At 39.1% G+C, this 72,089-nt stretch overlaps 2 protein-coding genes and 1 long non-coding RNA gene across 6 annotated transcripts; 1 reads left to right on the top strand and 2 right to left on the bottom strand.

The window, feature by feature from the left end:
- Positions 1-10,232: 10,232 nt before the first annotated feature.
- LOC109166993 (sulfhydryl oxidase 2-like) lies at positions 10,233-13,858 on the top strand. 4 transcript variants are annotated; one of them, XR_002051766.1, is made up of 5 exons: positions 10,233-10,784; positions 11,574-11,643; positions 11,787-12,302; positions 12,732-12,772; positions 13,661-13,858. XR_002051766.1 is itself a non-coding variant. In XM_019315893.1 (4 exons), exons 1-4 carry the CDS (start codon positions 11,524-11,526, stop codon positions 13,698-13,700), a joined length of 270 nt encoding a protein of 89 aa, XP_019171438.1. In that variant the 5' UTR covers positions 11,502-11,523; the 3' UTR covers positions 13,701-13,858. The 4 variants fall into 4 exon arrangements, 1 of the variants encoding a protein (XP_019171438.1); XR_002051767.1 differs by having other exon boundaries at positions 11,795-12,772; XR_002051765.1 differs by having other exon boundaries at positions 11,787-12,772.
- A 1,760-nt stretch (positions 13,859-15,618) lies between these two features.
- LOC109166962 lies at positions 15,619-32,650 on the bottom strand. The gene is made up of 3 exons (XR_002051760.1): positions 32,456-32,650; positions 26,655-26,659; positions 15,619-15,628 (listed from the first exon to the last, which is right to left on the bottom strand). It is a non-coding gene; the product is annotated as an uncharacterized LOC109166962 (long non-coding RNA).
- A 293-nt stretch (positions 32,651-32,943) lies between these two features.
- Positions 32,944-43,246, bottom strand: LOC109166961 (vinorine synthase-like). Its single transcript, XM_019315864.1, has 2 exons — positions 42,151-43,246; positions 32,944-33,272 (listed from the first exon to the last, which is right to left on the bottom strand). Exons 1-2 carry the CDS (start codon positions 43,176-43,178, stop codon positions 32,945-32,947), a joined length of 1,356 nt encoding a protein of 451 aa, XP_019171409.1. The 5' UTR covers positions 43,179-43,246; the 3' UTR covers position 32,944.
- Between the last annotated feature and the right edge of the window lie 28,843 nt (positions 43,247-72,089).

The raw sequence follows: 72,089 nt of genomic DNA, 5'->3' as shown, positions 1-72,089 counted from the left end.
GATCTAAACGTGTGACTAGTAGGTCTATTGCATTGATGTGTCTATGTTATAGTATTCACCTTGTAATGCGCTTTTTCCACCTTCTCTCTCTATTTTAGTAGCGTTGTATCCGGATTTATGTTTTCCCCATTCTCAACAACTCAAATATGTCTGGATTGTACAATTATTTTACAATGTTTATAATCAACTCACTGGTGCACATTATTCTGCGCTATGATGCACATATTCTAATAGCAACTTCCACAGTCACGTCTACACTTATCTCTTCTCCTGGGGTTGTTTTTCCCCATTATTGTTACACCAAATACCATCGCTACCACCACTTCTTGCATTCCTAATATTTGTCTCCTCAATTTGGTATTTAATTACCCCATATCATTCGGAAGTCTAATAGTCAAGAATCCATAGTGCATGCCGCAAATAGGATTCGCCATCCCCACCCTAGCAATCTGTCTAAACAAAATTAAAAAATTGCATACAAACATTCCCGACCCACACAACAATCGAGTTTTGGCTATCACTTCCTACCCCCAACCCTGGGCTATCGATGTTATTCTTTTGTTGGCTTACGTATTTGGATATTGTGAATTTTTCTGTGGATCATGGTCCAAAACGATGTTGTTTTGTCGTTTATTTTACACAAATGTTACTTTCTGCTCAGTCCGTTATCGTCTTTCAGCCCTCTCCATTCTTATCATTCTTCTATTATTCTTTGGCATTGTTCTTCAATTCTGCTATGTACGTTTCTCCCATTCAATTCGCTACTTTTTTATCATTCAATTCCAAACATTTGATCGTCCAATTTAGTTGATCATGGATCCATTATTGAACAATTGAATGTTTTCCATTGAAGAGCACGGTGGTATTCAAGGTTTTTATATAGTTTAGATGCGATTTTGATTCCGGATTTTAAATTGTTATGAGTTATAATGCGTATTTTCTATATTGTAGGTGATGTAAATCTTTTGATTGATGTTGAGTCGATTTCTCTGATAAGTGCCAAAGATACATAATTTATAGGGGCCAAAGATACATTATGTTGAATCGATTTCTCTGATAGTGTTCGTTTTACCGATTTCGGGTTGCCGGTCGACGGGCTAACACTATGGTAAAATACTATAAACGTAGAGCTTATGATGGAAAAAGAGAGGATAATGCGGTATTATTTCTCTAGGGCTTCAGCCGCTTGAGTGCCAAAGAAGCCGAAAAAGCGATCCCTCTACATGATGATCCCAGGGGGATACTTATACGAAATCCTTGCGGTCGTTTGACAAGTATCTCCTCTTTTGAGCTATAGGTCTCAGACTGGGTCGACCGCCAACCGATGCGTTATCACCGCCTGGTCGACGCCCCGCATGTCTTCAGGTCCCTAGGAAAATATCTCCTTATAGCTTCTTAGTACCTCAATGACTGCCTTCTTTACCGATGCGGGCAGGCCTACCCCAATCCGTATTGTCCTTTCTGGTTGGTCGGGCTCCAAAATGATTTCTTCTAGCTCGACCGCCGGGGTCGGGCACTCAACCGGCCGCTCGGTCGTCTGGTGGGCGATGGTGTTCACCCGATCAAACCCTTGTCCCATCTTCCGGCAAGCTTGCAAATAACAACTGCGTGCCATCTTTTGGTCGCATCGCACCATCCCTACGCCGGTCGGCATACGGAATTTCATACATAGGTGCTCAATAGAGATTAGGGCGCCCAAGTCCTCCAGCCCGGGTTGGCCAAGTATAGCATTGTGCGCGCACTCCAGAGTGACCACCACGAATTCTATCTCTAGGGTTCTAACCTGGGGCCAGGTTCCCAGGTCTACCGTAAGGGTGGTCCACCCCTCGGCCTCGATATCATCGTCTGTGATGCCTGCCAGAGGGGTCCTTACCTGTGACACCCCGTAAATCCGAATTCCATTTAAGGATTAATTAAGTAATTAATCCTAGCTTAATTGATAGTTTAATTCCTAAAATCCTGAAAATTCAATAGTCGGAGGACTAGTTATTGACTAGTCAATCTAAGTCAATGGGTTGTACCCTATGCTTCATGAATAATTCCCTTGTCTCCTTACACTTTTCCACCTTAGTAAGGGTAAAGAAGACTTTTCACCTTATGATTGTATTCCAAACTAACATAGAGTCATCTTTCATTCTTTCCCTAACACTCTCAAAACAAAAGCTCATCCTTCTCTCTATAATTTAGCTAGCTTCTTCTTCAAGCCAAGTTTGGGCATTCCAAGATCTTCTAAGTTGGTCTCCAAGATTCAACCTTTCTCACTCTTGAGCATATAGGAGGGTAAGATCTTTGGTCCTTTAGTGTTTTTAGTGCCATTTAAGGTGTCTTTTTCTAAAGATGAAACCTTTGTTGTCTTTTGGTGTGTTCTTGAAGTTGGTGTTGAAGGAGAGCCTTATTAGAAACTTGTAAAGGTGTAATAAGTGAAGGTTTAGGCTACAAGAGGTAACCCATGCTTTACAAAATCTATTTTCTTACTTATATGATGATTTCTTGGATTATACTTGTGATTTTTGCTATGAAATGTGAGTGTTGATGCATTGTCTTGTGAAAATGCATATCTAGAGCTTGTTATTAGGGTTTTTGTATGCCATTGCTTGGCTATTCCTTTGATTCAAGTCATATTGTTGTATTTTGTGAGATTTTGGGTGTTTTGGACTTGAATTTGGACTTCGAGTTGAAAATCCCCGAAGGGATTATTTTGATACAGGGTAGTGTACCCGCGGGCGGAACGACGGGCAGTGGCCTACCCGCCGCCCCACCCGTGGGGTACAAGTGGTGTGGCCTTTGGTTCCCGCGGGCGGAACCACGGGTGGGGGTCCACCCGTGGCCCCACCCGCGGGGTACAATGATGGTGTTGTTTGGGGATTTGTTCCCGTGATTCTTTTGACTCGGTAATTGATGTTTTGACTCCCCGATGTTCTTTTGTTGGGCTATTTGAGTGTCTTCTTGATGTTTCGTATGTCTAGAACTATATGGTAGGAATCCATTTAGGATTTGGTGTCTTGAATCGTGCTAAGTGTTTAACCTTGTGATTCGTTGAACCATGATGAGTCTTGTATGTTCTTCGGAACTATGCTTGGTTTACCCGTTTGATAAGCATGCTAGTTCGGTGTTGAATTGCTAGCGTATGTGGTTTGTTCTTTCCTATTGTGGGTGATGACTTCTGTCGATCATCGTTGTTGTCGGGTTGTGATCCTTTCTTGTTGAGTATGGTTTCATATCTTTGTTGTGATCCATTGATTGATTCCTATGATGATGATGTGTGTATTGGTTGTACCTGGATTGCACGATTAATGGAATGGGACATTAGTCACCAAGGTACGGCAGTGGTCCTCGTGGTAGCCATGACGTGATTATGGAGTTGTGACCTGTGTGTAAGGTTCACATGTTTTGGGTGGCTTCGGCCGTGTATTGAACGGTACCCTTGTGTACTATGAATCGGTGGATATGTTGGAGATTGTCGGAGTGGGGACGATGGTCCTCGGAGGCATAAGGTTGGACTTGGATATACAGGGGTCCTGGAGGTAATGGTTGGAACTAGTTATAAGGTTGGGGGTAGCCATAAGGTTGGAACCGGGCATAAGGATGGAATATTGTATTCGTGATGGGTGATGTCACGAGGTCATGTGTTGCCGATGTGTGTTTCTCTATCATTATCTGTTGAGTATGTCGAGTGGTATTCTACTAGGTGATGGTAGAATACACCTTGAGTTGTACTTGTGCTGTTGTAGTCATGTCTTGATGTGTCTTGGGATGTGATTCCCTTTGTCCTTATTGTGAGTGAAATAGAGTCTTTGCAGTTGACTTCTAACTTTGGTTTTGAACTGATATATACAGTATTCCGTTTCGAAAATGATTTTGTATAATACTATCTATGTATGATACTTAACGCGTATTGATGGGTTACCAGCATTATTCGCTGACCGGGCGTCGTCTCATTTCTTTATGTGCTTTACAGGTCCTGAGTAGACGGCGAGAGTGTTAGACATGGATAGACTAGATCCCTTGGACAGTTATAGTTGTGTTTTGGGCCTGTGTGCCTCTTCTGTTGAACATATTAGATTGTTGATGTCGGTTTTTTGCCTGTGCGTTCACGTTGGTGTGAACGTGGCATAACACTCCCTGTTTTTTCCCGGTTTTTAATATTAGACTTCCGCTGTGCTATGTTTTATGTTTTGTGGTTAGTTTATCTTGCATAATTAAGTTTAAAATGGCATGAAAATCCGCGGTGTTACATTACCGGTCGCAATTGTTCCCTGGGCAATCCCATATCCTGGAAAGCTGCTAGGTATAGCACGTTGACGCTGCTACCCGTGTCCACTAGTACACGACGGATGACCGACCTCTGGACATCCATAGCTATCACCAAGGCATCCCGATGAGGGGCGGGACCCCGCGGTAAATCGTCATCCGTGAAGATAATCGGTTCTCTGCATGCTTTCTTCCAGTCTGACTCTTGGAAGGCTATCACTCCTGTAACATCCCACAAATCTAAACAAAATACTAAGCATTAATGTAACACCCCCGATTTTCACGTCATTTTAAAAACTTAATTACGTAAGGCAAGGTAACTAATATGTAAAATAAAACATAAGTAACAACGGAAGTCTTAGATTAAAACGGGGAAAACCAGGAAGTGCTATGCCACATCCACCTCAACGTGGATGCACAGGCAAGTCTAAAATCAACAATCTATCTTGTTCAACAACCATGGCACACAGGCCCAAAACACTATCTACAAACTTCAAGGGAGCTACACTACAACCAACAGCTAGCGCACTCACCATATCTACGCAGGACCTGTAAAGAAACATAAAGAAAGGGGACGACGCCCGGTCAGCGAATATTGCTGGTAACCCATCAATACGCGTTAAGTAGCATATATAGATAGTATAAAACAAAACCATTTTTGAAACAGAATACAGTATATATTAGTTCAAAAGTCATAAAGAGAAGTCAACTGTAAGGACTCTATTGCACTCTTAAAAAGAACAAGGGAAATCAACATCCCAAGACAACATCAAGACAGGAACAACAACAGTACAACTCAACATAGCTCAAGATGTAATCGACTGATCACAAAGTAGAAAAATCAAGGCAAGGACAACAACAATAACCAAATACAACTCGAGGCGTACTCTACTGATCACAAAGTAGAATACCACTCGACATGCTCATCAGAAGAGGATAGACATTCACACATGGGCAACTACATGCCACCGTGACACTACATGTCACATGTTCCAACCTTATGGCTACCCTCGGCCTTATTACAGTTCCAACCATTACCTCCAGGACCCCTATACTCCAAAGTCCAACCTTATGCCACCGAGGACTGTCGTCCCCACTTCGACAATCTCCAACATTTCCACCAACACATAGTACACGAGGGTACCGTTCATTTCATTCACAATCTCCAACAAGTGAGCCTGAAGCTCAGATTACAACTCCAATTTCATTTCACGGCCACCACGAGGACCACATCTGTACCTTGGTGATTAATGTCTCATACCATTAACCGTGCAATCAAGGTCCAGCCAATACACACGTTTTCATCACAGGAATCAATCAATGGATCACAACAAAGATATGAAACAATACTCAACAAGGAAGGATTACAATCCGACTCCAACGATGGTCAACACAAGTTGCCAACTTCAATAGGAAATAACAAACCGTACACACTAGCAATTCAACATCAAACTATCATGCTTATCAAACGGGTAAACAAAAGTAGTTCCATAGAACATACAAGACTCATCATCAATCCAACGAATCACAAAGTTGGACCACAAGCACGATTCAAGACACCAAACCTACAGGGATTCCTAACATACCGTTCTAGACATATGAAACATCAAGAAGACTCACAAATAGCCTAATAAACAACATCGGAAGGTCAAAACATCAATTATCGAGTCAAAAGAATCACGGGGAACAAATCCTCGAACAACCTCAAACATGTACCACGCGGGTGGGGCCACGGGTGGACCTCCACCCGTGGTTCCACCCGCGGGAACCAAAGCCCACAACCTGTGTACCCCGCGGGTGGGGCGGCGGGTATGCCACTGCCCGCCGTTCCGCCCGTGGGTACCAACCTGTGTCCAAAATAATCCCTTCGGGGATTTTCACCAACAAGTCCAAATTCAAGTCCAAAACACCCAAAATCTCACAAAATACAATAATATGGCTTGAATCCAAGAAATAGCCAAGCAATGGCATACAAGAATCCTAATAACATGCTCTAGGTATGCATTCTCACAAGATAATGCATCAAAACTCACATTTCATAGCAAAAATCACAAGTAGAAGTCAAGAAATCATCATATAGGTAAGAAAATAGATTTTGTAAAGCATGGGTTACCTCTTGAAGCCTAAACCTTCAATTTTCACACCCTTAAAGCTTCTCTTAAAGCTCTCCTTCAACTTCAACTTCATAAACACACCAAAAGACACAAAGATTCCATCTTTAGAAAAAGCCACCTAAAAAGATACTAAAAACACCAAGAGATCAAGGATCTTACCCTCCCCTATGCTCAAGGTTATGCCACACTTAGGTTTACTAGTCTAAGTACACAGGCTAAAACCATAAAATATCCAAAACATAGTACTAATATCAAAGGGTTTACTACATTCCATCAAACATCAAAACATAGCTAACTACACTAGGAGGCTACTCATCCAGCTAAGCACGCTCGGGAAGGATTTCTACTCTATACCTGAAAACATTTTAAATAAATTAGCGATTATGCTAAGTAACCCCGCTCCAATGTGTAAAGATACATAGATATACATTTGATACTTCAAAATAGTTTTGAGACTTTGGAATATATAAGTATATCTCTAATCAACTCTAATTCAGTAAATCACGAGGAATGGAATCAAGACCATGCCATACAAGAGATATACTCATCAATACATAATAAACCACAAGGACGTCAACTGAGAGACTAAATCAATGAGATAATGACAATGGATCAATAATAGTGAACAAGGTAAGACAATCAATCAAGCAACATGGATAGTTCTCATCAAGGTTATGCAATCAACATCAACATCAAAGTTCCAAGTCCACAATGGACACAATCAACAATCATACACCGCGGCGTCAATCTCAATGACTCGATTCCAGGGTGAATTAGTGTGGAGGGCTTAAAATCGGCAAGTAACATATCACGAGGTCAAAGACCCGATTCATAGGTTCCGCGGGGTCACGAAGACCCGATAGGGATGTCGCGGGGTCACAAAGACCCGATTATAGTTTCGCGGGGTCACAAAGACCTGTGGAGACAACCCTAAATCCTTATGTGTATACACCCCTATTGGGACCTCCAATCCCCAATAAGTAGAAATAGGTCCGACAACCCGGATAAGTTTCGACACGAAGTCCGTAAATACCATCATCCCGAATCTGTAAGAAATCTCCACACTGTCCACCATACCAGCTCAATCATCACAACAAGAGTTCAATACACAAGGAATCTTAAGAGATAAAGCAACGGAATTGATTCCACAAGAAGTGTATTCAACAACGAACAAGCTCAATCAATAGCACTATTCAGGGAATTCTTAATGATAGGATACAACAAGAGGTACAAGCTCACAACGATAGTTCAAACGGATATCCAGATAGAAATACAAGAATGGTATTCCAAAGGCAATGATTCAACATCAAAGGATTCCAACAAAGTGTCACAACAAATAGATAGGCTCATGCTAACAACTTAATCATGAATCAAGCATAGGCTATCACAAGGGGTCATACTAGCATCAAGAAACAACATGTTAATACACAAACCAATGAGTAATCATAAGGGTCCATACGAACATCAAAGATTTCATAAAAAATCCAACGTATAGCAATATTGGATTTTAACCACGATTCAAGACTCACAACCTAACCATAGGGGTCATAATACACCGTTCAAGACTTACGAAACATCAATAAATACACGCAATTACACGGGGGACAATAAAACAAGAAGCCAATAAACATCGTACCCGGGGGAGGCTCTGGCAGGTGGAAAAGGTCCCGTCGAACTCCCTTAGTGTACCAGTGGGGGGTTCTGGCGAGACCCAAACTACTCGTCGGAACTCCCTTCTGAATCAGCGTACTCGGTGGGTGCTTCCGGCGAGTGCTTTCGGCGGGTGTGCCACTACTCGCCCGAAGTACCCGCTGGTACATAAACCTGTAGAAAAATGTAGACTCGGGAAAAAATTACCAAGAATGTGCAATCCAAGTCCAAACTCAACAATACTCTCATCAACAACAAATATGACTTAAATATAAGGAATGGCACATCAAATAACATCGTACAACCTAGATACAAGCTCTAACATAAGCATAAACACAAGAATATGCTCAAAGAACACATGATCATCATGAATACACATTGTATAGTTTAAAGTAGGTTTTCATGGACATAGGGTTACCTTTCAAGCTTAGCAATCCAAAAGCAAAGCCAACTTAGTCCCAACTCAAAGGCAAATCTATGAAAAGGGGAACCTACGAACCAAATTGGACCTTTACTCATTTAATCAATGATCACTTAAAAATTACATTAAGTCATAAGGGATTCAAACCTTAACCTCTATTAAGATTAAACAACTCCTTGCCACTAGGCTAATAACTCTTTAGTTAACCATTAACCAATAATCATTCTTTAGCCATCCTATTATAATAAGAATGCATTATTAATGCTAATCATCGCCTAATCACTATCATTAGTCGATAAATGCCCAATAATCAACTCTTAATCCTTCACATTAACACCAAAATCCTTTATATTCCAGTATGAAAGCTAGAAGCTCACCTGACTCCAAACATGCTAGAGTTACCACCGGAAGGAACCCACTACCGGTGCTGTTGTCTCGCCGGAGGGGAGACATCCACGTTGTTGCCTCCAAGCTGCCACTATTAGAAGAAGCTTAGTCGCTGGAAGCTCGCCGATCACGGTCCCGTCGTCGCTGAAAATGAAGGTTGAAGATCGGAGCTGTCGAGCTTGCTTCGCCAAGAGGAAGCACAAACCACTGTTGCCCACTCCCCCTCACCGGAAAAACAGGGAAAGGAAAATGGGGAGTCTCGCCTGCTCTGTTTTGTCGGAAGCGCCGAAACTGCATCACCGGAAGTCAGCCACTGCCACCAATCTCCCAAGCTTCGTCTCCAATTGTCGCGCACTGCCGGAACCAGACACTGCAGAGGAAGGAGCTGCTCTCGCTGCACAGCCGGAGAAACCAACCGTCGTCGTAGTCTACCACCTACGCCACCGCCGCCCATCTTTCATCGCTGCTTGTCCGCTTCTCCCGGCTCTGCCGGCCAACACTGCTCGCTGACCAACTACTGCCAACAAAGGGAGGAAAGGAAAAGGAAGATGGAGGACATTCTTGGTTCCTAGCTTAGGGGAAGGGTTGGGCTGCTTGCCGCCGTTGAAGCTTCATCGATCGAGAGAGAGAGAGAGAGAGAGTGACGGGAGAGATGAAGATGCTAAATGTAGGGCTTCTAGGTTTTGGTTTGAAGATGAACATGTTAAATATATATATATATATATATATATATATATATATATATATATATATATATTTATTTATTTATTTATTTATGTATATATATATATTTATGTATATATATATATATATATATATATATATATATATATATATATGTATATATACATATATATATACATAAATAAATAAATATATATATATATGTATATATATATGTATATATATATGTATATATGTATATATATATATATATATATATATATATATATAAAAGGTTGGGCCAAGCATTTTGGGTTTAGGTTAAATTTGTTCAAGACTAGTTAGAAAATATATACATTTGGCCTTAAGAAAATGGGTAGACTTTTAGGAACAAAATCATTTTGGGTTTAAGGCATTTGGGTAGTAAAATAATCATATAATAAGTTGACCCAAACCCATTTGAAAATAATTAGGTTTATATATATTTTTAGTAAAATATTTAATAATAGATAAATAGTTACATTTGGAAAATATTTATATTTAATATAAAGTTTAGGAAAATATGGGGTGTCACACTCTTCCCCTCTTAAAAGAGCTTCGTCCTCGAAGCTAAAAATTATTTTCGGGATAAAGAGTCGAAACTAGTACGGTAGTAGATAGAGAGAAAATATTTTACGGGCGGTAAATACTCAGTTTCGAAAAGATTCGGTTCAGTAGGGAGAGGAAAATGAAGGTTTTAGGTTTTAAACTCGAGGGCAACATTGGTTAGGAATAGGATCAAGATTATCAAGGCTACAACTTAAGAAATAAGGTTGCCACCTTGCACAAAATCATTTGTAAGGAGGAATCAAGAATGGGGTTTGAAAAGATAGAAAGGATATCTTAGCAATTCCCACTCCGCCGACCTCTAATTGTCTGAACACATTCTCCTTAGACACTGAACACATTCAATGTTTCATCTCCTCTGTCGCTCTCTGCCTCTCTCATTCTCTCTGCGTACCTTTCTCGTCTCTCCGCCTCTCTCGTAGGTCGTAGCTCTCTCGACTCTCAGCGCAAACGCCTGACCTCGCCTCGCCTCAATAGTACCGAAGTCGAGAAGACACCGCCAGCGTCGCTGCCGACAGTGCCGTTGCCGCCTCGAACCTCCGCCGCCGTCGCCTCGAACCTCTCGGCAAAACAGTTCAGCACAAACGCCTCGCCTCAACAGTGCCAAAATCGAGATGACACCGCCAGCGTCGCCGCTGACAGTGCCGTCGCCGACTCGAACCTCCGCCGCCGCCTCCTCCTCATCCCTCCAGGTTAGTCCTCAATTTTTTAACCCTAATCCATAATTTCTTTATTGTATATTTGAATTTTCCATATGTGAAAGCTATGAATATTCTTGGCTATGATTTTGTCTACCCTATATTTTAGTATTTTACTAGGCTTTAGTTTGAAGTTTTTACTTATCTGATACATAATTATTTCCTTTCAAATATTTGTTCACTCCGTGCTGATGTTGAAATACTAGCCTTCTCAGTTTTTTGGGTATGTTGAGTGTTCTTTGTGTTTATGTCGAGTGTTCTTTGTGTGTGTATATGGATCTATTTTTGCTGAATAAAAATGACTGCCTACTTGTTTTCACTAGATAGATATAGGAAAAACGAAGAAACTAAAACCTGAATATAATATAGGGAAGACTAGGACTCATGAATATAATATATGTCAACTTCATATATGGTTTACACAGAGATATGCATGCTATGGAATAATGGAATGTAGATGGAAAGACATTCAAGAAGCTACGTCGTCCAACTTGTTTGTCTTGATGGTTATATGGTTCAGTTCTTGTTATGTTGAAATTCTATACTAACATGGAAAATGGCCTTCCCCTGTTCATATAATTCATACTGCATACTAGCAACTGATATCAATTTTTATTATTGGTAACTGTTACTTCTAATGTTATTCCTTTTTCTTTAATATAAAATTATTTTGCTTATCAATTGTGTAATTCTAGCTATATTTAACTCTTATTTTCATTCACTTCTAAATCTCATGTTTAATATTTCTAAATTTTTATCTTTGTTTGTGTATTTTAATCTCAGCTCATATGGTTTGGATGATGAGAAGTACAAGAATGAGCATATTCAAACAAGTACTGCAAATCTTGAGCAGGTTGTAAATAAAGTGTGAGAGTGAATTAGTTACCAGAATTCTTGTAAATCTAGCTATCTTTTACATAACAATAATATTAATGTTTTAGTTTCTTTGGCAAGCAATCCTTAATTTTCTAATGTGCGTGCCATATTATGTGAAAGATTGCCAGAGCTATATATGATGTTGAGGAGGCAACTTCTACTGCCTTTGATATCATCTTAGGGAACAAGGTAAATCAATGGAATTTCCATCTCTTATACCCCCTTTCTCACAGGATGTGTGTGTGTGTTATTTTATTTTATTTTCCTTTATTCATTATTGGTTGCCGTGAATTTTGGTCTCCTTATTGATTTAGATGATTAAATCAGAGAAAAAAACATCTTTAATAACATTCCTTCAACTTTTGGTGGCTCATCACCCCTCTAGAAGGTCAACACCCTGCATTTTCTTTTTTCCTGTTATCCTTTACTATATTGTATATTATAATGTTTTCACCTTTGGAAATGTGATTCTTGATATAAATGTCGGAAGGGTAGTAGAGAGATTCTTGTTAACTTTGATGATATATGTTCATCTGAGGCATTGCCAAGAACAAAGATGAAACTGTCAGCTGTACCAAAAAGGGTGTGCTGGGACAGTACCAGATTTGCGGGAAAGAGGTTCCCCATTGAAAATGGGTAGGTGTAAATTTTGATTTTTATTTAACAGTAGTTGATGGCACATGAAGCAAAATGAATCTAAGTTCATGCTATAGTTTGCTTTATTGTGCATAAGTAATGGTCTCATCACTAGATGTATATCCACAGCAGTTGCTCACTGGTAGGCTTCTAATGGATGATTCGGTGGTACTTCTTATCCTATTCCTTTATCACCTCCTCTTAACAATCCCTCCCCATCCAAGGATGTGAGCAAAAAAAGAGAAGGTTTTTTTTTTCTTTGGTTGCCTGAAAGAAATATCTTCAAATCTTCAATGACTAAGTGACTATCTACATGCATGCTTCTTTAAAAGGATGAGATGTACCACATTTAGTTTTCTTGTTTAGAGGTTGCTATTTGCTGAGGAGTTTCTGATGCTAGTACTCTAAGAGTGACTTATATTTTTTCAGATGTTTTGTCATGGAAGTACGAATGACACTAGAGGTTTCAGGTAACATGACATTCAAATAGTCTGTTTTAGAAATTTATGTGTTTTAAGTTGTTTGTACTCACCAAGTTGGATATGCACACTGTAGTTAAAGAACCATTAAGCCATATAATTCCTTGGAAACATCCTTAGTTGTATAGTTAGCCTATTCTTTGATGCATACGTGTACCTAAGTACTATGAATGGTAATGTCAACTTGAAAATTTCAAATGATTTTTAGCAAAACATATTTTTATCCCGGTTGAAAAATTGAAATGATTGAGCTTGTTAAGCAATTATTCTTTGCATAGTGGAGCCTATCCTTTCCCTGTCTAAGTAGCTTGTTTTCCTCCTATACTATTCTCTTTGTTGTCTTTCAGAACTGCCTTAAAACAAAAATTATTAGGCAAGTGGTCAACTAAGAGTCTATGACTACAGGATTAAAAATGTAAAATGGTGCACTGTTGGATTACAATGGTACTGGTTGTGGGATCTTTGTTTTTGTAGCATTTTCAGGCAATTTACCATGGGGTTTCTAAAATCTGAATGTTTTTCCCCTTTTTCTTTTTAATTACTTAAATGCGGGTTATCATTTTTACTATATGAACAATGAAGGATATTTTAAAGTGAGCTAATATCTATAGAAATTTATGTTTTGTATTATTAATTTATATTAATTGTGAGATTATATATTAGATTGTATAGGTTTTGGATGTGGTTGTGATAACATATTTGACAGGATATTCTTAGTTGCATACTTTTCCCACTTTTTTGTTTCTTTGTATCAATTCTATAGCATCGATCAATGGTTCACTTTTATTCTTGTGTAGTGTATAAATACCTCCTCTGTTCGCATTTCATTGCAAATTTATTATATCTATACTAATTTATTTACTCCCTTTTTACATGTAGTTCCAACAAGTTGATTATGACAAAGCGGTTATTGATCTAGTGCGTTCAGAATGGGCCGACATTCTATCAAGTTATATAGAGTAGGTATGATTTGACGTTGTAATCATTTAGACTTGGCTCGTAGAATTGTTTTTTGTAATATTATGACTTGGATGATGATTCGATTAGAATTGGTAATGAAAGTATTTTGACTTATTATTTTGAACCTTGCTTAGCTTCCACAAAAATTTTGTAACTACACTTGGTCATGGTGAATGGATAAATTGATTTTTTTATATGATTAAAATTTAAGCAGATTAAAAATGGGTTGAGACAACAGTTAAAAATCGTTGTCTATTTTACAATAGACAACAGTTTGAATCAAACTGTTGTCTTTTCTACAAAAGACAACAGTTTATGGGCGTGACTTTTAACAACAGTGATTTCAACAACACACAATAGATAACCGTTTATAACTGTTGTCTCTTAAAGAAAAGACAACAGTTAAAAATCGTTGTCTATGTGCATCACTTTTAACAACACCGGTTTCAACAACATTGAATAGACAACGGGTCAAAAACTATTGTCTTTTCTAGAAAAGACAATGGTTAAAAATCGTTGTCTATGTTCGTGACTTTTAACAACACCGATTTCAACAACACTTAATAGACAACGGTTAAAATACCGTTGTCGTTTATAGAAAAGACAACGGTTAAAAACCGTTGTCTACATGCGTGACTTTTAACAACACCGGTTTCAACAACACTTAATAGACAACGGTTAAAAAACCGTTGTCGTTTCTAGAAAAGACAACGGTTATTAACCGTTGTCTATGTGCGTGACTTACAACAACACCAGCTTCAACAACACTTAATAGACAACGGTTAAAAAACCGTTGTTGTTTCTAGAAAAGACAACGGTTATTAACCGTTGTCTATGTGCGTGACTTACAACAACACCGGCTTCAACAACACTTAATAGACAACGGTTAAAAAACCGTTGTTGTTTCTAGAAAAGACAACGGTTAAAAAACCATTGTCTATGCGCGGGACTTACAACAACACCGGCTTCAACAACAGAAAATATACCTCTACGACAACGGTTATTAACCGTTGTCTATGTGCATTTTTCTTGTAGTGCAAGAACGGTATTCGATTTGTCATGGAAAAGGGAGGAATTCGGTTTTAAGAGGGATAAAGATTCTCAACTTCGAGCAGTTTCTTCGGCTTGACTATTTGATTATAACACTTTGACCAACTGACAATTATCTTCCTCGATTTTGATGCGATTTAAATCCAAGATTTTTATCGGACTCTCTTCATAAGTTGAAGTCTCATTCATATTTACTACTTCCGGAGGAATCTCTCACGATGAATCACAAACATACTTCTTCGGTATACTCCAATTTCCTGACCAATTTAGATAGCAAAGACAACCTTTAAGTCATTTTTCCCGATTCCTTCCCAGATCTTTCACAGACCGATAATCTTCGACTTGACTTGCTTTTCTTATCGAACTTCATCATTATCTCGGTAAATGAAACTCTTAGCAATAATTCTTGTCCTTCCGGAAATTCAACTTGTTGACCATTCCTGTTATTCCTTTAACAATTAGGACACACAACATCACTTTCATCGTTCTATAACTGCAGTTGGTTGTCTATTCTCGTCATCATATGACTTGATGGCTTTATGAATCGAACTTACTTCCTTACTGTACCTTAAAAAAATGAGGCCTTAACACTAAATCGTTATTCTTATCTTCTTTAGCATCTTGAGTTTCTGTACTCTTGATCTTACAAAACCTTGTAAGGAGTCCTTTGTATACTCGTAGGTTAACCATTACTGTAAGGAGACTCGATCCATCCTCAGTGCTCATCTTAAGACCTTTGTAAGTCCATAGCACAAGCTCCCAACTTGTCCTCTCAGTTTGAATGGTTCTTTGTATTAACCATTTATAGTTGGGTGAAATGCAGAGCTCAACTTTAACCTTGCGCTTAACACAGTTTGCAGTACTCCTCCAAAAGTGTGACGTAAGTCAACATTTCTACCACAGACAACATCTGGAGAAATTCCATGATTCTTTACTCAATGATTCACTTATGACTTTGTTAATTGTTTGGTAGATTCAAATCCCATTCACGGTTGATAACCTTGCAGTCTTCATTAGTCAACCAGCTATAACCCAACTTTGTTCTTTCTTGTCTTAGTTAACAGCAAGTCTTGCATGAAAACTTCGTTGCCGCACAATCCTACTTTACTTAAGAAAATCCAATAATAGGACCAGTCCTTAAGTTCGCTCCCATCAATCTTAACCTCTTTGATAATTCGATCTTCTAACCACAAGCTTAATTAATTCTTGCTCCATTCTTACCACAAAATTCCTTCCTTAACTTAGCCAACGGTAGGTCTCCTTCCTTAATCCGCCTTTTAGGTTGACTGCCGTCGGCTTTAGTCTTTCGACAACTCAACCAGTTGATATAACGTAGCTACTTCTTCTTTCCCTTTTATTACCAAAATTCTTCCTTTAAGTCTTTATGTTAGTTATCACTTTCAAAGAATACCGAATGGGGCGTACGGTGTCCTTCTATCACAATTCACTTCTTTATTTTCCTACACTTCATAGGATTGAACACTTGTGACATTTCCTTTCATCTTTATCCATCTCATGAGGTCAAGGCTTTTCCTTCCTACTCATCTTAGTCTTCATTAGTTCCGAGCATCACTTCTACATGTTTCTTCATTCCCTCTTCAAAGGTAGATAGAACTACCATCACACTGACTACCTCAACCTTACATTTCAACCCTTCATGCTCCAAAACTTTTCAAGGTTGACTCATAGTTAATTAAGCTTTGAAGGCTTCCATATCCGATAAAGAAAGCATAACAGAAAACAAAGGGAAAACTCACAACCTCACCGCGGATCCTAAGATTTCCACAACTTAAGTACTTAAACACTTAGAATCCTTACTTAATGTCTTAAATTCTCATCCTAAAAGCACTAACCTCGGCTCCAACCTGGCTCTGATACCAACTGTAACACCCCCCAAATCTAAACGAAATACTAAGCATTAGACTTGGCGAGAATAGGTAAATCAAGTCTAAGTCTGAGATAAACAGCAGAAGCAATAAAGTATAAGTCAGGGTGTTATGCCACACTTAGGTTTACTAGTCCAAGTACACAGGCTAAAACCATAACAAATCCAAAACATAGTACTAATATCAAAGGGTTTACTACATTCCATCAAACATCAAAACATAGCTAACTACACTAGGAGGCTACTCATCCAGCTAAGCGCGCTCGGGAGGGTTCTCAACTCCATACCTGAAAATATTTTAAATAAATTAGCGAATATGCTAAGTAACCCCACTCCAATGTGTAAAGATACATAGATATACATTTGATACTTCAAAATAGTTTTAAGACTTGGGAATACGTAAGTATATCTCTAATCAACTCTAATTCAGTAAATCACGAGGAATGGAATCAAGACCAGGACATACAAGAGATGTACTCATCAATACACAATAAACCACAAGGACGTCAACCGAGAGACTGAATCAACGGGATAATGATAATGGATCAAGAATAATGAACAAGGTAAAACAATCAATCAAGCAACATGGATAGTTCTCATCACGGTTATGCAATCAACATCAACATCAAAGTTCCAAGTCCACAATGGACACAATCAACAATCATACACCGCGGAGTCAATCTCAATTACTCGATTCCAAGGTGAATCAGTGTCGAGGGCTCAAAATCGGCAAGTAACATATCGCGGGGTCAAAGACTCGATTCATAGATTCCGCGGGGTTACGAAGACCCAATAGGGATGTCGCGGGGTCACAAAGACCCGATTATGGTTTCGCGGGGTCACAAAAACCCGTGGAGACAACCCTAAATCCTTAAGTGTATACACCCCTATTGGGACCTCCAATCCCCAATAAGTATAAATAGGTTCGACAACCCCGATAAGTTTCAACAAGAAGTCCGTAAATACCATCATCCCGAATCTTTAAGAAATCCCCACACTGTCCACCGTACCAGCTCAATCATCACAACCAGAGTTCAATACACAAGGAATCTTAAGAGATAAAGGAATAGATTCAACAAGAAGTGTATTCAACAATGAACAAGCTCAATCAATAACTCAATTCAAGGAATTCTCAATGAAGGATATAACAACAGTACATGCTCACAACGATAGTTCAAACGGATATCAAGAGAGAAATACAAGAAGGGTATTCCAAAGGCAATGATTCAACATCAAAGGATTTCAACAAAGTGTCACAACAAATAGATAGGCTCAAGTTAACAACTCAATCAAGAATCAAGCATAGGCTATCACAAGGGATCATACTAGAATCAAGAAACAACATGCTAATACACAAACCAACAAGTAATCACAAGGGTTCATACGAACATCATAGACTTCATCAATAATCCAACATATAGCAATATTGGATTTTAACCACGATTCACAACTCACAACCTAACCATTGGGTTCATAATACACCGCTCTAGACTTACAAAACATCAATAAATACACGCAATTACACGGGGGACAACAAAACAAGAACCCAACAAACATCGTACCAAAGGGAGGCTCTAGTGGGTGGAAAAGGTCCCGCCGAACTCCCTCGGCGTACCAGTGGGGGTTTTGGCGGGACCCAAACTACTCGCTGAAACTCCCTCCAGAATCAGCATACCCGGCGGGTGTGCCACTACCCGCCAGAAGTACCCGTTGGTACATAAACCTGTAGAAAAATGTGTACTCGGGAAAAAAAATACAAAGAATGTGCAATCCAAGTCCAAACTCAACAATACTCTCATCAACAACAAATATGACTTGAATAGAAGGAATGGCACATCAAATAAAATCATACAACTTAGATACAAGCTCTAAAATAAGGATAAACACAAGAATATGCTCAAAAACACATGATCATCATGAATACACATTGTATAGTTTAAAGTTGGCTTTCATGGACATAGGGTTACCTTTCAAGCTTAGCAATCCAAAAGCAAAGCCAATCTAGGCTCAACTCACAGGCCAATCTATCAACAAGGGAACCTGCAAACCAAATCGTACCTTTACTCATTTAATCTAGCTATCACTTAAAAATTACATTAAGTCATAAAGGATTTAAACCCTAGCCTCTTTTCAAATTAATTAACTCCTTACCACTCTGCTAATACCTCTTTTGTTAACTATTATCCAATAATCATTCTTTAGTCATCCTATTATAATAGAATGCATTAATAATGCAAATCATCCCCTAATCATTATCATTAGTCGATAAATGCCCAATAATCAACCCTTAATCCTCCACATTAGCACCAAAATCCTTTATATTCCAGTATGAAAGCCAGAAGCTCACCTGACTCCAAACACGCTACAGTTACCACCAGAAGGAACCCACTGCCGGTGCTGCTGTCTCGCTGGAGGGGAGACATCCATGTTGCTGCCTCTAAGCTGCCACTAACGGAAGAAGCTTCGTTGCTGGAAGCTCGCCGGTCACGATCCCGTAGGCGCAGGAAGTGAAGACTGAAGATCGGAGCTGTCGAGCTTGCTTCGCAAGGAGGAAGCACCAACCACTGTTGCCCACCCCCCTCACCAGAAAAATAGGGAAAAAAAAAAGAGGTGTCTCGCCTGCTCTGTTTTTCTGGAAGCGCCGAACTGCTCCACCGGAAGTCAGCCACTACAGCTAAGCTCCCAAGTTTCGTCTCCGACCGCCGCGCACTGCCGGAACCAGACACTGCCGAGGAAGGAGCTGCTCCCGTTGCACAGCCGGAGAAACCAGCCACTGTCATAGTCTACCACCTACGCCACTGCCGCCCATCTTTCATCGTTGCTTCTCCGCTTCACACTGCTCTGCCCGCCAACGCTGCTCGCTGACCAACTACTGCCAACGAAAGGAGGAAAGGAAAAGAAAGAAGGAGGAGGTTTTTGGTTCCAAGCTTAGGGGAAGGGTTGGGCTGCTTGCTGCCGTTGATGCTTCAGCGTGAGAGAGAGAGAGAGAGAGAGAGAGAGAGAGAGAGAGATGAAAGAGATGAAGATGCTAAATGTAGGGCTGCTAGCTTTTGGTTTGGAGATGAACATGTTAAATATTTATATACATATATATATACATATACATATACATACATATATATATATATATATATATATATATATATATATATATATATATATATATATATATATATATATATATATATATAATGTTGGGCCAAACATTTTGGGTTTGGGTTAAATTGGTTCAAGACTAGTTAGAAAATATATACATTTGGGCTTAGGAAAATGGGTAGACTTATAGGAATAAAATCATTTTGGGTTTAAGGCATTTGGGTAGTAAAATAATGGTTCATATAATAAGTTGGCCAAAGCCCATTTGAAACTAATTAGGTTTATATATATTTTTTGTAAAATATTTAATAATAGATAAATAGTTGTATTTGGAAAATATTTATATTTAATATAAAGTTTAGGAAAATACGGGGTGTCACAGCTCCTACGTACAATTGTCGCGCTCGGGCCTTCCGGGCTCTCGCAGAATCGCCACCTTCGTGACCGCCTACTATCATGTTCATCACAGAATTACGCTTCCAATTCTTATCGGCATCCTCCTCCTGAGCAGGCTGCTTTCCTTTATCCGCAGCTCTCGGGGCAACCCGAGCGGGAACCTCTTTCTGCCAATGCGAACCCTGCCGACGCCATTGATGGGGGGGGGGGGGGGGGGGGGGTTGCGGGCTGCCGCGCTTTATAAGCGTCTCAATCTCACTCCTCCGTGGTGTGAGTATTCGTGCGGTGATACGCGCAATAGCGTGCGGCGGTTGTGCCGACCACTTTCGGCTTGTCGCCCAGCCAAATGGGCGGAGGAGTAGGAAGCTCGGGGTGAACTCGTGGACACGTTGTGCCGTCGGCTGATAGGCAGGAGCTCCCAACCTGTCTGGCACCCGGCGAGCTCTCACATGAACGCTCCCCAGGTCTAACGCTCGCCCTTCGCTGGGACTAACTGCCCGGGGGCGCTTGCTAGAGGAACCCTCTTCTCATCGCTTCTATCTGACTGCTTCTTCTGTATCGTCTAACTGGTTGGCACCGAGCAGGCGGGAACCGCGGGGCCTAGCCGTGAATGCACAAAGCGGGCTACTCATGGGCTCCCTTGTGTTTGCTGTTCTGAGCGCCCCAGAGGCTGAGAGGCTTCACCACGGTCTCCCGCGGGAACCGATCACGCAGGCTGCAAGTTCGCGGCGGGCGGAACTGGTCCTCTTTCCCGTAGGTATGCATCGAAAGCTTGCGCCATCAACTCGGTGAAGTCGGCTTGGGCCTGAGCGATAGGCGGTGGTTGATCAATTCTTAGTGAATCGTGAATCAGCGTGACAGTACGCTCGGTACGTGCAGCCGACTGCCCACCCGAAGTACGGCGACTTACCTACTCCCTTTGATCGCCCACGGAGGCGCGACTGCCAGCTGGTAAATCTCCTGCATTGACTACGACAGCAACGTGACCGTTTGCCGGCGAGGCCACACCGTTTTGTTCATTGTTCCGGTTGTTACGCCGGGTACGAGCCATTAGCAAAGCTTAGAGACGGGATCTGTAACACCCCGTGTTACTGCCTTCAATCCCAGATTAATTATTTAATTAATCCCGTTCATAATAATTAAATATGATTTAATTCGGTTAGGTTTCCCTTTAATTAATTAATAAGGTCCACCATGAACCGTGGACCCTTGCCTAAATTAGAGTATTAAGCCTATTAGAAATAAAGAAAGTAAACCTTTTACTATTCAGATTCTAATTAGGAATCCTAGACCTAGTTATCTATTAGGAATAAAGGAAGTAGGCCTTTTACTATTCAGATTATGATTAGGATTCTCTTTAATTAATTAATATGGTCCACTATGGACCATGGACCCTTATCCCTAAAACAAGTCCTTAGTCCTATAAGGAATGGAATTAGCAAGCCCATAGTATTTAGACCCCAATTATGACTCTTAGGAATATATATACATATATATATATATATATATATATATATATATATATATATATATATATATATATATATATATATAGGATCATAGGAGGCACCTAAATCTTACACCACAATAATCTCTCACCACACAAGAAGTTCCAAGAATCCCCTTAGGAGAAATCACGAAAGAAGAAAGCTTAAAGAAAGACCCTTCATAGCCAAGGAATTAATTAAGGCTAAGAGGTAACCCATGTCTCAACGAAACCTATTTTCATAGCTATGATTCCCCCTTAGAATTTCCCATATTATTGTGTGTTGATGATTCGTTATATTGATAATTGGTGTTATGATCCCATTGATGTTCTTGATGATCTTGACGATGATAGGTTCTTGATAATTATGGTGTTCTTGATGAGTATGTGGTGTTCTTGATGATTATATGATGTTCTTGATAATTGTAGGATGTTCTTGATATTCTCACCGAATCTTGATATTAAAAGATGAATTGTGTTCTTGTTGATTTAAAAGGGATTAGAACCCTAAGTTGTACCGTGAAACTCGTGTGGTATTATCCTTGGTGTATTGGGCGGAAATTCACATGTTTGGGTGTTAATTATGTTTAGAAAAGCATGATAGTATATGTGCCGCATGTTTCTTGATTGTGATCGGTTAATTGTCTTCGTATTGTTGTCAATTGCGTTCGAAAGTGTCTAAGCATGGCTTCGGGTTCCACTAAGGTTCCCGGGGCGTTCTTGGTGAGAAAGAGTCAGTGGGGGGTAGGTGGGGGTAGGGGACCCACCACCTACCCGTGGCCAAGATGGGCAGTCCCGGCAGCGGGCAGCTGCCCGCCGGGCACCCGCTGCCCGGAACAGTAACGCCGGCGGGCAACCGGCGGGTGAACCCTCACCCACCGGCTACCTGCTGGAAAATACCCCAACCCGGGATTTTGGCTTCCCCGTTTGATGTTCCCCCGACCCCCGTGGTGTCCCAACGGACTCCGTCTATCGTGCCTATGTCTAGTTTGATATTTCGGGTACCGTTCATAGGTCGTAGGAGTCTTATATATTGCATGCTAGTTGAATTGGTATCCCGTTGACCTATGTGAAAGAAGTATGAACCCCTTATGATTATTCTTAGTATGTGAAGGATCACGCATTGGTTTTGTTATACGTTTTCTCCCCCTTCCCAATGTGTTAATGTGGGTTGCATGTGCTTGCTATGTCTTATGTGTGCGTGATACCCCAATTTGGTTGCGATCAAATTGGCTATACGGGCAGTTGGATGGGTTGAGAACCATACTGACTGTTAACCAGGCTGGTTGCGATCGGTCAGGTATATAAATATTATATAGGGTTGCGGTCCACCGTTTGGTTGCGATCAAACGTTTCTACATGAGCTGCGGTTCATTTTCCTGGCTGCGGTCAGATGACATACTCTTGGGCTACGGTCCACTGTTTGGTTGCGATCAAACTATGATGAGCTGCGGTTCATCGGTCGGTTGCGATCGACCTCTCCGTATTGTGAGACGGGGCAGGGTGCTGCGGGGCCGTGTCAGAGCTATATGCGCTGACCCTCATGTATGGGCATGCGATTGGTCCTGTGGCGCCAACAAAGTGTGCTTATGTGATGAGATATGGATGAGTTGTGATGTGACTACGGGATTCATTATGCTCAGCCTTATCTACCTTGCCTGTTGCGAACTATATATGCTTGCTATAACTGCCGTTTGTGCTTAGCTCTATGTGTCGAGTCTATCCCTGTTTTAAAAGCTTGAGTTCGTAGGATATATCTTCATGCTCAAAATGGTTTTCGTATATCTATATATATCTCTATATATATTATATTTCAACGCGTTGGAGTGGGTTACCAGCATCTCTCACTGAACAGATATATTTGGCTTTCAGACACAGAAGAGTAGACACTGGAGCGCGCTAGAATCGTGGAGCATAGAAGTAGATAGTTTACCCTTCGGCCTGCGTGCCACGGTTATGCATTTACTTTGTTAAGGATATTAGTTATTTGGCCTGTACACCTGAGTTCTCTAGCTCAGGTGTGGCATAGCACCCCGTACTCTTTATATTATGTTTTGGGATTTAATGAGATTTTACCTTCTTTATATAAGTTTCAAAAGTTTCGAAAATCTGGGGTGTTACAGTTGGTATCAGAGCCTAAGTTTGACCCTAGGATTAGACTCTTAAGACCGGACTTTAGGACATTAGGCTTGAACTCTAGGTATTTAGGAACATAGGACTCAGGAATCTTAGGACGCGGGGTGAGATTGTGAAACCTGCCTACCATCACATAACCTCCCCTCACGTTATCCCTCACTAATTTAAAGAACTCCCATTCGCTTACCACACCAAGGTAAAGGTGCAACACATCAACGCATCGTTACAATAAATATTGGCCCTGAAAGCCAGCAGCATGGCGCCAACAAGAAGTCAGCCAAGGATCCCACACTCGTAGAAGAATGGATCCGAACCTTCAACAAAATCCTCGGGCTAGTGGAATGCCCAGAGGAACGCAGCGTAGAGATAACCTCATTCTACTTCAAGACACGAGGCTGATCTTTGATAAATCCACGAAGAACCCACTTATGGGCAACAACCGGGGGTTCAACTGGGAATGCCTAGGGGTACGGCTACGAGGACGATTCCACCCCGCACCCGTAAGGGCAACCATGTACGAGGATAGTCTCCACCTAAAAACAAGGGATGACCATTGTCAGGGAATACCACAAACAATTCCTCCAGCTGGCTCGTTTCGCGCCTGGATTAGATCCTACAGAAACAACCAAGATAAAGAAGTCTGTGACAGACCACAAACTACGAAACCCAGAAGGCCCTAATTGTAAGCAAACCCCGAACCCCTAACGAAGCCTACACCAGTGCTGCCGACCTCTATCAAATCCAACTTCTACAACGGGAAATTCAGGAACAAACCCAAAGGAAGGAGTAACAGAAGTGGGGGACCACCTGTAAAAGGGACTGGAAACGCCAATTAAATGCAAGGATGTAAAGTAACGCATAAACAACATCCTTCCTCAACCTTTAGTGCGAATTGTCGAAAAGGACTCGACATGGCAAGAAGAGGCAACAGACGCATGGAAAGTATCATACAACTAAAGCCTCCCTGCAATAAAGGTCTTACCCTGGAACAAGGACCTTGATGATTTTAAAGCACCGTAAGAAGTGCATGTGACACATAAAATTGCCAAAACACCATGCGACGTCGAGGGTAGTCAATCAAATGCATTCCAAGAAAGAGAAATGCATGACCAAGCACTTGGTCACCAAAGGATTGAAAAAAGAGTGAACGACAAGCCAAACTCCAAGAAAAAACCAAGAAGGCTTATCATTAATCAAGCAAGGAAAAGACAAAGTCGGCTTATAACCAACTACCCAGTGAAGATGACGAGGTTACTAATTGGAAACCGGACCCAACCTACTGAGCGGAAAGAACATACGAGAGTCTTGACTCATCTAGAACTCGTGCTTAAGGATCAATAACGATGTACGATGGGTCATCCTATGTATTCGAACCCCTTTGTTGTGCACATGGGCATGGGGCTTGTCGGGACTTGAATATGTGCATTCTTGGGATTTTTCCCGAAAGAATTCAGTCTTCCTAGTCACCTTCCCGCGAGTCCCCAACGGGACCTTGATGGGACCCTAACGGGTCCTTGACGGGACCTTGGCGGGACCTTGACGGGTCCCTGACAGGAGCTTGGCAGGCGGACGACCGCCCACCTCGCGCCCACTGGTGCAATATGCTGATTTCTTAACTCCTCGTTTTATTGATTCGTGGCACGCTTGTGTGCCTCGGTTGATGAACGCGAGTCTTGGGTAAAGAACCATGTGTTGCCCAAACATGATTTCCTCAGTAAAAGACCTTGACACGCGAAACACCGTCAGAAAAGCACAACCAATTGCATTACACGTGGAGTTGAAGTTGGACTCTACAATGCAACCGACTAGGGATGATTGGCGTAAAGGATTGTGCAAACCTAGGAGGCGAGTTGGGAACTCGTGCTAGGGACTCAGAAAGGCCTTAAAAGCCAAAATGCTAAGGATGGGCTGGGACCCCTTCAAACCATGGATATCATTCAAGCAAATCAGGGGGCTCCTTACAAGTTGTATGAAATCAAGAATGACGTAGTCCGTGGTGCTAGGCAAAAAGTAAAAGAGCAAATTTGTGCCAAGGCCTCAAGGGTTATTAAGGACCCACAAGGAAATGAGATGACTCGTAAAGTCACCGAGTCATTCCGCAACGAGATTAGGAAACCAACTGCGCTTCAAGAAGAAAAAGAGCATGCAAGGGCACCTTCATCATTAAAAGTAACACAAAAGGGCACAACAAGCCGAACCTCAGGGAAGACATGAAGTCTTACTAAGAATTTCATTCACTAAAGAAGAGATGAAATTCAATAAGAAGAGAAAGTCAACACAAAGTTTATCGACTCCCAAGAGACTTTGGGAAGAATTTGGGAAGCGTGCCCTAAGAGATTGGCTTGGTTGACCAAACTTGGTCAAGACCTTGGACGCATTAAAGAAGTAAGTGTTAAATCATCACGGGAGATGCCCTCAAGATAGGAGAGAAGGATTAAACTTTAGCCTGGGAAGCAAGGTCTAACAATGATCTTAAAGTCAAGCAAGTGCCAACACCAAGGAAGAAGGATCATCAGTTCGTCAATACGACGTGATCAAAGCATCAAACCAGAATAGTCACTTAAGATCGAGAACCCTTAACCCATCCTAGCCGAATTCCTTTCCCTCCCTCGGAAAATCGGCCCCCTCCTTATTTCAAAACCCTTTCTACCCTTCAAAACCACATTCTTGATTCCCTATTTTAACGATTCCATACAAGGTGGCAACCTCACACCCTAAGTCGCAACCTTGAAAACTTTGATCCTAATTCCTAAATTCACTTTGTCCTCAGGTTTGAAACCCACTCTCTTAGCCCTTTAAACCTAATCGTTCCCAAAAACCCAGCACACATAGACATACAATTATACAGTTTCCCCGTAGAATACTTTCTCTATAGGACCACCGTATTACTTTTGACTCGTTACCCCAGCAATGATTTCTAAGCTTCGGGGACGAAGCTTCTCGTAAGGGGGGGAGGGTGTAACACCCCGTGTTACGGCCTTCAATCCCGGATTAATTATTTAATTAATCCCGTTCATAATAATTAAATATAATTTAATTCAGTTAGGTTTCCCTTTAATTAATTAATAAGGTCCACCATGAACCGTGGACCCTTGCCTAAATTAGAGTCTTAAGCCTATTAGGAATAAAGAAAGTAAACCTTTTACTATTCAGATTCTAATTAGGAATCCTAGACCTATCTATTAGGAATAAAGGAAGTAGGCCTTTTACTATTCAGATATGATTAGGATTCTCTTTAATTAATTAATATGGTCCACTATGGACCATGGACCCTTATCCCTAAAACAAGTCCTTAGTCCTATAAGGAATGGAATTAGCAAGCCCATAGTATTTAGACCCCAATTATGACTCTTAGGAATATATATATATATATATATATATATATATATATATATATATATATATATATATATATATATTCCTAAGAGTCATAATTGGGTATATATATATATATATATATATATATATATATATATATATATATATATATATATATATATATATATATATATATATATATATATATATATATATATATATATATATATATATAGGATCATAGGAGGCACCTAAATCTTACACCACAATAATCTCTCACCACACAAGAAGTTCCAAGAATCCCCTCCTTAGGAGAAATCAAGAAAGAAGAAAGCTTAAAGAAAGACCCTTCATAGCCAAGGAATTAATTAAGGCTAAGAGGTAACCCATGTCTCAACAAAACCTATTTTCATAGCTATGATTCCCCCTTAGGATTTCCCATATTATTGTGTGTTGATGATTCGTTATATAGATAATTGGTGTTATGATCCCATTGATGTTCTTGATGATCTTGACGATGATAGGTTCTTGATAATTATGGTGTTCTTGATGAGTATGTGGCGTTCTTGATGATTATATGATGTTCTTGATAATTGTAGGATGTTCTTGATATTCTTACCGAATCTTGACATTAAAAGATGAATTGTGTTCTTGTTGATTTAAAAGGGATTAGAACCCTAGGTTGTACCGTGAAACTCGTGTGGTATTATCCTTGGTGTATTGGGCGGGAATTCACATGTTTGGGTGTTAATTATGTTTAGAAAAGCATGATAGGATATGTGCCGCATGTTTCTTGATTGTGATCCGTTAATTGTCTTCGTATTGTTGTCAATTGCATTCGAAAGTGTCTAAGCATGGCTTCGGGTTCCACTAAGGTTCCCGGGGCGTTCTTGGTGAGAAAGAGTCAGTGGGGGTAGGTGGGGGTAGGGGACCCGCCACCTACCCGCGGCCATGATGGGCAGTCCCGGCAGCGGGCAGTTGCCCGCCGGGCACCCGCTGCCCGGAACAGTAACGCCGGCGGGCAGCCAGCAGGTGAACCCTCACCCACCGGCTACCCGCTGGAAAATACCCCAACCTGGGATTTTGGCTTCCCCGTTTGATGTTCCCCCGACCCCCGTGGTGTCCCAATGGACTCCGTCTATCGTGCCTATGTCTAGTTTGATATTTCGGGTACCGTTCATAGGTCGTAGGAGTCTTATATATTGCATGCTAGTTGAATTGGTATCCCGTTGACCTAAGTGAAAGAAGTATGAACCCCTTAGGATTATTCTTAGTATGTGAAGGATCACGCATAGGTTTTGTTATACGTTTTCTCCCCCTTCCCAATGTGTTAATGTGGGTTGCATGTGCTTGCTATGTGTTATGTGTGCGTGATACCCCAATTTGGTTGCGATCAAATTGGCTTTACGGGCAGTTGGATGGGTTGAGAACCATACTGACTGTTAACCAGGCCGGTTGCGATCGGTCAAGTATATAAATATTGTATAGGGCTGCGGTCCACCGTTTGGTTGCGATCAAACGTTTCTACATGAGCTACGGTTCATTTTCCTGGCTGCGGTCAGATGACATACTCTTGGGCTGCGGTCCACTGTTTGGTTGCGATCAAACTATGATGAGCTGCGGTTCATCGGTCGGTTGCGATCGACCCCTCCGTATTGTGAGACGGGGCAGGGTGCTGCGGGGCCGTGTCAGAGCTATATGCGCTGACCCTCATGTATGGGCATGCGATTGGTCCTGTGGCGCCAACAAAGTGTGCTTATGCGATGAGATATGGATGAGTTGTGATGTGACTACGGGAGTTACGTTGGGGATTGTTCATGTTGGGTTATGATTATTGATTATGCTCAGCCTTATCTACCTTGCCTGTTGCGAACTATATATGCTTGCTATAACTGCCGTTTGTGCTTAGCTCTATGTGTCGAGTCTATCCCTGTTTTAAAAGCTAGAGTTCGTAGGATATATCTTCATGCTCAAAATGGTTTTCGTATATCTATATATATCTCTATATGTATCATATTTCAACGCGTTGGAGTGGGTTACCAGCATCTCTCGCTGAACAGATATATATTTGGCTTTCAGACACAGAAGAGTAGACACTGGAGCGCGCTAGAATCGTGGAGCATAGAAGTAGATAGTTTCCCCTTCGGCCTGCGTGCCACGGTTATGCATTTACTTTGTTAAGGATATTAGTTAGTTAGCCTGTGCACCTGAGTTCTCTAGCTCAGGTGTGGCATAGCAACCCGTACTCTTTATATTATGTTTTGGGATTTAATGAGATTTTACCTTCTTTATATAAGTTTCAAAAGTTTCGAAAATCTGGGGTGTTACAGGATCTTTAGTTTCGATCCCCACAAACGGCCCCAATGTTGGCTTTACGGCTTTCGAGTTGCTGGTCGGCAGGCCAACACTACCGTAAAATACTATAAACGTAGAGCTTATGATGGAAAAGGAGAGAATAATGCGGTATTATTTCTCTAGGGCTTCAACCGCTTGAGTGCCAAAGGAAGCCGAAAAAGTGATCCCTCTACATGATGATCCCAGGGGGATACTTATTCAAGAATACAAAATCCGTACCAGGAAAGTAGGGTTAACGTGGAGACAAAATCTACAAGGAAAGTATGGATGGCGTATGTGGGCGAATCAGCTATGGAAGTTGGCCGCTACTGCGCCCTAATTGCCTAAAATAATAAAGGAAACTACTTGCATTGAATGCGGAAAGTAAATCTCCGTAGAACATATCTACAACCGCTTCTGGGGAGTACTCGGTTAGGGAGTATCTTGGTTGCTGAGGAGGTGTCTCAAATTTGTGAGATTTCAAATTTCGTTCATCTTTCCTCCCTCTTTAGGTAAAACTAAGGCTTGGGGTGCTTGTTCATGCTTATTTTCACCATTTGATAGAAAATTTCGAATTCCCTCTCCCTACAGAGCTAAGATACAAATTCTTCACCATCTTTGAGTTTTTAAGCTTTAAATCTTTAAATAGCTTGTGTATTGATGAGTATATATGTGTATGCTTATGCTCCATTGTGCCTATATTGTTTGATTTCTAGACTATTTTAACTCAAGTGTTGATTTTTCTTGATCCTTTTTTTTCCATGTCCGACTTCTCTCTTATTTTGGGTAAATTTTTATGATTATTCAGGCTTCTTAGCTTTTGAAAATGGTGTGTATTACTATAGTGGTGCTTATTTCTTACTTTGTTGAAGCTTAAACTTTGAATCATGAAACACACTTATGTTTTACTTGCTTTTAGGCTACTATGAATGTGAATATATTTTTGACTTAAGTATATTTCGGTAAATGGATTTTGGTTCTATCTTTTACTCCTTTGAACATTGAACACGAAGGGCATGATGAATTTTTATTTGTTCAAAGTTTCAATTTTTTGTTTGTGCTTATATGCTTGAAACTCTTTAAAAATTGATTCCATTTGTAACTTGGTGGTTTTGCTTGTATATTTTCTCAATGTGCTTCCTTTGTTGAAAATGCCACCTAAGAAGACAATATGAGGAAACGCCACACTTTTCAAATAAGGATTGGAAGACTAATCATGAATTGTGGAAAGTGAACGCTTTTAGGAAAGATTTTTTGAGCCCAAGTGATTTTCAAGTATCCCACCTCCTCCCTGAGGATCATATAAGGGAAGTATCACTGTACTATTCATACAAATTTATTTAATGTTTTGATGACAGTTTTATTAAAACCGACGTGTTATGTTCGACGTTATATCTTATTTTTGTAGTAGTGATTGCATTCTATTAAACAACCAATAGAGTAAATAAATCTTCACAAGAGAAGGTTCAAAGGGTTACACCTACCTATCCTATGCATGGATCGTCCATCGAGCACTATTGTGTTGATATTCCAATTATCGAAAAATCAATTTTCATTCATGTGGGAAAATGTTGGAAAAATTAACTTAAAATGGCCATTTTATGGTATAATTTTTAGTACGGTCCACTTCTATTTTGGGTCGGGTCAGAGTGAATTCGGGTTCACCTAAATGAGAGGTTTAATTTGATATTATACACGCAAAAATGGATATATAATATATAGGTGAATGATGAATTAATTTTCAAAGTGAAGCCATTTGAGTTGGGAAGGCTTTGAAGGAGACATTGTCTCAAATGAGAACGGGATGTGAGTTTGCACTAGTGTATATACAATTCCCTTTTAGAAGAATTTTGAATTGTATAACATATAAGCTCTCTCACAAATGCAAGGGGGTGCGAATCAAAATTTAATCTAATTAAATTACAAGTTATGAGTTGAATTTAAAATTTTAAATTCAATATTTGAATGTCATTAGTGCTAATAAATTCTAACACTTGCACTTTTGGGTTGCTAATTTAAGAATGTCATAACTCTATTTTTTTTTTTTTTTTGAATACTATTAAGGATATGTTTGGTTGATGGATTTTGCTCATAGGAATGTGTATGAAAGTGATTGTTATTGTTTGGTTGATAGGTTTTTAGAACACTACTATGGGTTTCGAATACCCCTTCAATTGAAAAACTCATTACCTAAATAAAATAAGGGTTTCATTCCCTTATTCATTCTCAAGCACTACTATTAGTAACCATTCTCATTCCACCCTATTACTAAACATGTTAAATACTTTCACCAAAACTCATTACTATTTTCAAGTATTTAATACCCATTTCGATTCCGATTCCCATGTGCAAACCAAACACACCCTAAGAATGTCATAACTCTATTTTTTTTCCATCTTGAAAATATCATTATTCAATATCTGAATGTCATTAGTGTTAATATATAAATTCTAATACTTGTGTCTGGCAAAATGTTTTGATTGCTGATTTGAGAATGCCATAACTCTATTTTTCCTATCTCGAAAATATCATTTTTTTTGTTAAAAAAAAAAAATTACCAACCACTTCGATTAAATTTACAAAATCGTCACCTCGTTTAAGTTCACTGAAAGCATTATATTTTTGAAAGCACTGAAAGCATTATATTTGAATGCTAAAATATAATGTTATGATCCATTTTATATTAACAGACTGACTCTATAACACTCCCAACACTCTTGAGAAATAAAAAATTGGTTTTATGGAGGGTTTGCAATACACAAGACTTGCATTTCTGTTATTTGAGATTATTTTCTCAGAAATTCGATTCCTATTATTTTTTGTATTTTATTTGATTTTATAAACTTATTCTTTCTACAAGAAACAATTTCAAATTGTAATTGATGACAACCAAATCTTCTACAAAGATTGTCTAAAATAGAATTAAATACTTACTCACCAAAGTAAGCTTTAGTACAGTGTAATAAGTTATATCTGAGGCTGTACTTTTAAAAACTAAACAAAGTTTGGACACAATGCAACAAATCTTATTTTTATTAATTAAAATAAACTTCATAAAATGAATACATATTGTAAAAATATCAACTCATCAAGATCATTGTTTGATAAGAAGAACTGATGCTCTAAATGACATTGGTTATGGATTTTTGTTATTTAAAGGAGATTGCATTGGAAAGTAATTAAAAGTGGCCAACTAATCATATATGTGTAGGACTACTTCACTTCCTTTCCCTCAATCACTATTGCATGGATCATGGTCCATATAAAAAAAAAAAAAAACACATTTTTAATATATTAAGGGTACATTATTTATGTATGTAAGATACATTTTTTAAAAATACATTTTTAATATACTAAGGCTACATTATTTTATATAATGTACCTTCAGTACAAAAATAATGTATTTCAGTATAAAAATAATGTAATTTTACTATATTAAAAATGTACCTGATATTCATAGTCCACACAATAATTTGCCCTTTTCCCTTCGGCTGGCCTTAACTTAAAGTGCACTGCTTAGATGACCAGACGATTCATAAACAATGTGGGTAGACGACACATATGCATGAAATTCCATGTCCTTGTCTAAATTGCACATAACTTCATGATCCAACTCAATCCACACTTCTATTCCCCCATCTTCAGTATCCACGAAAAGAGCAAGGTTCAACAGTGTTTGAGGCATGCCAATCCATATTGGCTTGCCCCACCCAAAATCAACTTCACCAAGAGGAATTTTACACAAACTACTTGTACTCAAAACTTTAGTCTCACCTTTATTGTAATCTACTATCTTTGATTGTTGAGATGTTATGGATCTGAGAAACCCACTATCGACATGCATTTCCCTCACCTAGTCGTTTGTAACCTTGTTGGCTTTTAATTAATAGTTTTATCTTATGAGCTTGGGTGTTGGTTTATGTAAGGGTTTAATTACCTTTAGTTGATCAAAAGGGTGATAAGCTTAGTTTGTAAAGGGTGCTATTAATCTTAGGATAGGCTAAAGTTCAATTCCCTAATAGTTTAATGTATTTTGATTGGTATACCTGTTCTTAAGTGAAAGTTCGATTTGATTCACAGGATCCCTAAGATTGGCGTTGTTTTTGGATTGCTAAGCGGATGACGTAACTCATGTTTTACAAAACCTATTTTCTTTGTTGTATTATGATTTTTTTGATGTTTTTGAGTGATTATATGCATATTATTGTGTTTATGCATGTTTAGAGTTTGTATTTAGGATTTGTTAATGTTATTCGTGGAGCAATTCCATATATTCAAGTCCCTATTATTGTTGATGTGAGTTTTGATGTGTTTGGACTTGGAATTGGGTGTTTTTGGATTAATTCCCGAGGTGGGAAATTCGCCATTGTGCATGTTCCATCGGGTAGCCGGTGGGGGGTCGAACCCCCACCAAGCCACCCGCTGGTACGGGAGTCTTTTTCCGGCGAGGGGCCGGCGGGTGGTCGTCCACCCACCGCACCACCCGCTGGTACGTGATGCGCAGTGGTCCGTTGGCCTCCGTTTAGTCGATTCCCGTGTGTTGAAGTGCCTTCGTTGATGTTCCGTAAGTCTAGAACGATGTCCTAAGTACCGTAATAAGATTTGCGAGTCTTGAATCATATGTATGTAGTCTAACTTGATATTCCGTTAGTTTAAACTAAAGTCTATAATGTTCCTTATGAGTCTTATGAGTATCTTGATGTCACTTGTCGTCGTGAGCTTGTACGTAAGCGTATTTTTCTTTAATTATCCATTGAATATGTCATTGTTGAGCCTTAAATGTTATGATTGATGTCCATGTGTGATGATTGTGATGAGATTGGTGGTAATGAGCTGCGTGCTCAAAATGATTGGCGGATGATGCGCTGCGGTGCTTATGATGATGTACTGCGGTACGTATGATGATGCACTGCGGTGCTCATGTTATTGCGCTGCGTGTGCAATTATGATTATATTTATGAAAAGCAGGCGGAAAAGCAGGCGAGGAGCATGGCTCCGGAGGGATAAGGTTGGACTGGTGTACATGGTGGTCTCGGGGGTACAGGTTGGAACTGATATAAGGATGGAGCAGTGTAAAGGTTAGAACTTAGTATAAGGTTGGAACTTGGAACGTGTAACTTGGTTACCGTTTTTTATTCTTGTATCCTATTGTTGTCTTATTGTGTCATGTCTACTGGTATGTCATGAGTTTGATTAAGTTGATGAGTGTATCCACCAATGAGTCAATGATATAATTTTAAAGCTAGAGTTGTTAAGATTATACTTATGTATTCCCAAGTCTCAAAATGAATTTCTTATATCTATATATATTGTACTCAACGCGTTTGAGTGGGTTACTTAGCAATTCTCGCTAATGGTTACTACACCATATTTTTTCAGGTACAGACTTGTAGATACGAGAGCGCGCTAGACAGAACTGTGATTCCTAGTTTTAGTTAGTATTAGACTTTAGTTTTGACGGCCTGTGAGCCATTACGTTATTTAGTTGTGATTTATGGATTATGATTAGTTGATTGGTAGCCTTTGCATCTAAGTTCTTAGCTTAGATTTGGCATAACATCCTCAACTATTATGTTTAGCTTCCGCTTTATTCTTATATTAATGTTAGACTTTATCGTATCTCTTAAGCTTAAAATGTTTAAAATATGGAAAAAAAATCAGGGGTGTTACAGTTGGTATCAGAGCTTAGGTTTGAACCTAGGATAGTGCCTAAAGGACGAGACGTTAAGATACTTAGTGAAGCCTTAAGGGGATGTTTGGTTGGATGGAAAACATTTTCCATGAAAAATGTTTTCCTAAAAGTGGAGGAAAATGTTGGTTTATATTGTTTGGTTGGATGGAAAACATTTTCCATTGGAAAATGAATTCCTTGCAAAGGGGTGGGATTTTGTTTTCCACAAGGATTGTGAAGAAAAATAACATGTGTGTACCATTTTTCCCTTATAAAATTTTTTTAATTACATAGGCACCTATTTATTTATTCATCTTTTTAAGGGCATATTGGTCTTTATATTCATTATTCCTTATCTTTCTAAACCCAACCAAACAATGGAATCCATATTCTCGGTAATTTCCTTTTCATCAACCAAACAATTGAATCAATTTTCCTGGAATTTATTTTCCATGGAATTTCAATTCAATTTCCCTTCAAATACTTTTCATCCAACCAAACACCCCCTAAGTGTTAAAGTACTTAGGATATGAGAACCTTAGGACGCGCGGTGAGAATATGAGACTTTGCATATTATTGCCTAATTATTTGATCAATGTGCATTATTTGGATATTTGTTATTAAAAATATTTTGGAACTCGCAATCGGTGATTTTATTTGGCCAATATTTGCTCACTTTTCTTAATTGTAATTGTTAGGTTATTTTGATAGTTGATTTGCTTATAGGTTGGTAAGTACTTACATGAGTTTGCATGAAAGTTACGGGAAGATAACATTATTTCTTAGGAGGGGAGAATGTGATATGTGATCTTTATGGTGTCTTGAACTTTCGTTTGAGTCTCTTGAATTCCTTATTGGTCGAGTCTCCCTTGTTCCTTGTTGCTTTATGGCTATGCTTCGGAGACGAAGCATCTTTTAAAGGAGGTAGAGTGTGATACCCCGGATATTTTTGTTAGTATTAGGTTGATATATTAATATCCTTCGGAATAGTTCACTATTATTATTTCTTGGCCCTCTCCTTTATTTCTAAACTATATATTAATGACTAATTTCCTATTTATTAAACTAATACATATATGTTTCTACAGATATGTTACGTACATATACACATTGATTCCTAGATAACTAATATACATATTTACATAAATATATGTTATGGATGGATATAAATATATTTTCCTAAATATTTATTATATATGTACTTTCGTACATACAGTCCTAATCCTAAATAATATAAATATATGTACCTTAACTATGTTAATCCTATATATATTTATATGTTTACACTTAGCGTATTCTAATCCTATATAAATTATTCCACACATACATACATACATACATACATACATACATATAGGGTCGCGATCTCATGCGAACAGCCGCCCAGGAGAGAACTACGAACCATCCAGCGTGCGCCACGTGTCCAGATCAACAAATTAGATGTAATTTAAAAAAAAAAAAAAAAAGAAAAACGAGGCGCTGGCATTTACGTAACTAACTCGAACTTTGCTGCATGTAAATGTGTTATAATTGCAAGTAGTTGGTGCACTTTTGCAAGTAAAAAATGCAGGTAAAATCACTTACAAGTGCACCTACTTTCACCTACAAATGCATGTAATTTTGCCTTGTTAACATTCATGCAACTAGGTGCAACTACTTATAACTATAAGTGCACCTAGTTATAACGTCAGGTGCACTTAGTTTTGATGTTCATTATAAATTTTACTTGCGCCTGTAATATATTTTACATGTACTTATAATGCATTTTACCTGACTGAGGTGCATTATATGAAACTGTTACTTGCACTTGTTATACATTTTACCTGCACTTCGATGTTCAATTATTTACGAATATGCCACCGCATTTAAAAAAAAATTATATATATATATATATATATATATATATATATATATATATATATATATATATATATATATATATATATATATATATATATATATATATATGAACTATGGACAAATCTGGGATGTCTTTCTTGAGGATGTGAATGGCTTGGATTTCTTGAAGCAATTTGGTTTTACTTTTCGGATGTTTAATTGAGGGGTGGTGTAGTCAATTTGTGTGTATTTAAAACCTTTCTATTATTTTATGCATATGTCATGTTTGATTTTTGGTGATGAATTTATGGTAGGATTGTGTTCTTCTTTTGATGCATCATCCTTCTAGTTTTAGTGGAAGTTTCTTGCCATGGCATTGTCATATGAAGGTACAGGTTTTTTTTTTCTTTTTATTGCATCGTTGGAGTATAGTGTTGTTGGGAAGTATGTTTATTCTCACCGTTGGTTAGTTGTGTTTGTTCACACGTTACCCCGTGGTCTGTCATCCTCGCCGATTAGGTGTGGTGATCAATTGTCCAGTGCAAGGTTTTTAGAGTGGTGTTATCGGTGACAACAATGGTGGTGGGGAGGGGTGTGGTTCTTTTTGAGAAGATGGATAGTGTTCATTGGTTTATACTGTTGTATGCACTTTAGGTGTTGGTAGGTTCTAATCAGCTGCTATGTGGTTCTGTTATGGGGTGTGTGCAATGCTTTGGCTTGCGTTTGTATTGTTTCAATTATGTGGGTCCTCTTGTTATTTGTACACTTGATATTATTGTTTCCGTATAGTGGGTTTATGTTTTGTATCATTTTTTGGTTATTCGGCAGTGCATGGAGCTTCATCAGGTCGTATTCATTGCTACGTAATGGATATTTCGCCGGGCTCTACAAAGTATTGGTCACCGGCATGTGACTCCTCGATTTAGCCAGTTGTTGGATCGTGTTTTGCCACTTTGGATGGCAGTGTTGAGTTTTATAGGCATTATGATGGTCATAATTGCCCAGATTCATAGTTTCTTGCTTTCTTTTGTAGGTTATTTTCTCATTGTTCATGTAATCGATTTGTTTTGGACAACCTTTTCTTACAACTTGCCAGTATGTATTTTCTATTTTTAGTAAGGACATTCTTTTCTCTTCATATTTTTCATTTGTTATTTTTTTCGATTTCAATCAGTTTAATTGGTTTAGAACTTTACTAAAAACCGGTTGAAAAATATGGTTACTAAAAATCAGAGGTTACCTAAAGATCTAAACTTGTTAAAACGGTTTTGAAACCCAAAAAGTAACAAAAAGAAAAATATGAAAAGACAAAAATGCCCTTACTAAATATAGGAAAAGTCTTGAGAAGAACTAAAAATGTCCAAAAAATAATAGTCTGGGATGTTAAATGTCAAAAACGATAGTCTAGAACTAAATTTGGAATTGTCACCAAAGAAAATGGACCTCTAGAGGAATTAACTCTTCAGATTTTGATGATACAAAAAGCTAGGAATATTAGTCCCCTATTTATTTTGTCTTTTAGACTTGGGTTATTATCCTTAAATTTGAATAGTCTGAATGGTAACTCGAGTAGTCACATTTTGGATAGACAAAACAGTCTGAATGGTAGCTCGAAATGTTACATTTTGGATAGTTTGAACAAGTTCGAACAGTAACTTGGATGGTTATCCTTCTAATAGCTTGAAGTTGAAGACCTCGAAGAGTTGAAGACTTGAAGAGTTCAAAAAGAAGATTCAAAGAGTAGAAGACTACAAAACCGAAAGGTTGCAAATGCCGAATGGTAAAATGACCTACCTTTTGAAGTAAATGGTGGAATGAATGTTAAAGTCAACCATTCATATGCGAGAAGTTGTAGAGTGTTAAAGTTCAAAACGTTAACTCAAATAGTAACAGTTAACCATTCGAAAAGAACTGCTCGAGACATTCTCTAAGCCAACAGTTCGAATCCTTAAAAACACTTTGAATGTGACCAAGGTAAAGAAAGTCCTAGGTTCACAATCCAAGTAGGATTTTTCTTATAAAGTCTATACATTTTGTGTAGAACAAAAAGATATGTCCAGTGCAAAATAAGTGTCTAACGGCTGACAAGTCTACCTAACCTTCGGACTACATGCTGGTCTTTACACACTGGTTAATATATGTTTGAAATAGGTTTCCCTCCAACTGACACATTTCTAAAACGCCTATAAATACCTTCATTCAAGACTAAAGAAGGTGCTACTCTATTCAAAATTTTCCAAGTGTTCAAAGCGTAAAAAGCAATAATCAAGCAAAACCAGAGAGAGAAAGCTTAAAGTTCATATCCAGATTCAAGAGACTTGTGCTGCGAAGAAAGCTCATATCCAGATTCAACCAAGCCAAGCTCTTAGTTGGATGCTCAAATATATTGTAAACTTGTAATCCATTTTATCTTGGAAGACTGCCACTACAAAGCTCCTAGCACATACCCTCAAGAGATAGAGAATCGATTTTAAGGAGAATTTGTGGTACACACGACTTGAATTTATGTTCTTTGGGATTATTTTCTCAGAAATTGGAATCCATCTGCCTTTTCTATTTTATTTGTTTCATTGACTTATTCTTTCTACAAGAAACAATTTCAAGTTGTAATTGTATAAAATAGCTCACACGAGCTTAGCTCAATGGTTCAGTATGTAGTATTTGGGGGAAGAGACCAGTGGCGGACCCAGGATTTTTCTTCAGTGGGGGCAAAAAAGCACAGAGAAAATAAATTCAAAAATGTTCAAATACAATATTCAAATACATATAAGATAGTTAAAATACAAAATACATTATAAATTACAATTATAATATAATAATACATTATATTATTATGATTACATTATAATAGTGCGTGAACACTATTATGATTACCAACATGTGCACGCAACATTTCCGGTCCTTTTTTCCAATTGTTGAAACCTTCTGTAACAAATGACTCTCTTCCTGCTTGTTATCTGTTGCTTTCATCATTGAATAGATAACAACATTCATCTTTGAATAGATAACAACATAAACAATATGTTGCATCTTCTGATATACTATACTCCAACCAATTACTATGATCCTTAAACCATTTAGGATTAAATCTCCTATTAACACCCGTAATCACTCTAGTAGGAACAACATGATTTTTTGGTTGACAAGAACCCATTTGTAGATATCTTCGTTGCACAATATCTCTATTATTGATATGATACTCATAAATACTTTTCCTTTTAGCCGGATCAACTTCAAGTTCATCTATGTTAAATTCAATACGAGGCCTTGCACTTAACACTTCGGGACTACACTGACTAGATGAATCCTCAAAAGTTTATTTTCTTTTGAAGAATTTTTGCATAACTGAACCAAATTTCCAACAAACGAATAACATATTAACATATAATTCATTATTCATGAGTTCATGACAAATTGACAACCAAATGGAAAATAGAAAACAGAGCTGCTACTGCCTACTTGAATAAATGATGCAGTAAGCTGTAAGCCAAATCCAATGGAACTCAAACAATGCTACTGTAAGCCAATTCCAATGTACTGTTTGCAGAAAAAGATCAGGGTAGCTAACTATACTGTTTGCAAATGTTCTCATCCTCAACATTTGTTCAAAATCTCTATTGCTTTGTGATTGCACAAACTCTTGATGAGGTGATCCTCACAGCAAAAGTTAGAAGTTTAATTTCCACATTGTATAAATTATAAATATAAGGTGTTTAATTTTCAGCTTATATATTATGATTTTAATTTTAAAAAATTAAATTTTAAGTCGTGCGTAGTATTCTCATCTAATCGAAGTGATACAAAGACTATTAAATGAGTGTGAGATTTATCGAGACTAATAATAGATATGCAAATTAGATGACATCTTGTCTTGAAATCTAGTATTTGATACTTCATTACTTTTAGTCCCTGCAATTCCAGTGCTACTGCCTAATTAATGATGCAGTAAGCTGTAAGCCAATTCCAATGGAACTCAAACAAGTGAACAACTAATTATTTTTTACAATGGCAGTAAGCAGTAACAAGCAAACATTCGTGGCAACTGGCAAGGCTATGCAAATTCAATGGCTATTAGGATTTACCATCAAGCAGTAAGCCACTTCCTATGCAGCTATGCAAATTCAATGGCTATTAGGATTTAGGGCAAAATCAAATTAGGGCAAAATTAGGTGAACATGGGTAAAATTAAGCAAAATTAAGCAAACAAGTTGAACCTGGCAACGGAGTCGTCAGTCGTGGGCGGTGGCCGGTGGCGTTGGTGGTGGCGTCGGAACTCACGGTGGCTTACTGGCTGATAGATGACGGAACTTGCGGTGGGCCGTGGGCGGTGGCGTGACTTGCGATGGGCGGTGGCGTGACTGGCGTGACTTGAGGTGGGCGGAGTTGCCTCTGGAAGAGACCAATGTTCAAACCTTGACAGAGATAGGTCAGGAATTATGCTCAAAGTGGGCAGATCTCTCGTACGCACTGGCGCTGTCTGGGTTGGGAATTCAACCTTGTGGGCGAAGAGGATTGTCTAAAATAGAATTAAATACTTACTCACCAAAGTGATTTTTATTGTAAGTTATATTTGAGGCTGTACTTTTAAAAACAAAAAAAAAATAATTCACATAACAAGAAGTCTTATTTTATTAATTAAAATATAAATGTAGTAAAATGAATACAAATTGTAAAACTATCATCAATAGAAGATCATTATTTGATAAGAAGAAATGATGCTCTAAATGACATTGGTTATGGATTTTGGTTATTTAAAGGAGATTGCATAGGGAAATTATTAAAAGTTGCCAACTAATCATATATATGTAGGATTTCACATCCTTAATTTGTTACCTCGATCTAAATCCATAAACCAGATTTCTCTAGCTTTAGCTTAGAGTGCAGAGCTTAGACGACAAGACGATTCATAAAGGACATGGGCAAACGACACATATGATTGAAATTCCATGTCCTTGTCTAAATTGCACATAACTTCATTTTCCAATCCAATCCACACTTCTACTCCTCCATCTTCAGTATCCACGAAAAGAGCAAGGTCCAAGAATATTTGAGGAATGGCAATCCATATTGGCTTGCCCCACCCAAAATCAACTTCACCAAAGGGAATTTTACACAAACTACTTATACTTAGAACTTTAATCTCACCTTCATTGTAATCAGTTTTCTTTGATAGTAGGGCTTTTACCGATCTGAGAAACCCACCCTCTTGCATTTCCCTCACGTAGTCGCTTGTAAACTTGTCCATGGCTTCAACCACTCTTCCTACAAGCGACTGGCCAGTAACCTGTTCGCCGCCGCCTACTTCCCAGTCGGCGCTAGTCCCGTAGAGGATGTTGCCTAGGCACTGCGAAGGTACGGGCGGGTTCAACTTCTTTCGAAAGTTCACAATATGTGAGACTGAGTGCTTCTTGAGGATTGGGTTCACCGGTAGAGTTGCTCTTATCACTGCCGCCCATACGAACGCCGACAGCGCCTCCACTCGAGATGGACGGCGGTGGTGCTCCGATGGGTTGTACTGGTTCCTGATCCGCTCGATATCCTGCTTGCTTAAAACAAATCTTTTCGTGGTGTATTTTCCCAACTCCTTTTTCATTCCCGCATAGGCGGTGAGCATTATCTGGGAGATGTTGGAAATCGCCGGCGAGAAAATTGCGGCAACGTCCACAACGAGACCGCCGCCGGAATCAGTGGCTCCTTCCCCCCGGTTGATTGCAGCCAAGATGTTATACAATCCGGTCATCCCACCACCGTCCGCCACCCCGTGCCAAGTGCAGAACCCCACCGTAGTTCCGCCGCACCGGAACCTGGTCACCTGAACAGCTAACATTGGCATGGCCGGATCAATAACGTCTGGGTTCGGGTCAAGTGGAAGCAGCTGCCGTAGATCTTCCAGCTTCGGATGCCGGAGAAACTCACCCAAATCGTAATTTGTTACATTAGCTCGGACAAAATCTGCACCTTCATCGTTGCATTCGATTATTGATCCATCTTTAAGTCTTCCGGCCAGCGGGTACAAGATGGACAATGCCTCAGAGAGCGATTCCTTGAGCTCATCATAATCGTGGCGACGAGGGCCGGCGCCGGAGGGGTAGAAGAAAACATGGGGCCCATAAAAAGGTCCGGCAAGTACGTCAAGGAGAGAAAGCTTGTAGTATCTCAAGGTTTGGGGAGTTGGTGAAGATGGCCTCACTTTCTCTTTCTGATAAACTTCAACTTTCAGGGCCATTATTATTTATTAGGGGGATGAGTTTCAAGCTTCAACAAATTTCATGGCCACTTATGGTTACGGATGCTCTATTTAAATCCGGCGAGTTGGATAACTTCTGTTGCACGCAATCCTTAAATAATATTTTCTTATTAAAATGCATGTTACCCATTGGAGTTTTTTTGTTGAAAGCATGTTACCCATTGGAGTTAGTTTTTAATAAATATATTATTTATAAATTTTATATAGTACAAAATAAATAAATAAATAAATAAATAATATATATGATATTCTAATAATTTCACGGCTGCTGCCGGCAAGACGGCCACGACTGTCTAAGGAACACTGGAACGAGGACGGCGTATAAAAAGGTCCGGCAAGTACGTCAAGGAGAGAAAGCTTGTGGTATCTCAAGGTTTGGGGAGTTGGTGAAGATGGCCTCACTTTCTCTTTCTGATAAACTTCAACTTTCAGGGCCATTCTTAGGGGTATGGGTTATTGGGCTTCAAGCTTCAACAAATTTCATGGCCACTTATGGGCAATCGTTATACCCTACACCACGGCGCACATAGCACTGTGCGCCGCGCGCCTCATAAAACGTCGTCGTTTTGGAGTCGTTTTGGGAGGCGCGGTAGGAAGTTGCTGGGATTATGTGTATTTGTTCACACAGTTATGTGTATTTGTTCATACAGTTATGTGTATTAGTTCATACAGTTATGTATATTTTTTATACAATTATGTACATTCTTTTTATACAATTATGTACATCCGAATCAGAAAATTTGTGTGTATTAAGTTAATAGTTGATGTGTATTATGTTAAAAGTTTATGTTTATTATATATTATGTTAGATTATGTGTATTATCTTTTAAAAAGGGTATGTATATTTTGTTATATAATTATGTACATTCATGAATACAATTATGTGTATTCTAGTATAACATTATGTACATTCTTGAACAGCGGGTTTTTTTTTTTAAAGAAAAAACTACTGCCATTCATTGGGGCGGGAAATTTCAAAAAAAAAAATTAAAACGACGTCGTTTTGCATCTGGGCGCATAGTGCAACGCGCGCCGTGATGTAGGATATAAATTGCCCGTCACGGATACTCTATTTAAATCCGGCGACTTGATAACTTCTGTTGCATGCAATCCTTAAATAATATTTTCTTATTAAAATGCATGTTACACATTGGAGTTAGTTTTTAATAATTATATTATTTATAAATTTTATATAGTACAAAATAAAAATAAATAAATAAATAAATAAAGAAAGAAAAAAATCAAATAGGCACTCGAATTTTACCAAAAAAATTAATTAGACTCTTAAACTTTTTAAAGGTGCAATTACACCATTCAATAAATCATTTTGATGCAATGAAGTTCAAATACAGATAAATAATTTCCTATCACAAATCATTAAATATCAGACCACCTTCCTACAATAATTTCAAGCAAAAAATGGACCGACGAACGGTCGTCGCCGGTCACAGAGAAGGCGACCACAATGGTCGCCTTCTCAACCACAGAAGGCAACCCAAATCTGGGTCGCCTTCTCCGGTTGAGAAGGCGACCATATATGGGAACTTATGTTCATTTTCTTGAATGTCATAATTATGTATGACAACTTGTATTAAATTTTACTTTCTAATGAACTAGTGTGCATTTGGAAATCATTTTTCGGGTTTTCAATGTTTGGTAAAACGTGGAAAATGTAAGTATTAAAGGAATATGACTATTTAGTCAAAGGAAATTATGTTAATTTTTTTGAAAAATCTTCCCAACTTTTTTTGGGAAATCATTTTTAAATTTTCACAATAATATCGCACTACCACACTACCACCACCACCGCTACCACAACCACAACCACCACCGCACCACTATCACCACCACACTACCGTCGCCACCACCATCACTACCGCCGCCGCCACCATCACTACCACCATTTATATTATTATTATTATTATTATTATTATTATTATTATTATTATTATTATTATTATATTTTAAAAAACAATTAAAATATTTAATTATATAATTCTGCTCATTTTCTATAAAATGAACCAAAGACAGCATCACAGTTTTCTGAATTTGCAACTAAACACTCTAATTGAAAATGTTTATAAAAATGACTCATTTTCCATAAAATATTTTTTAGAAGTCATTTTCTTAATTTCTAAGCATACCCTTACCTTAGTCTTGGAGTTAAATAAAAAGAGACACCCATCACTTAGCTTGTCAGATTAAAAAAATAACATAGTGATATAGAAGTCATTTTAAATCCGGCGACCTGGATAACTTCTCTCATGCAATCCTCTCCTTAAAATGCTTAAATAATATTCTCGTACTGGATCGAATTACAAAACAAAACAAATAAAAAAGAATATTAAAACGTACGCATGTTAGCATGTTGCCCAATAATGGAGTTAGTTTTTAATAATTATATTATTTATAAATTTTATGTAGTACAAAATAAATAAATAATTATATAATATTCTAATAATTTCTTATTGTAAAAGAATTATGTACGGGAAGTTGTATTGAATTTTACTTTATACTAAATTTGTATTGGAGTTAAATAAAAAGAAGCAGTAACTAGTTTGGTTAGTGTGAGTGGTCGTATACTTTTGTCCATTAAGAGAGGTCGGAAGTTAGAACCCTCTATTATATGTAAAAATCAATCTGGCTAGCAATTTGTCCCTTAATTGGGCTGATCCGGTGTGAACGGGGATTAGTATGAGTATGGTACGGGCTTAAAAAGTCGGGGATTAGTATGAGTATGGTACAGGCTTAAAAAGTGCCTCCTATAATTAGGGTATGCTCAGGACACATCGTGATATGACAAAAAAAAAAAAAAAAAAAAAGCACTCAACACTTGTAAGATCGATTAAAAAAGTACCATGGTGGTACAAAGAGATATCTATCAAAAAGCTACGGAGATTGAACTCAATTTATGGGTATATATATAGGCAAGAGACACCTAAAAATCTAGAGTGCAAATTGATGTTGGTACACACAAATTTTGAATTTGAAATTTTTAGTTAAATGTAGTCAGCACAACAAATAATGTATTTGGCTGGCCAAATGTATTAGAATCTGCATCTACTAAATTATTGCAATAAATGTAATATAAATTAGTAAATACAAGTTACGTGTGTTTCTTCACGTTCCCGTGAATAATATATTTATTTTGTAAATGCAGGTCATGTGTGTTTTTTTTTTACGAAAAAAAAAAATAATACGGAGTAATAATTTATATCCCCAAATATATATTAATTTCAATAGCATTGATATCTCAGCTGTCGTGGATCAGTGTCTACCTTATATGGTAGACCCTTGTCCAAAATTACTTCGTTTTATATTAAGTGTCAAATAGTGTATTATATTTAATAACATTATTATTTACTATGGTCATAATATTTGTTCTATATGCCCATAAACCGAACCTTAATGTCCATAAACAATATACTAAATTTACATCAGAATTAATTTCACATTTGGTCTCACGACTTTTGAGGTTCTATCACTTTTGGTGCACAACTTTAAAATTTTTTAATTTTGGTTCCTAACTTTGTTATTTTTATCAGTTTTGGTCCTTTCGGCCAAATTGATGGTGAAATGTTGCCAGATTTTATATCTTTAGGAGTAAAATCATCATCTCAATGAAACATTTTTAATATCTAAACAAAATCAGTGTAAAATCATATATATAGGTGTTTGATCGACGAGAATAATGGGGAAGACGGGTAGAAACTAGACACAGATCTATGGGATTTATAGCGTTGATGATTGGCAAATCCTTCTTTTTTTCTTAATATGATTTTTTTTTAGATATTGAAGATCTTTCCTTGGGATGACAATTTTGCCCCTAAAATATAAAATCTGGTAACATTTCTTCATCAATTTGGCAGGACGGACCAAAACTGATAAAAATAACAAAGTTAGGCACCAAAATTGAACAAAATTAAAATTGTGCACCAAAAGTGATAAGACCTCAAAAGTCGTAGGACCAAAAGTTAAATTAATTCTTTTTTTACATCATATGTACCTTCGTTCACTCTACAATATGTTCATAATATTCATTATATATGTTTATAAAAACAAAGCTTATTGTAGATAAGCATTATACTACGGATGCATCATGTTTATATTTGCATCGTTTGAGTGTAGTGTTGTTGGGAAGTATGTTTATCCTCACCGTTGGTTAGTTGTGTTTGTTCACACGTTACCTCGTGGTCTGTCATCCTCGTCGATTAGGTGTGGTGATCAATTGTCCAATGCAAGGTTTTCAGAGTGGTGTTATCAATGACAACAATGGTGGTGGGGAGAGGTGTGATTCTTTTTGAGAAGCTAGGTAGTGTGCATTGGTTTGTACTGTTGTATGCACTTTAGGTGTTGGTAGGTTCTCATTAGCTGCTATGTGGTTCTGTCATGGGGTGTGTGCATTGCTTTGGCTTGCGTTTGTATTGTTTCAATTATGTGGGTCCTCTTGGTTATTTGTAACTTGATATTATTGTTTCCGTATAGTGGGTTTATGTTTTGTATCATTTTTTGGTTATTCGGCAGTGCATGGAGCTTCATCAGGTGGTATTCATTGCTATGTAATGGATATTTCGCCGGGCTCTACAAAGTATTGGTCACCGGCATGTGACTCCTCAATTTAGCCAGTTGTTGGACATTTTCTTGCTTTCTTTTGTAGGTTATTTTCTCATTGTTCATGTAATCGGTTTGTTTTGGACAACCTTTCCTTACAGCTTGCTAGTATGTAAATAATGTTTTCTTTTTGTTTTTTTAATACTTTTTTGAATGGTTTCATTTCCTTGATTTTGAATGGTGTGGTGTATAATATGGGTTGGTGTGTGTAGTTGTAGTCTCGAACGTGTGCGCTGTTTTAGGATTGTTGTGCATTCCTTCATCTTTATGTGCATGTGTAGCAGTTGAGATGGTATGTGTGCATTGTTTATGTGTTGTTGCGCATTCCTTCTTGCACTTTCTTAGTTTTTGGACATGGGCTTAGACGTGGTTTGATTGTGCACATTTGTGTATGTATGTGCACGTCGGTTCATATTTTTGTTCTTTGTGTGCATTTTTCCTAGCATTACATGTGCACTTTAGAAGAATTTGTGTGCAATATGCTCAATTGTAGTGTACGTTTTTAAATTCATCTCAAAAACTCATTAAATTTTGATAGCTGATAATCAAATGTGAATTGTCCATTTTTTCACAGTGGTTCGTTTTTGTCACATTCACTTTTTTGGCGTTGCATAACTCATAAAAAGAGTGGTCTTATATTTGTTGGCTCTCTAGATGTTCCTAGCGTGGTGCACATTAATCTCAGCCTTTAGGATCTCGCTCATGTACTGTATTTTGGACGCAATGTATCTGTTTCGTATTGCCTTTTCATAGACTGCATTCTCACTTCGATGCGCCTTGTCCTACATATATCTCCATGTGGTGCATGACATAAATCACGTAGTCCACTGTTGGGAACATCTGTAATTTAGATTTGGATTAATTCCACCAAAGGTCCCTTGTCTTTGGTGGCAATTCTAAATTTTGCCCCAGACTATCGTTTTTGCCATTTAACATACCAGACTATTATTTTTTGGACACTTTTAGTCCTTCTCATGATTTTTTCTATTTTTAGTAAGGACATTTTTGTCTCTTCATATTTTTCATTTGTTATTTTTTCGGTTTTGATCGGTTTAATTGGTTTTGAACTTTACTAAAAACCGGTTGAAAATATGGTTACTAAAAATCAGAGGTTACCTAAAGTTCTAAACTTGTTAAAACAGTTGAAACCCGAAAAGTAACAAAAAGGAAAATATGAAAAGACAAAAATGCCCTTACTAAAAATAGGAAAAGTCATGATAATAACTAAAAATGTCCAAAAGAAATAATAGTCTGTGATGTTAAATGTCAAAAACGATAGTCTAGGACTAAATTTGGACTTGTCACCAAAGAAAAGGGACCTCTAGTGGAATTAACTCTTTATATTTTTAAGATACAAAAAGTTAGGAATAGTAGTCAACTATTTATTTTGTCTTTTAGACTTAGGTTATTGTCCTCAAATTTGAATAGTCTGAATGGTAACTCGAGCTGTCATATTTTGGATAGACAAAACAGTCTGAATGATAGCTCAAAATGTTACATTTTGGATAGTTTCAACACGTTCGAACAGTAACTTTGATGGTTATCCTTCTAATAGCTTGAAGTTGAAGACCTCGAAGAGTTGAAGACTTGAAGAGTTCAAAAAGAAGATTCAAAGAGTAGAATACTACAAAACCGAAAGGTTGCAAATGCTGAATGGTGAAAGGGCCTACCTTTTGAAGTAAATGGTGGAATGAATGGTAAAGTCAACCATTCATATCCGAGAGGTTGTTGAGTGTTAAAGTTCAAAACGTTAACTCGAATAGTAACAGTTAACCATTCGAAAAGAACTGCTCGAGACATTCTCTGAGCCAACATTTCGAATCCTTAAAAACACTTTGAATGCGACCAAGGTAAAGAAAGTCGTAGGTTCACATTCCAAGGATGATTTTTCTTATAAAGTCTAGACATTTTGTGTAGAACAAAAAGATATGCCCAGTGCAAAATAAGTGTCTAACGGTTGGAATGTCTGACAAGTCTACCTAACCTTCTGACTACATGCTGGTCTTTACACACTAGTTAATAGATGTTTGAAATTGGTTTCCCTCCAATTGACAAATTTCTTAAACCCTTAAAAATACCTTCATTCAAGACTAAAGAAGGTGCTAGTCTATTCAAAATTTTATAATTATTCAAAGCGTGAAAAAGCAATAATCAAGCAAGACCAGCGAAAGAAAGCTTAAAGTTCATATCCAGATTCAAGAGACTTGTCCTGCGAAGAAAGCTCATATCCAAATTCAACCAAGCCAAGCTCTTAGTTGGAGATTGAAGAATCCTTTTCTTCAACCCCTTTGTATCTCTAGTCGGTAGAAGTAGATAAAGGCGGAGTAATTTGATTGAGTTGAAAAACAAGTGCTGTTCAATACCAGCTTTGTGTTCAAGGCTTGAACGTCCTTATTGTACAAACAGAATAGTGCAATCCTCCATAAGAATTTAACGAGAAGAGTGGAGTAGACTAAGTTAGCCGAACCACTATAAAAATCTCTCTCTCTATCTTTACATTACTGCTTTTAATTTCAGCATAGCATTCATACAAACTTAATCTTTCAAAAACCAAATACGTGCAAACAAACTAACAGGGGTATAATATATTTTCGTTACGTAAACTCTCGAATCGTTGAAGTAGCAAAGAAGTAACCCTTTGGAGCTTCTTCATTCGAATCGTTGTACAAGTCTGTTCACCTCCACCCCCCCCCCCCCCCCACCTCTTCTAGACTTGTAACCTCTGCCCATCATCCACCTTGAATCCCTCCAAGGAATTTGCACCCGTTTCGGGGTGATGTTTCTCACAATAACTGCCTTGCTAGGTTGGTTGGCGTACTCTAGGAATTTTGCCAGTATGTCCTTCTACAATATGCATTCAAAGTGAGGAACAATTAGATATGTCATTATAGTGGTGTGCTATTTGTTTTTATTTGCATCAAGTATGGCCATTGTGTACCTACCAAATATACTGATCTAAACGTGTGACTAGTAGGTCTATTGCTTTGATGTGTCTATGTTATAGTATTCACCTTGTAATGCGCTTTTTCCACCTTCTTTCTCTATTTTAGTAGCGTTGTATCCGGATTTATGTTTTCCCCATTCTCAACAATTCAAATATGTCTGGATTGTACAATTATTTTACAGTGTTTATAATCAACTCACTGGTGCACATTATTTTGCGCTATGATGCACATATTCTAATAGCAACTTCCACAGTCACGTCTACACTTATCTCTTCTCCTGGGGTTGTTTTTCCCCATTATTGTTACACAAAATACCATTGCTACCACCACTTCTTGCATTCCTAATATTTGTCTCCTCAATTTGGTATTTAATTACCCCATATCATTCGGAAGTCTAATAGTCAAGAATCCATAGTGCATGCCGCAAATAGAATTCGCCATCCCCACACTAGCAATCTGTCTAAACAAAATTAAAAAATTGCACACAAACCTTCCCGACCCACACAACAATCGAGTTTTGGCTATCACTTCCTACCGCCAACCCTGGGCTATCGATGTTATTCTTTTGTTGGCTTACGTATTTGGATATTGTGAATTTTTCTGTGGATCATGGTCCAAAACGATGTTGTTTTGTCTTTTATTTTACACAAATGTTACTTTCTGCTCAGTCCGTTATCGTCTTTCAGCCCCCTCCATTCTTATCATTCTTCTATTATTCTTTGGCGTTGTTCTTCAATTCTGCTATGTACGTTTCTCCCATTCAATTCGCTACTTTTTTATCATTCAATTCCAAACATTTGATCGTCCAATTTAGTTGATCATGGATCCATTATTGAACAATCGAATGTCTTCCATTGAAGAGCACGGTGGTATTAAAGGTTTTTATATAGTTTAGATGCGATTTTGATTCCGGATTTTAAATTGTTATGAGTTATAATAGTTATTTTCTATATTGTAGGTGATGTAAATCTTTTGATTGATGCTGAATCTATTTCTCTGATAAGTGCCAAAGATACATAATTTATAGGGGCCAAAGATACATTATGTTGAATCGATTTCTCTGATAGTGTTCGTTTTACCGATTTTGGGTTGCCGGTCGACGGGCTAACACTACGGTAAAATACTATAAACGTAGAGCTTATGATGGAAAAAGAGAGGATAATGCGGTATTATTTCTCTAGGGCTTCAGCCGCTTGAGTGCCAAAGAAGCCGAAAAAGCGATCCCTCTACATGATGATCCCAGGGGGATACTTATACGAAATCCTTGCGGTCGTTTGACAAGTATCTCCTCTTTTGAGCTACAGGTCTCAGACTGGGTCGACCGCCAACCGATGCGTTATCACCGCCTGGTCGACGCCCTGCATGTCTTCAGGTCCCTAGGAAAATATCTCCTTATAGCTTCACAGTACCTCAATGACTGCCTTCTTTACCGATGCGGGCAGGCCTACCTCAATCCGTATTGTCCTTTCTGGTTGGTCGGGCTCCAAAATGATTTCCTCTAGCTCGACCGCCGGGGTCGGGCACTCAACCGGCTGCTCGGTCGTCTGGTGGGCGATGGTGTTCACCCGATCAAACCCTTGTCCCATCTTCCGGCAAGTTTGCAAATGACAACTGCGTGCCATCTTTTGGTCGCATCGCACCATCCCTACGCCGGTCGGCGTACGAAATTTCATACATAGGTGCTCAATAGAGATTAGGGCGCCCAAGTCCTCCAGCCCGGGTCGACCAAGTATAGCATTGTGCGCGCACTCCAGAGTGACCACCACGAATTCTATCTCTAGGGTTCTAACCTGGGGCCAGGTTCCCAGCTCTACCGTAAGGGTGTTCCACCCCTCGGCCTCGATATCATCGTCTGTGATGCCTGCCAGAGGGGTCCTTACCTGTGACACCCCGTAAATCCGAATTCCATTTAAGGATTAATTAAGTAATTAATCCTAGCTTAATTGATAGTTTAATTCCTAAAATCCTGAAAATTCAATAGTCGGAGGACTAGTAATTGACTAGTCAAGCTAAGTCAATGGGTTGTACCCTATGCTTCATGAATAATTCCCTTGTCTCCTTACACTTTTCCACCTTAGTAAGGGTAAAGAAGACTTTTCACCTTATGATTGTATTCCAAGCTAACATAGAGTCATCTTTCATTCTTTCCCTAACACTCTCAAAACAAAAGCTCATCTTTCTCTCTATAATTTAGCTAGCTTCTTCTTCAAGCCAAGTTTGGGCATTCCAAGATCTTCTAAGTTGGTCTCCAAGATTCAACCTTTCTCACTCTTGAGCATATAGGAGGGTAAGATCTTTGGTCCTTTAGTGTTTTTAGTGCCATTTAAGGTGTCTTTTTCTAAAGATGAAACCTTTGTTGTCTTTTGGTGTGTTCTTGAAGTTGGTGTTGAAGGAGAGCCTTATTAGAAACTTGTAAAGGTGTAATAAGTGAAGGTTTAGGCTACAAGAGGTAACCCATGCTTTACAAAATCTATTTTCTTACTTATATGATGATTTCTTGGATTCTACTTGTGATTTTTGCTATGAAATGTGAGTGTTGATGCATTGTCTTGTGAAAATGCATATCTAGAGCTTGTTATTAAGGTTCTTGTATGTCATTGCTTGGCTATTCCTTTGATTCAAGTCATATTGTTGTATTTTGTGAGATTTTGGGTGCTTTGGACTTGAATTTGGACTTGGAGTTGAAAATCCCCGAAGGGATTATTTTGATACAGGGTAGTGTACCCGCGAGCGGAAAGGCGGGCAGTGGCCTACCCGCCGCCCCACCCGTGGGGTACAAGTGGTGTGGCCTTTGGTTCCCGCGGGCGGAACCACGGGTGGGGGTCCACCCGTGGCCCCAACCCGCGGGGTACAATGATGGTGTTGTTTGGGGATTTGTTCCCGTGATTCTTTTGACTCAGTAATTGATGTTTTGACTCCCCGATGTTCTTTTGTTGGGCTATTTGAGTGTCTTCTTGATGTTTCGTATGTCTAGAACTATATGGTAGGAATCCATTTAGGATTTGGTGTCTTGAATCGTGCTAAGTGTTTAACCTTGTGATTCGTTGAACCATGATGAGTCTTGTATGTTCTTCGGAACTATGTTTGGTTTACCCGTTTGATAAGCATGCTAGTTCGGTGTTGAATTGCTAGCACGTGTGGTTTGTTCTTTCCTATTGTGGGTGATACTTGTGTCAATCATCGTTGTTGTCTGATTGTGATCCTTTCTTGTTGAGTATGGTTTCATATCTTTGTTGTGATCCATTGATTGATTCCTATGATGATGATGTGTGTATTGGCTGTACCTGGATTGCACGATTAATGGAATGAGACATCAGTCACCAAGGTACGGCAGTGGTCCTCGTGGTAGCCATGACGTGATTATGGAGTTGTGACCTGTGTGTAAGGTTCACGTGTTTTGGGTGGCTTCGGCTGTGTATTGAACGGTACCCTTGTGTACTATGAATTGGTGGATATTTTGGAGATTGTCGGAGTGGGGACGATGGTCCTCGGAGGCATAAGGTTGGACTTGGATATACAGGAGTCCTGGAGGTAATGGTTGGAACTAGTTATAAAGTTGGCGGTAGCCATAAGGTTGGAACCGGGCATAAGGATGGAATATTGTATTCGTGATTGGTGATGTCACGAGGTCATGTGTTGCCGATGTGTGTTTCTCTATCATTATCTGTTGAGTATGTCGAGTGGTATTCTACTGGGTGATGGTAGAATACACCTTGAGTTGTACTTGTGCTGTTGTAGTCATGTCTTGATGTGTCTTGGGATGTGATTCCCTTTGTCCTTATTGTGAGTGAAATAGAGTCTTTGCAGTTGACTTCTAACTTTGGTTTTAAACTGATATATACAGTATTCCGTTTCGAAAATGATTTTGTATAATACTATCTATGTATGATACTTAACGCGTATTGATGGGTTACCAGCATTATTCGCTGACCGGGCGTCGTCCCATTTCTTTATGTGCTTTACAGGTCCTGAGTAGACGGCGAGAGTGTTAGACATGGATAGACTAGATCCCTTGGACAGTTATAGTAGTGTTTTGGGCCTGTGTGCCTCTTCTGTTGAACATATTAGATTGTTGATGTCGGTTTTTTGCCTGTGCGTTCACGTTGGTGTGAACGTGGCATAACACTCCCTGTTTTTTCCCAGTTTTTAATATTAGAATTCCGCTGTGCTATGTTTTATGTTTTGTGGTTAGTTTATCTTGCATAATTAAGTTTAAAATGGCATGAAAATCCGGGGTGTAACATTACCGGTCGCAATTGTTCCCTGGGCAATCCCATATTCTAGAAAGCTGCTAGGTATAGCACGTTGACGCTGCTACCCGTGTCCACTCGTACACGACGGATGACCGACCTCTGGACATCCATAGCTATCACCAAGGCATCCCGATGAGGGGCGGGGCCCCGCGGTTAATCGTCATCCGTGAAGATGATCGGTTCTCTGCATGCTTTCTTCCAGTCTGACTCTTGGAAGGCTATCGCTCCTGTAACATCCCACAAATCAAAACAAAATACTAAGCATTAATGTAACACCCCCGATTTTCACGACATTTTAAAAACTTAATTACGTAAGGCAAGGTAACTAACATGTAAAATAAAACATAAGCAACAACGGAAGTCTTTAGATTAAAACGGGGAAAACCAGGAAGTGCTATGCCACATCCACCTCAACGTGGATGCACAGGCAAGTCTAAAACCATAAATCTATCTTGTTCAACAACCATGGCACACAGGCCCAAAACACTATCTACAAACTTCAAGGGAGCTACACTACAACCAACAGCTAGCGCACTCGCCATATCTACGCAGGACCTGTAAAGCAACATAAAGAAAGGGGACGACGCCCGTTCAGCAAATATTGTTGGTAGCCCATCAATACGCGTTAAGTAGCATATATAGATAGTATAAAACAAAACCATTTTTGAAACAGAATACAGTATATATCAGTTCAAAAGTCATAAAGAGAAGTCAACTGTAAAGACTATTCCACTCTAATAAAGAACAAGGGAAATCAACATCCAAAGACAACATCAAGACAAGAACAACAACAATACAACTCAACATAGCTCAAGATGTAATCTACTGATCACAAGGTAGAAAAATCAAGGCAAGGACAACAACAATAACCAAATACAACTCGAGGCGCACTCTACTGATCACAAAGTAGAATACCACTCGACATGCTCATCAGAAGAGGATAGACATTCACACATGGGCAACTACATGCCACCATGACACTACATGTCACATGTTCCAACCTTATGGCTACCCTCGGCCTTATTACAGTTCCAACCATTACCTCGAGGACCCCTATACTCCAAAGTCCAACCTTATGCCACCGAGGACCGTCGTCCCCACTCCGACAATCTCCAACATTTCCACCAACACATAGTACACGAGGGTACCGTTCATTTCATTCACAATCTCCAACAAGTGAGCCTGAAGCTCAGATTACAACTCCAATTTCATTTCACGGCCACCACGAGGACCACATCTGTACCTTGGTGATTAATGTCTCATACCATTAACCGTGCAATCAAGGTCCAGCCAATACACACGTTTTCGTCACAGGAATCAATCAATGGATCACAACAAAGATATGAAACCATACTCAACAAGGATGGATTACAATCCGACTCCAACGATGGTCAACACATGTTGCCAACTTCAATAGGAAATAACAAACCGTACACAATAGCAATTCAACATCAAAAAATCATGCTTATCAAACGGGTAAACAAAAGTAGTTCCATAGAACATACAAGACTCATCATTAATCCAACGAATCACAAAGTTGGACCACAAGCACGATTGAAGACACCAATCCTACATGGATTCCTAACATACCGTTCTAGACATATGAAACATCAAGAAGACTCACAAATAGCCTAATAAAACAACATCGGGAGGTCAAAACATCAATTATCGAGTCAAAAGAATCACGGGGAACAAATCCCCGAACAACCTCAAACATGTACCACGCGGGTGGGGCCACGGGTGGACCTCCACCCGTGGTTCCGCCCGCGGGAACCAAAGCCCACAACCTGTGTGCCCCGCGGGTGGGGCGGCGGGTAGGCCACTGCCCGCCATTCCGCCCGCGGGTACCAACCTGTGTCCAAAATAATCCCTTCGGGGATTTTCACCAACAAGTCCAAATTCAAGTCCAAAACACCCAAAATCTCACAAAATACAATAATATGGCTTGAATCCAAGAAATTGCCAAGCAATGGCATACAAGAATCCTAATAACAAGCTATAGATATGCATTCTCACAAGATAATGCATCAAAACTCACATTTCATAGCAAAAATCACAAGTAGAAGTCAAGAAATCATCATATAGTTAAGAAAATAGATTTTGTAAAGCATGGGTTACCTCTTGTAGCCTAAACCTTCACTTTTCACACCCTTAAAGCTTCTCTTAAAGCTCTCCTTCAACTTCAACTTCATAAACACACCAAAAAACACAAAGATTCCATATTTAGAAAAAGCCACCTAAAAAGATACTAAAAACACCAAGAGATCAAGGATCTTACCCTCCCCTATGCTCAAGGTTATGCCACACTTAGGTTTACTAGTCTAAGTACACAGGCTAAAACCATAAAAAATCCAAAACATAGTACTAATATCAAAGGGTTTACTACATTCCATCAAACATCAAAACATAGCTAACTACACTAGGAGGCTACTCATCCAGCTATGAACTATCGTTGTGAGCATGTACTGTTGTTGTATCCTATCATTGAGAATTCCTTGAACTGAGTTATTGATTGAGCTTGTTCATTGTTGAATACACTTCTTGTTGAATCTATTCCTTTGCTTTATCTCTTATGATTCCTTGTGTGTTGAACTCTGGTTGTGATGATTGAGTTGGTACGGTGGACAGTGTGGGGATTTCTTACAGATTCGGGATGATGGTATTTACGGACTTCCTGTTGAAACTTATCGGGGTTGTCGGACCTATTTATACTTACTGGGGATTGGAGGTCCCAATAGGGGTGTATACACTTAAGGATTTTGGGCTGTCTCCACGGGTTTTTGTGACCCCGCGAAACCATAATTGGGTCTTTGTGACCCCGCGACATCCCTATTGGGTCTTCGTAACCCCGCGGAATCTATGAATCGAGTCTTTGACCCCGCGATATGTTACTTGCCGATTTTGAGCCCTCGACACTGATTCACCTTGGAGTCGAGTCATTGAGATTGACTCCGCGGTGTATGATTGTTGATTGTGTCCATTGTGGACTTGGAACTTTGATGTTGATGTTGATTGCATAACCGTGATGAGAACTATCCATGTTGCTTGATTGATTGTCTTACCTTGTTCATTATTCTTGATCCATTATCATTATCCCGTTGATTCAATCTCTCGGTTGACGTCCTTGTGGTTTATTGTGTATTGATGAGTATATCTCTTGTATGGCCTAGTCTTGATTCCATTCCTCGTGATTTACTGAATTAGTGTTGATTAGAGATATACTTATGTATTCCCAAGTCTCAAAACTATTATGAAGTATCAAATGTATATCTATGTATCTTTACACATTGGAGTGGGGTTACTTAGCATAATCGCTAATTTATTTAAAATATTTTCAGGTATGGAGTAGAGAACCCTCCCGAGCGCGCTTAGCTGGATGAGTAGCCTCCTAGTGTAGTTAGCTATGTTTTGATGTTTGATGGAATGTAGTAAACCCTTTGATATTAGTACTATGTTTTGGATTTGTTATGGTTTTAGCCTGTGTACTTGGACTAGTAAACCTAAGTGTGGCATAACACCCTGACTTAGACTTTATTGCTTCCGTCGTTTATCTCAGACTTAGACTTGATTTACCTATTCTCGCCAAGTCTAATGCTTAGTATTTCGTTTAGATTTGTGGGGTGTTACGGTTGGTATCAGAGCCAGGTTGGAGCCGAGGTTAGTGCTTTAAGGATGAGAATTTAAGACATTAAGTAAGGATTCTAAGTGTTTTAAGTACTTAAGTTGTGGAAATCTTAGGATCCGCGGTGAGGTTGTGAGTTTTCCCTTTGTTTTCTGTTATGCTTTCTTTATCTTGTTCTCTTGTTAGTGTTGGTAGCTGTCGCTGTTGCACTCGGATGGTGTGCAATTCCGGGTAAGTTGCCTTATCTTGGCTTTGTTAAGGACTTGGCTAAGATTAAGAGAAAATGGGAATTTGGATGTCTAGTGATGCAAAGAAGTGAAGTGATGGTGTATGCATCTGGACACTTGGTCAACCTGAAGAAGAAAGACTGCTTTACTCGCGATCTGGAGTCAGCTACAACAATCCTCAAAGCTTAATTAACTATGAGTTAACCTTGAAAAGTTTTGGAGCATGAAGGGTTGAAATGTAAGGTTGAGGTGGTCAGTGTGATGGTAGTTCTATCTACCTTTGAAGACGGAAAGAAGAAACAAGTAGAAGAGATGCTCGGAACTAATGAAGACTAAGATGAGTAGAAAGGAAAAGCCTTGACCTCATGAGATGGATAAAGATGAAAGGAAACGTCACAAGTGTTCAATCCTATGAAGTGTAGGAAAATAAAGAAGTGAATTGTGATAGAAGGACACTGTACGCCCCATTCGGTATTCTTTGAAAGTGATAACTAACATAAAGACTTAAAGGAAGAATTTTGGTAATAAAAGGGAAAGAAGAAGTAGCTACGTTATATCAACTGGTTGAGTTGTCGAAAGACTAAGGCCGATGGGAGTCAACCTAAAAGGCGGATTAAGGAAGGAGACCTACCGTTGGCTAAGTTAAGGAAGGGATTTTGTGGTAAGAATGGAGCAAGAATTAATTAAGCTTGTGGTTAGAAGATCGAATTATCAAAGAGGTTAAGATTGATGGGAGCGAACTTAAGGACTGGTCCTATTATTGGATTTTCTTAAGTAAAGCAGGATTGTGCGGCAACGAAGTTTTCATGCAAGACTTGCTGTTAACTAAGACAAGAAAGAACAAAGTTGGGTTATAGCTGGTTGACTAATGAAGACTGCAAGGTTATCAACCGTGAATGGGATTTGAATCTACCAAACAATTAACAAAGTCATAAGTGAATCATTGAGTAAAGAATCATGGAATTTCTCCAGATGTTGTTTGTGGTAGAAATGTTGACTTACGTCACACTTTTGGAGGAGTACTGCAAACTGTGTTAAGCGCAAGGTTAAAGTTGAGCTCTGCATTTCACCCAACTATAAATGGTTAATACAAAGAACCATTCAAATTGAGAGGACAAGTTGGGAGCTTGTGCTATGGACTTACAAAGGTCTTAAGATGAGCACTAAGGATGGATCGAGTCTCCTTACAGTAATGGTTTAACGATTTAGTGTTAAGGCCTCATTGTTTTAAGGTACAGTAAGGAAGTAAATTCGATTCATAAAGCCATCAAGTCATATGATGACGAGAATAGACAACCGACTGCAGTTATAGAACGATGAAAGTGATGTTGTGTGTCCTAATTGTTAAAGGAATAACAGGAATGGTCAACAAGTTGAATTTCCGGAAGGACAAGAATTATTGCTAAGAGTTTCATTTACCGAGATAATGATGAAGTTCGATAAGAAAAGCAAGTCAAGTCGGAGATTATCGGTTTGTGAAAGATCTGGGAAGGAATCGGGAAAAATGACTTAAAGGTTGTCTTTGCTATCTAAATTGGTCAGGAAATTGGAGTATATCGGAGAAGTATGTTTATGATTCATCGTGAGAGATTCCTCCGGAAGTAGTAAATATGAATGAGACTTCAAATTATGAAGAGACTCCGATAAAGATCTTGGATTTAAATCGCGTCAAAATCGAGTAAGATAATCGTCAGTTGGTCAAAGTGTTATAATCAAATAGTCAAGCTGAAGAAACTGCTCGAAGTTGAGAATCTTTATCCCTCTTAAAACCGAATTCCTCCCTTTTCCATGACAAATCGAATGCCGTTCTTGCACTACAAGAAAAATGCACATAGACAACGGTTAATAACCGTTGTCGTAGGGGTATAATTTCTGTTGTTGAAGTCGGTGTTGTTGTAAGTCCCACGCATAGACAATGGTTTTTTAACCGTTGTCTTTTCTAGAAACGACAATGGTTTTTTAACCGTTGTCTATTAAGTGTTGTTGAAGTCGGTGTTGTTGTAAGTCACGCACATAGACAACGGTTAATAACCGTTGTCTTTTCTAGAAACAACAACGGTTTTTTAACCGTTGTCTATTAAGTGTTGTTGAAGCTGTTGTTGTTGTAAGTCACGCACATAGACAACGGTTAATAACCGTTGTCTTTTCTAGAAACGACAACGGTTTTTTAACCGTTGTCTATTAAGTGTTGTTGAAACCGGTGTTGTTAAAAGTCACGCACATAGACAACGGTTTTTAACCGTTGTCTTTTCTATAAACGACAACGGTATTTTAACCGTTGTCTATTAAGTGTTGTTGAAATCGGTGTTGTTAAAAGTCATGAACATAGACAACGGTTTTTAACCGTTGTTTTTTCTAGAAAAGACAACAGTTTTTGACCCGTTGTCTATTCAATGTTGTTGAAACCGGTGTTGTTAAAAGTGATGCACATAGACAACGATTTTTTACTGTTGTCTTTTCTTGTTAAAAGGAGGCGGCGGCGGAGGTTCGAGTCGGCAGCGACGCTGGCGGTGTCATCTCGATTTCGGCACTGTTGAGACGAGGCGTTTGTGCTGAAGTGTTTTGCCGAGAGGTTCGAGGCGACGGCGGCGGAGGTTCGAGGCGGTAACGGCACTGTCGGCAGCGACGCTGGCGGTGTCTTCTCGACTTCGGCACTATTGAGGTGAGGCGAGGTGAGGCGTTTGCGCTGAGTGTCGAGAGAGCTACGACCTACGAGAGAGAGGCGGAGAGACGAGAAAGGTACGCGGAGAGAATGAGAGAGGCAGAGAGCGACAGAGGAGATGAAACATTGAATGTGTTCAGTGTCTAAGGAGAATGTGTTCAAACAATTTGAGGTCGGCGGAGTGGGAATTGCTAAGATATCCTTTCTATCCTTTCAAATCCCATTCTTGATTCCTCCTTCCAAATGATTTTGTGCAAGGTGGCAACCTTATTTCTTAAGTTGTAGCCTTGATAATCTTGATCATATTCCTAACCAATGTTGCCCTCGAGTTTAAAACCTAAAACCTTCATTTTCCTCTCCCTACTGAACTGAATCTTTTCGAAACTGAGTATTTACCGCCCGTAAATATTTTCTCTCTATCTACTACCGTACTAGTTTTGACTCTTTATCCCGAAAATAATTTTTAGCTTCGAGGACGAAGCCCTTTTAAGAGGGGAAGAGTGTGACACCCCATATTTTCCTAAACTTTATATTAAATATAAATATTTTCCAAATGTAACAATTTATCTATTATTAAATATTTTACTAAAAATATATATAAACCTAATTATTTTCAAATGGGCTTTGGTCAACTTATTATATGATTATTTTACTACCCAAATGCCATAAACCCAAAATGATTTTGTTCCTAAAAGTCTACCCGTTTTCTTAAGGCCAAATGTATATATTTTCTAACTAGTCTTGAACAAATTTAACCTAAACCCAAAATGTTTGGCCCAACCTTTTATATATATATATATATATATATATATATATATATATATATATATATATATATATATATATATATATATATATATATATATATATATATATGTGTGTGTGTGTGTGTGTGTGTGTGTGTGTGTGTATATATATATATATATATTTATTTATTTATTTATTTATTTATTGATAATATATGTATATAAATATTTAACATGTTCATCTTCAAACCAAAACCTAGAAGCCCTACATTTAGCATCTTCATCTCTTCCGTCACTCTCTCTCTCTCTCTCGATGAAGCTTCAACGGCGGCAAGCAGCCCAACCCTTCCCCTAAGCTAGGAACCAAGAATGTCCTCCATCTTCCTTTTCCTTTCCTCCCTTTGTTGACAGTAGTTGGTCAGCGAGCAGTGTCGGCTGGCAGAGCCGGGAGAAGCGGACAAGCAGCGATGAAAGATGGGTGGCGGTGGCGTAGGTGGTAGACTACGACGACGGTTGGTTTCTCCGGTTGTGCAGCGGGAGCAGCTCCTTCCTCGGCAGTGTCTAGTTTCGGCAGTGCACGACAATTGGAGACGAAGCTTGGGAGATTGGCGGCAGTGGCTGACTTCCGGTGATGCAGTTTCGGCGCTTCCGACAAAACAGAGCAGGCGAGACTCCCCATTTTCCTTTCCCTGTTTTTCCGGTGAGGGGGAGTGGGCAACAGTGGTTTGTGCTTCCTCCTGGCGAAGCAAGCTCAACAGCTCCGATCTTCAACCTTCATTTTCAGCGACAACGGGACCGTGACCGGCGAGCTTCCAGCGACTAAGCTTCTTCCGATAGTGGCAGCTTGGAGGCAACGACGTGGATGTCTCCCCTCTGGCCAGACAACAACACCGGTAGTGGGTTCCTTCCGGTGGTAACTATAGCATGTTTGGAGTCAGGTGAGCTTCTGGCTTTCATACTGGAATATAAAGGATTTTGGTGTTAATGTGAAGGATTAAGGGTTGATTATTGGGCATTTATCGACTAATGATAGTGATTAGGCAATGATTAGCATTAATAATGCATTCTTATTATAATAGGATGGCTAAAGAATGATTATTGGTTAATGGTTAACTAAAGAGTTATTAGCCTAGTGGCAAGGAGTTGTTTAATCTTAATAGAGGATAAGGTTTGAATCCCTTATGACTTAATGTAATTTTTAAGTGATCATTGATTAAATGAGTAAAGGTCCAATTTGGTTCATAGGTTCCCTTTTTCATAGATTTGCCTGTGAGTTGGGCCTAGGTTGGCTTTGCTTTTGGATTGCTAAGCTTGAAAGGTAACCCTATGTCCATGAAAACCTACTTTAAACTATACAATGTGTATTCATGATGATCATGTGTTCTTTGAGCATATTCTTGTGTTTATGCTTATGTTAGAGCTTGTATCTAGGTTGTACGATGTTATTTGATGTGCCATTCCTTATATTTAAGTCATATTTGTTGTTGATGAGAGTATTGTTGAGTTTGGACTTGGATTGCACATTTTTGGTATTTTTTTCCCGAGTCTACATTTTTCTACAGGTTTATGTACCAGCGGGTACTTCGGGCGAGTAGTGGCACACCTGCCGAAAGCCGCCGGAAGCACCGACCGTGTAAGCTGATTCAGAAGGGAGTTCCGACGAGTAGTTTGGGTCCCGCCAAAAACCCCCCACTGGTACACTAAGGGAGTTCGACGGGACCTTTTCCACCCGCCAGAGCCTCCCTCGGGTACGATGTTATTGGCTTCTTGTTTTATTGTCCCCCGTGTAATTGCGTGTATTTATTGATGTTTCGTAAGTCTTGAGCGGTGTATTATGACCCCTATGGTTAGGTTGTGAGTCTTGAATCGTGGTTAAAATCCAATATTGCTATACGTTGGAATTTTTATGAAATCTTTGATGTTCGTATGAACCCTTATGATTACTCTTTGGTTTGTGTATTAGAATGTTGTTTCTTGATGCTAGTATGACCCCTTGTGATAGCCTATGCTTGATTCTTGATTGAGTTGTTAGCATGAGCCTATCTATTTGTTGTGACACTTTGTTGTACCCGGCGGGTGTGCCACTACCCGCCTGAAGTACCCGCTGGTACATAAACCTGTAGAAAAATGTGTACTCGGGAAAAAAAATACAAAGAATGTGCAATCCAAGTCCAAACTCAACAATACTCTCATCAACAACAATTATGACTTGAATAGAAGGAATGACACATCAAATAAAATCATACAACTTAGATACAAGCTCTAACATAAGCATAAACACAAGAATATGCACAAAAACACATGATCATCATGAATACACATTGTATAGTTTAAAGTTGGTTTTCATGGACATAGGGTTACCTTTCAAGCTTAGAAATCCAAAAGCAAAGCCATCCTAGGCTCAACTCACATGCCAATCTATCGAAAAGGGAACCTGCAAACCAAATTGTACCTTTACTCATTTAATCTAGCTATCACTTAAAAATTACATTAAGTCATAAAAGATTTGAACCCTAACCTCTTTTCAAATTAATCAACTCCTTACCACTATGCTAATACCTCTTTTGTTAACTATTATCCAATAATCATTCTTTAGTCATCCAATTATAATAAGAATGCATTAATAATGCAAATCATCCCCTAGTCACTATCATTAGTCGATAAATGCCCAATAATCAACCCTTAATCCTCCACATTAACACCAAAATCCTTTATATTCCAGTATGAAAGCCAGAAGCTCACCTGACTCCAAACACGCTACAGTTACAACCAGAAGGAACCCACTGCCGGTGCTGCTGTCTCGCTAGAGGGGAGACATCCATGTCGCTGCCACTAACGGAAGAAGCTTTGTCGCTGGAAGCTCGCCGGTCACGGTCTCGTAGGCGCAGGAAGTGAAGACTGAAGATCGGAGCTGTCGAGCTTGCTTCGCCAGGAGGAAGCACCAACCATTGATGCCCACCCCCCCTCACCAGAAAAATAGGGAAAAGAAAAAGGGGAGTCTCGCCTGCTCTATTTTTCTGGAAGCGCCGAACTGCTCCACCAGAAGTCAGCCGCTACCGCTAAGCTCCCAAGCTTCGTCTCCGACCGCCGCGCACTGCCGGAACCAGACACTGCCGAGGAAGGAGCTGCTCCCGTTGCACAGCCGGAGAAACCAGCCACCGTCGTAGTCTACCACCTACGCCACTGCCGCCCATCTTTCATCGTTGCTTCTCCGCTTCACACTGCTCTGCCCGCCGACGCTGCTCGCTGACCAACTACTGCCAACGAAGGGAGGAAAGGAAAAGGAAGATGGAGGAGGTTTTTGGTTCCTAGCTTAGGGGAAGGGTTGGGCTGCTTGCTGCCGTTGATGCTTCAGCGTGAGAGAGAGAGAGAGAGATGAAAGAGATGAAGATGCTAAATGTAGGGCTGCTAGCTTTTGGTTTGGAGATGAACATGATAAATATTTATATACATATATTATAAATATAGATACGGTTTCCAAATATGAATTGGGTTAGGCTATATATATATATATATATATATATATATATATATATATATATATATATATATATATATATAATGTTGGGCCAAACATTTTGGGTTTGGGTTAAATTGGTTCAAGACTAGTTAGAAAATATATACATTTGGGCTTAGGAAAATGGGTAGACTTATAGGATTAAAATCATTTTGGGTTTAAGGCATTTGGGTAGTAAAATAATTGTTCATATAATAAGTTGGCCAAAGCCCATTTGAAACTAATTAGGCTTATATATATTTTTTGTAAAATATTTAATAATAGATAAATAGTTCTATTTGGAAAATATTTATATTTAATATAAAGTTTAGGAAAATACGGGGTGTCACAGCTCCTACGTACAACTGTCGCGCTCGGGCCTTCCGGGCTCTCGCAGAATCGCCACCTTCGTGACCCCCTACTATCATGTTGATCACAGAATTACGCTTCCAATTCTTATCGGCATCCTCCTCCTGAGCAGGCTGCTTTCCTTTATCATCCGCAGCTCTCGGGGTAACCCGAGCGGGAACTTCTTTCTGCCAATGCGAACCCGGCCGACGCCATTGATGGCGGGGGGGGGGGGGGGGGGGGGGGGGGGGGGGGGGGGGGCGGTAGCGGCCGGCCGCGCTTTATAAGCGTCTCAATCTCCCTCTTCAGACCTTTGCACTCCTCCGTGGTGTGAGTATTCGTGCGGTGGTACGCGCAATAGCGTGCGGCGGTTGCGCCGACCACTTTCGGCTTGTCGCCCAGCCGAATCGACGGAGGAGTAGGAATCTCGGGGTGAACTCGTGGACACGATGTGCCGTCGGCCGATAGGCAGGAGCTCCTAACCTGTCTGGCACCCGGCGAGCTCTGAACGCTCCCCAGGTCCAACGCTCGCCCTTCGCGGGGACTAACTGCCCGGGGGCACTTGTTAGAGGACCCCTCTTGTCACCGCTTCTATCTGACTGCTTCTTCTGTATCGTCTAGCTGGTTGGCATCGAGCGGGCGGGAGCCGCGGGGCCTAGCCGTGAATGCAAAAAGCGGGCTACTCGCGGGCTCCCTTGTGTTTGCTGTTCTGAGCGCCCCAGAGGCTGAGAGGCCTCGCCACGGTCTCCCGTAGGAACCGATCACGCAGGCTGCAAGTTCGCGGCGGGCGGAACTGGTCCTCTTTCCCGTAGGTATGCATCGAAAGCTTGCGCCATCAACTCGGCGAAGTCGGCTTGGGCCTGAGCGATAGGCGGTGGTTGATCAATTCTTAGTGAATCATGAGTCGGCGTGACAGTACGCTCGGTACGTGCAGCCAACTGCCCGCCCGAAGTACGGCGACTTAACTGCTCCCTTAGATCGCCCACGGAGGCGCGACTGCCAGCTGGTAAATCTCCTGCATTGACTACGACAGCAACGTGACCGTTTGCCCGCGAGGCCACGCCGTTTTGTTCATTGTTCCGGTTGTTACGCCGGGTACGAGCCATTAGCAAAGCTTAGAGATGGGATCTTTAGTTTCGATCCCCACAAACGGCGCCAATGTTGGCTTTACGGCTTTCGAGTTGCTGGTCGACAGGCCAACACTACCGTAAAATACTATAAACGTAGAGCTTATGATGGAAAAGGAGAGAATAATGCGCTATTATTTCTCTAGGGCTTCGGCCGCTTGAGTGCTAAAGGAAGCCGAAAAAGCGATCCCTCTATATGATGATCCCAGGGGGATACTTATTCAAGAATACAAAATCCGTACAAGGAAAGGAGGGTTGACGTGGAGACAAAATCTACAAGGAAAGTATGGATGGCGTATGTGGGCGAATCAGCTATGGAAGTTGGCCGCTACTGCGCCCTAATTGCCTAAAATAATAAAGGAAACTACTTGCATTGAATGCGGAAAGTAAATCTCTGTAGAACATATATACAACCGCTTATGGGGAGTACTCGGTTAGGGAGTATCTTGGTTGCTGAGGAGGTGTCTCCGAGGGGTCGCCGCACCCGGGCGAAGATATCCTGTTCGCATAGCCTGGTGGCCTGACTGACTCTCTGAATGGTTCCCAGCCTGGGACGCGCTGTCTGCGAAGCCTAGTCGCCCAGTCGAATCCTATAGAGCGTTCGATCGGGGATACGCCGGCTGTCCCGTCTACCTGCTCTGCTCAGACCGACCGCCCTTCGCCTGGGCCGGCGGTCGGGCTCCTTGGAGGTCGATTAATGAGGACTAGTTGGCTAGGGCCCCCCATGTACTCTTCCTTGAGCCGCGGGTGTTGCCCCCATTTGCTAAGTGTTGTGTCCTATTCGAGCCTGACCGCTTGGCCTTATCTTCCCGGCCATATGTCCGTTTTGGGGGTATCTATCAGATAGTATAAATGTAACACATAGACTTATGGTGAGAGCATTTGGTTTTTTTTTAGGATAGTGAATCTTTACACTGTTGAGAGTTTATATGTTTTTCTATTTCTTATTTATTGTTCGATGATGTTTATTTTGAATACTAGTATTTTATATGCGCGATGCACGAAAATATATGCCAAATATTAATACTCAATGTTAAAATCTTAGTTATATTAATTTTTTTTAAATAATAGTGTGTGTGTGTGTGTGTGTGTGTGTGTGTGTGTGTATTTATTTATTTATAATTGTAGAATTCATATTAATATTATTGAAGTAAAAATTATAGAAATGATAAATTACTAAATATAAATATGGTAACATTTTTTTAAAATATAAATGAATTCAAACTTACCATGGAAGAATGTAAGAAAAAATATTGTGTATGCATGTGCATGGTAATAATAGTGTGAAAAGATAACAGAAGTTATAACGGTAGGGATATTTTATTCAAAACAATTATGTAGTACAAATTTTATAGCATAAGGTACAAAAAAAATTAACAAAAAAAACGGACATAAACCAGGGATATAACCTGGATTGAAACTTATTATGTTTTCAGATTCTTGTTTGCTATTTATCTTTATTATGAGTAGTTTAGTGTTGGGATTGAATTGTGGTACATATTGTTTCAAACCCCCTTACTGCATAAGGGGGTTTGAAACCCACCTTAGGGTTCTTGTTTTTGTGAGATCATTTTGTGTATTTGTGTTGATGGCTTTGTGCCCAACCTTGTTAATACTTGTCTAGTATGAGATTTTACATCTGTTCGAGCAAGGAGTCCACGGGTTAGCATACCCTATACTCGTTTCTCAACCGTCATATTCTCTTAGACCTAATCTCACTACCTTTAAGTTCACTTATGAGAGTAGGGAATATTAAATGTCAAGATTACTTCAACCTACTGAGGGGGATTGGTAGCGACACGGGAGTGGGACAACTCTGGTATTCCGATTCAGCCTAACATTTGGATCACGAGAGTGGCGTGTTAGCACACCGAATTGGTGTTGACAATCATTGTACCCGAGGTTGAGTTTTATCTCCCTTAATTCTTTGTCTTGGCATAATATCAATATATGCTCATTCCAATCCCTACTTTAATATTTCATTACTTTTCACCATTATCCTGCCTTTATCTATCTGTCTGCTTAGCTTCCAACGAATGTTTCGTCTTTGTGCCTAATTATTCCATTGGTTATGCCTAAATCCAATCCCTAAGGATGATCTTAAAGGAATTTATTTTTGTTTGCTCTGCAACCCTATATTGCACTACGATCACACGGGATTTCCCGAAGCCACAGTCGAAGCCGTGGTCAGGGGGGTGTAAAATTCACCCCTATTTTGGAAGTCAGCCACGGGCAAGGCCACAGCCATAGGCACTACTATTGCTAGCTTCCAAAATGGTTATCCATTCTACCCTGTGGCCAAAGGGTTGACCAGGGTCGTGGTTATCCCCATGGCCACCAAGCAGCGCGCACAAGGAGGCAGTCACACCCTCAACCACGGTCATGGCTGAGATCACGGCTAACCCCACACCCACCCCCACCCCCACCCCACCCCACCTTCTCCCTGTTTCTTTAACTCTAGCCACGAGCATGACCATACTCGTGGCCACGGTTCATAAATAAAATTTTTGATATCTTTGTTTTTAACCCCAAAATCAAGTCTTCATCTTCTTATTTCTCTTTACACCCAAAACCTAATTTCATCTTTTTCCTTCTTCAATTTCTACTGTTTCTAATTCTTCCCTCAATTGAAAAATTTGTGAGATTTCAAATTTCATTCATCTTTCCTCCCTCTTTAGGTAAAACTAAGGCTTGGGGTGCTTGTTCATGCTTATTTTCACCATTTGATAGAAAATTTCGAATTCCCTCTCCCTACAGAGCTAAGATACAAATTCTTCACCATCTTTGAGTTTTTAAGCTTTAAATCTTTAAATAGCTTGTGTATTGATGAGTATATATGTGTATGCTTATGCTCCATTGTGCCTATATTGTTTGATTTCTAGACTATTTTAACTCAAGTGTTGATTTTTCTTGATCCTTTTTTTCCATGTCCGACTTCTCTCTTATTTTGGGTAAATTTTTATGATTATTCAGGCTTCTTAGCTTTTGAAAATGGTGTGTATTACTATAGTGGTGCTTATTTCTTACTTTGTTGAAGCTTAAACTTTGAATCATGAAACACACTTATGTTTTACTTGCTTTTAGGCTACTATGAATGTGAATATATTTTTGACTTAAGTATATTTCGATAAATGGATTTTGGTTCTATCTTTTACTCCTTTGAACATTGAACACGAAGGGCATGATGAATTTTTATTTGTTCAAAGTTTCAATTTTTTGTTTGTGCTTATATGCTTGAAACTCTTTAAAAATTGATTCCATTTGTAACTTGGTGGTTTTGCTTGTATATTTTCTCAATGTGCTTCCTTTGTTGAAAATGCCACCAAAGAAGACAATATGAGGAAACGCCACACTTTTCAAATAAGGATTGGAAGACTAATCATGAATTGTGGAAAGTGAACGCTTTTAGGAAAGATATTTTGAGCCCAAGTGATTTTCAAGTATCCCACCTCCTCCCTGAGGATCATATAAGGGAAGTATCACTGTACTATTCATATAAATTTATTTAATGTTTTGATGACAGTTTTATTAAAACCGACGTGTTATGTTCGACGTTATATCTTATTTTTGTAGTAGTGATTGCATTCTATTAAACAACCAATAGAGTAAATAAATCTTCACAAGAGAAGGTTCAAAGGGTTACACCTACCTATCCTATGCATGGATTGTCCATCGAGCACTATTGTGTTGATATTCCAATTATCCAAAAATTAATTTTCATTCATGTGGGAAAATGTTGGAAAAATTAATTTAAAATGGCCATTTTATGGTATAATTTTTAGTACGGTCCACTTCTATTTTGGGTCGGGTCAGAGTGAATTCGGGTTCACCTAAATGAGAGGTTTAATTTGATATTATACACGCAAAAATGGATATATAATATATAGGTGAATGATGAATTAATTTTCAAAGTGAAGCCATTTGAGTTGGGAAGGCTTTGAAGGAGACATTGTCTCAAATGAGAACGGGATGTGAGTTTGCACTAATGTATATACAATTCCCTTTTAGAAGAATTTTGAATTGTATAACATATAAGCTCTCTCACAAATGCAAGGGGGTGCGAATCAAAATTTAATCTAATTAAATTACAAGTTATGAGTTGAATTTAAAATTTTAAATTCAATATTTGAATGTCATTAGTGCTAATAAATTCTAACACTTGCACCGGGCAGAATGTTTGGGTTGCTAATTTAAGAATGTCATAACTCTATTTTTTTTTTTTAATACTATTAAGGATGTGTTTGGTTGATGGATTTTGCTCATAGGAATGTGTATGAAAGTGATTGTTATTGTTTGGTTGATAGGTTTTTAGAACACTACTATGGGTTTCGAATACCCCTTCAATTGAAAAACTCATTACCTAAATAAAATAAGGGTTTCATTCCCTTATTCATTCTCAAGCACTACTATTAGTAACCATTCTCATTCCACCCTATTACTAAACATGTTAAATACTTTCACCAAAACTCATTACTATTTTCAAGTATTTAATACCCATTTCGATTCCGATTCCCATGTGCAAACCAAACACACCCTAAGAATGTCATAACTCTATTTTTTTTCCATCTTGAAAATATCATTATTCAATATTTGAATGTCATTAGTGTTAATATATAAATTCTAATACTTGTGTCTGGCAAAATGTTTTGATTGCTGATTTGAGAATGCCATAACTCTATTTTTCCTATCTCGAAAATATCATTTTTTTTGTTAAAAAAAAAAAAATTACCAACCACTTCGATTAAATTTACAAAATCGTCACCTCGTTTAAGTTCACTGAAAGCATTATATTTTTGAAAGCACTGAAAGCATTATATTTGAATGCTAAAATATAGTGTTATGATCCATTTTAT

The sequence above is a fragment of the Ipomoea nil genome, unplaced genomic scaffold (assembly GCF_001879475.1).
Source record: "Ipomoea nil cultivar Tokyo-kokei standard unplaced genomic scaffold, Asagao_1.1 scaffold3142, whole genome shotgun sequence".
NCBI classification, from domain to species: Eukaryota; Viridiplantae; Streptophyta; class Magnoliopsida; order Solanales; family Convolvulaceae; genus Ipomoea; species Ipomoea nil.
This window is presented reverse-complemented; position numbering and strand designations above follow the sequence as displayed.

What these genes read in the sequence shown, in the direction of transcription:
- LOC109166993 (XM_019315893.1), top strand. Translation starts at nt 11,524, where the DNA reads ATGTTTAATATTTCTAAATTTTTATCTTTGTTTGTGTATTTTAATCTC. An exon ending in ATATCATCTTAGGGAACAAG is followed by an intron (nt 11,856 to 12,731) that starts GTAAATCAATGG and finishes ATATTTTTTCAG; the next exon opens with ATGTTTTGTCATGGAAGTAC. An exon ending in AATGACACTAGAGGTTTCAG is followed by an intron (nt 12,773 to 13,660) that starts GTAACATGACAT and finishes TTTTACATGTAG; the next exon opens with TTCCAACAAGTTGATTATGA.
- LOC109166961 (XM_019315864.1), bottom strand. Translation starts at nt 43,178, where the DNA reads ATGGCCCTGAAAGTTGAAGTTTATCAGAAAGAGAAAGTGAGGCCATCT. An exon ending in AGGGAAATGCAAGAGGGTGG is followed by an intron (nt 33,273 to 42,150) that starts GTTTCTCAGATC and finishes GCATGTCGATAG; the next exon opens with TGGGTTTCTCAGATCCATAA.